Source organism: Bos javanicus, chromosome 21 (assembly GCF_032452875.1).
Source record: "Bos javanicus breed banteng chromosome 21, ARS-OSU_banteng_1.0, whole genome shotgun sequence".
Classification (NCBI taxonomy): domain Eukaryota; kingdom Metazoa; phylum Chordata; class Mammalia; order Artiodactyla; family Bovidae; genus Bos; species Bos javanicus.
The window spans coordinates 45,451,016-45,523,104 of NC_083888.1; the positions used below are offsets into that span (position 1 = coordinate 45,451,016).

The window sequence follows — 72,089 nt, forward strand, 5'->3', positions numbered from 1 at the left end:
ATGTTATTATGATTAAGATACATAATGAGTTTTCCTTGTCTATCATCCCTACCATTGAAAAAATCAAACATTTCATTAAGTCAAATATGTATTTTTCATTGAAAACTTCAGTTAAGACTGGAGGCATATTCAGGCTGCGTATGGCAAACTGGAACTGTGTTAGTCGCTCAGCTGTGTCCGACTCTTTTTCACTCCATGGACTGTACCCCAACAGGCTGCCCTGTCCATGGAATGCTCCAGGCAAGAATACAGGAGTTGATAGCCATTCCCTTCTCCAGGGTATCTTCCCGACCCAGAGATCGAACCTGGTCTCCTGCATTGCAGGCAGATTCTTTACCGTCTGAGCCACCAGGGAAACCCGCATATGGTAAAAAAAAAAAAAAAAAAAAAATGTAAAACGTACTAGAGAAAAGTGCCAAGATAAAGCTTCCTTTCCTTTCATATTGCAAAAGTTTCAAGAATAATTTAAAGATTTTTGTGCAACATAGGAAGTGCAAGTTGTCTGCAGAAACTAATTCAACAATAGTTTAACAGTGGTAATAAAAGTGCTTAGGTAAAGAGACATTTCTCCAGTTCCTGTAGGCTTAAAGAGGAGGGAAAACCCTCAGGCAAAAGACCTTCTCACATCTGACAGTAACATCCTGGATGGCCTGGAAGCTCAGACAAGCACTTGGCGGGAAAAGAATAAATACAGAGCAAAATCTCACAATCTGTTTCTGTTTAGTTTATAAACTGCGACCGAGTCTGGCAGCTTTCGTGCCTTGTGGGACTTGAAGTCCAGAGGGGAGAAGCAATCAGGGTAGTTGAAGCTTCGAAGCCGGCGGCCTCTGCAGGTCTGAACAGTAAGGACTACAATTCCCGACACACACCGCGAGGCCGCGCCGTAATTACCGGCAACCAACCGGACCGGAGCAGGATTAGCTCCATCCCCCGGCTCGGGAGGACTGCCTCCACCAATGGCAGAGCTCTCAGTGCTGAGCCTGCGGGTTAGGTTGTGAGGCTCCGGCGGGGGCGGGGAGGAGCCGAGGGGGTTCTGAACGAGCTCGGCGGCTGGGTGGGTCGGGGCGTTCGGCGCGCCCTTCATTGAAGCGGCGGTGGCCGGGCTGGGCGCCGGGAGTGGAAAGCGACGGCGCGGCTGGAAAATGCCAGTCCATTCCCGAGGGGATAAGAAGGAGACGAACCATCACGATGAGATGGAGGTGGACTACGCCGAAAACGAGGGGAGCAGCTCCGAGGACGAAGACACCGAGAGCTCGTCGGTCTCTGAGGATGGAGATAGCTCAGGTACGAGACCCAGCGGGCTGGGACCCCGAGTCCTCGCGCCAGGATAGCGAAAGGCCGCTCTCCACACGCCGGCAGCTGCGTCCTGCTGGGAGAGCGGGGCGGGGAGAGAGGGAAGGGGCGGAGACTGGCTCCCGGCCCTCCGTGGCACCCAAACTGTTCGCGGGGCGCTGCCCAGCTCCTGGCCGGTCCCAGTTGGCGGGGCGGAGCGGAGCAGGGCGCGGGCCTGGACTCGTCCAGCTCACGGACGCTGCTCGGTTCTGTTCTCGATCCGCCCCGCCCTTGGGACCTCTGGGTAGTGCCTCGGGCTATCCGGAGAGGAAAATGTCCCGCATCTTATCTGGGAGACGCTGGAAATGCCTCCTCTCCCCACACCGCCGACTTCTTATATTGCACCTTTGCAGCCCTTCTCTGCGTGTGTGGGTTGTCAGGAGCCGAGGGTACTCGCTCTTGGCTGGTTTAGAATTTATTAATGTCAGCTTCCAAGTCAGCGTGTCAGTCAGTAGTTGACATTCGTCCTCTTTCGGGGGACTGACGTGGGAGCTGGGTCATCTGCATCATTTCTGTGAACTTTTCAAGACTGAGAAGAAGAGCCCAACATCAGGATTGATTGGAGATCTTCATATGCTTATAAATAACTAGCTGATTTTTGGCAGCTTTGAAGTTCTCCAAATCTTTTCTTCCCTGCAGTCTTTTCGAACTTTGTGCTGTTTCAGATTTTTTTTGTTTATTTGTTTTTGTTTTCTGTTTTGAAGGGAGTGGCATGGGGTAGAGTGGAGGGGGGCAGGTTAACACCATACATCAATTTTTGCAAAATTTTAGGAACGGTTATTTTAAAAAGAAATGAAGTTCATGATTACATGGGTTCTTTTCCTTCTATCCATACGACGAAGACGAGACTTATTTCTTTGCTTTGGCCTGATTTTGGCCATGTGAAGCAAGGATTGATGACAGGTTAACGACAGCCTATCATCACCGTGACACTCTCCTTTTTTAGGCTTCCCTTTCAAAGAAAAGTCCATGGAAGTATGTAATTTCAGTCAATAAATCAGCCACCCCGAATAAGTGTTTCTGAGTGACTTCCTTTTACAGTATTGGGTTCTACTCAGTGGACGGTATAAATAGTTATGATCTGACCACAGTTAAAGAGCTGTCATAGGTCACCACTTGAATCAATTGCCAAATGAACGCTTCTTTATAAACAATACTGTAGAAATTCAGAGGTAGAGGAAATCTTTTCAGTACAGGGTGGTCAGCAAAAGCTAGTGGGATTACCTAAATTATCTTGAAGAATGGGCGGAATTTGGATTGGAGTGGTAACGTTCAGGTGTTTCTGTAGAAGAAGGAATATAAGAAAAAGTGCAAGGCCAGAGCTTAAGCCTTATTTAAGAGTGAGAAAACCAGTTTGGTTGGGAGAAGGATTTGAGCTAGAAAAGGAAAAGAAACAGGTGTGAAAGACTTCAGAAAAAGCAGAAAGTGGGATTGATGACTACAAGTTTAGGAGTCAATGTAAGAAGAAAAATCCAAATGCAAGGAGAATGGTGGTAGTTTGAACAGAAATAGAAAAAAAAAAAAAAAAAAGATTGAGATGAAGATAGAAGATAAAGTATTACAGACATGTTGTTTTTGAGGTCCTGATGGTGTATTTGAGTCAGAGTGCCCAACTGACAGGTGGTAATGTGGCATTGGAACCTGCCTGGGATGGGAAGCATAATTTGGAACTCATCTGCTTAGTCATGAAAATAGGTGAGATTTCAAAAGTGAAGAATACAGAGAACATCTCTACTATATGTGAGTACGTTTTCTGCATCTGTAAAACATTTTATCTTCACATGTTCTTTGTTTTTCTTTTTATGGGAGTCAGGATCTCTCAAAATGACATCTATTTACTAAAATTCTGCCTCTCTAATTTTTATGTTGATTCTTGTGGGCTTTTGTTTTTTAACTGTTTTTTGTTCTATCCCCCCAAATAATGGACACATTATTTATGGACAATATGATAATAATTTGAAGCACAAGTCAGATTTTTTAAGTACAAAGAAATTAATTTTCCAGTTGCATGTTGTTTTTCATCTCTTTTCTACCGTTTATCTTGCATGTTTAACTCCCACAGGTTTATTCCTCTCCAACCTTGGTACTGGGCCAGTCTTAAGGCTACAGAAAAACTCCATCCAGAGATATTGGAGAGTGAGTCATCTTGAGGGACCACATTTTAAAGAGTCAAGGAATAAGCTCTTAAGAGCCAGAAATAATTTTAATCTGTTTCAGAAAAATAAAAAAAAAATCATACTCTCTTGCTGTAGAAAGTAACTGAACATAATTTAATTTTTTCTCATAGTTTGACTTTTATTTGATGATGATCAATACGAATATCATTTTGTGCTTAAGTTATTCTGATGTTGTCAACTATATGTGATGTATTGATAAAAACAGACAATGTGAAATATAGGAGAGAGCTGGTAGCTATCAGTTGTTTTCCTTGAAAAGTTTGCTTGTTTTCCTCTTTCCTCTTTCTCACTGACTGACAGAAATTTGGGGAGAGGAACAGTGGTAGCCTAGGAGTAGGAAACCAAGATACTCTGTGGTAAACATAATGAGATTAATTTTCTTTTTTTATTTGACTTGCAAATTATCTATGTGAGCATGCCATAAGTGGAATTCCATAAGTATTCTTGAGCAATATTAACCTTTAAAGGACATAATCATTTTGGTGCTTAAGTTCTGGTGAGTTGGTGGAAAACAAGTTCAAAGTGGATTAATTACTTTATAGTCATAGTTTAAGGTCAACCTTTCTCTTTTTGGCTGTGCTACAGCATGTGGGAACTTAGTTTCTTGATCAGTGATCGAACCTGTGCCCCTTACAAGTGGGAGCACAGTCTTAACCACTGGACCACTGCCCATCAGCCCTTTAATAAAATGATTTAAGAGTGAATAAAGAGGTTTCCCTGGTGGCTCAGTGATAAAGAATCTGCCTGCCAATGCAGGAGACACGTTTGATCCCTGATCTGGGAAGATCCCACATGCTATGAAGCAACTGAGCCTACCTACGCACCACAACTATCGAGACTGTGCTCTAGAGCCCAGGAACCGTAACTACGTAGCTGTAGCCTGAGTGCTGCACCTCTTGAAGGGCGGGCACCATGGAGCCTGTGCTCTGAAACAAGAGAAGCTGCCACAATAAAAAGCCCATGTGCCTCAACTAGAGAGTAGCCTCCAGTCATTGCAACTAGAGAAAGGCCGACACAGCAACAAAGACCCAGCACAGCCAAAATAAATAAATAAAATTATTTTAAAAAATGGATAAAATTAAGAAGGTCCAGCGATTGTTTTACTGATGTTTTCATCAGTAAATGGCTGTTTACTGATGACTCAGTCGGTAAAGAATCTGCCTGCAGTGCAGGTAGACCCGGATTGGATCCCTGTGTTCGATAGATCCCCTGGAGAAGGAAATGGTAACCCACTCCAGTATCCTTGCCTGGAGAATCCCATGGACATAGGGGCCTGGTGGGCTGCAGTCCATGGGGTCTCAAAGAGTCGGGCACAACTGAGCGACTAACACTACACTATTACACTAGCGACTGTTTTAACTTTTATCTGTATTTTACATTAAATCTACAGTGGAAATTATTTTTGATAAATATTTAAGTCCTAATGTAGTTTTTCTGTGTTTTTTTTTTCTTTAACCATTTGAATTAACGTTCAGATGTATTTGGAACATAACATTAGTTTTATCTTTGATATTTGCATTTTATTAACAGAAATGGATGATGAAGACTGTGAAAGAAGAAGAATGGAATGTTTAGATGAAATGTCCAATCTTGAAAAACAGTTTACCGATCTCAAGGATCAGTAAGTAGTAACTTCTGAAGGTCACTGTCACTGGATCTCAACCTTGTCACGTGTATACTAGCATGAGAGAAATTATATTCATTCTATTTTCCTTTTTGTTTTTTATGGGACTGACAGCCCTGAAAAAGGCTTCAACTATTGTTTTCCTGTTGAAGGCCTCATTAACTAATCAAGGGTTTTGAGGCTGGTTTTGGGGGGGATTTAATAAGATTTTTATGTGGGTATTGGTTAGGAAAGTGTTTTCCTTGGATTGCTGCACCCTTGGTTCTAATATGCTTCATTCATTCCTTTGTTAAATAACTGGATAAAGATAACATTTTTAAAAAAATTTGAGAATAAGAGTTATTTCCCATAGATGGCATGGTGATTTTTATTTATATCTTAACATTGGATAATGTATACATTGCATGTTTTCACATGCATTGTTTAGTTTGCTTCTCTGTAAGGTTGGAAGATAGTTTTCTCTCTCATTTACTCTTGAGAAGATTGATGCTCACAGAGGTTTAGTGATTTGTTCATAGTTTATCAGAAGGTGATAAATTAAGCTAGGCTTTGCCTCTTAGGTGCTATCATGTTCCTTCCACTAAGGCACATTACTTTGGAGGAATCATAGTGGAATCACAGGCCCTGAATCCAGGCTTTCTTGACAGATTTTAAAAATATAGTAATAGATTCTTTATTATCTACTGTAAAGATCGAATGAGCAGTATATAAAATTCTCAGCCATTTGTCTGGCATGTAGTTGTGTGTTTATAGATACTGTTTTTTCCCCCTCTTTATAATGCCAGAACTCTTATGTAAAGTTGGTAATGCACGAAGGGGCTCCAGTGACTGGAGAGAATAGAATAGATGCAGATTTTAAAGACATCTTAAAGGTGAACATTCAGTTTGGAACTTGCCGGCAAGGTCATGGGGCATACTTTAGGAAACGTAGATGAAAGGGAGAAACCTTTGAGACCATAGATAGCTTAACTTATTCAGAAGCTGCCTCTTCAGTTTATGGATTCTTTGTGATTTTGCTGCTTATTCTCTTTTTCCTACTTCTTCCCTAGAGAGGCCCAAAGAAGAGATGAAAGCCCATTTAATATCTGGAATTGCCAGCCTGAAATAAGACAGATTTCGTTACCAGACGAATCCTGCTGTTTATGCCATTTCTGGTGTTAACTTTCATTGGTATTAGTGATGAATATATAGACAATGTTCTATGCTAGTGTGACAAATTGATATAAGCAATCCAAAATAATCCATAGTATAAAATTTTGCCTTTAAAAAGCATGATACTTTCTAATGCTAAAGATTTACATTATTAATTTGAAGTTAAAATTAGTTTGGATTCCCAGGAATCCATTATTTGGGCAACACAGAGACTTCATTCAGTTCATTTGGGGTCATTCTGGCAAAGAGGAAGCAAATTTGTATTTTAGCATAAGAAATCCATGAACGAGTGATTCTTAAACAGTTATTGAGCTTTTATAGAGCCTTTTTTGGTTATCCAAGAAATTAAAATTGTTGTAAAGCTCTAGTATAATATATTACATAGGAGAAGTTTGCATCTAGTGAGTCATTTGGTCTAATCTTGTTCCCCTTGGGGCAGGCAGTTGCCTTGGTTTTTGCTTTCTCATGGCTCACCATGATCACCAGCCAGTTCCCCCTATCAGCATTATTCATTTCTGAAAGTATTAAAAGTAGACTCATTAACACTATTTAATAGAATTCTTTCTCAAGGAATTGGTATCTATAAATGTTTTTGAAAAAAAGATCTCGGCACAAGGTTTATAATTATTTTTTTGTCTTGCCCTGTTGCTTTGTTTTTTATTTTTGTCCTCTCTTACTGTGTATCTCTTTAAGCTGTCTCAAATCCTCTTTGGAAGAGGTGAGAGATATATTAATAATAATAATGAATATCCTGCTTTTGCCTGTTCTAGCACTATAGGGCACATATAGCACTCCTTTCCTAAGGCAGAAAATCCACAATTTGCAGTTTGTAAAGTGGTGGAAGGTGAGTTCTTCCACCTTCTTAAAAAGAAAGAGGGACTTGTCCCACCCAAGTGTCCATTCATTACCGTGTTCAGCATCCAACAAACATTAATTAGCTTCTATTCTGTGAATAGTATTGTGGTTGCTGCTGCCGGACTCATGATCCTTGCCTTTGATGAGTTTATACTTGATTCCAAGGTTGTAGAAATTATACTGATTTTGAGGAACCTATTCTTTTAAAAGTGAGTTAATTGAATACTGTTAATTCACATATCCTCTTCATTCAGGATGTTCACCTATACAGGATACCTTATTATCCATATTTTGTATGAGTTTGATGTTTTTCAGGTGCAGTCATGTTTTGTATTAGTTTTTTAGCATTTTGTCTGAAGTTGTATTTATAATTTCAAAAACTATTAGTATCGTGTTATACTTTTTGGATTTCATACATTGTATGTTGAATTTTAGAAAAATTTAACTCAGACATGATAATGTATTATTTTGGAAGTTGATTCAAATAATTTTTCCTTTCTGGTTTAAAAAAAAGAATATTAACTAGTATGAACACTCAAACTTGCTTTATTCCTTTAAAATCATTATATAAATTGCTATGCTAAATATAATGATCAATAATAGACAATATTAGTTGTCTTAGTTGTATTAGTTGGTATTTTCAAGAGGAAAGAGTGGAATATTACATGAACGCCAAGTATCATCATGTTTTCAATAGTCAATTGCTGTTTATACAAACAACTATAAGCATAATCAGTGGTTTCTTCTGGGAGTTACTATATGCCATCCTTGTGATGTATTGTGACATAGTCACTTATGATGCAGTAATAAATGGCAAAAATTTTTTTTACATAATGATCTTAAATTGTTAATCTGCTTTGAAATTTTAGGATACCTTTGAAATGCTACAAAACCAGGGTTAGAAGTGCTTCTCACAAAGAATGACAGTTTCAACATTTTCTTGTTAAAAAAAACGTTCTATCCTGAAGGACTGTTGGTAAAAATAAACATTGAGTTGCCTCATATACCATCTTTGATAATCAAGCTGAAGGTATTGATGTGACAGCTGTTACATTAGGCCTGTTTGCATGTAGACTCGTAAAAAGAGCAACGGGGATTCTTTGCCCCGCTTTTCACTTCCCCATCTGCCAAGCAACTCATGTTGTTACAGCTTCTTCATTCTCAGTTTAGATGAGCTGAATATGCCAGGTCTTAAGTTCCCTAGCCTTTGGTTTTACTCTGCTGCTGCTTTGTTCTCTTAAAAATTAGTAGGCTGAATATTGTTATACTGACTTCTTTTCAGGAGATTTGGAGAGGAGACAGGGAATTATTTATTTTTGACAGCTAGTAATGCCTGTATCTAAATTAATCAAAATGATTTGTCCCTTTTAAACTCAGTGTTTATTTGACCTTTTCTCTTAGAATTGATTTATTCTGCAGTTAAAAACATCTGCAGTGTCCAGAGGTAGTTATTTTGGTTGTATTTTTTTGATTTGTAAATTCACCATTAAAAAGTGATATATCTAAAAAATAGAAAAACATTTCTTTGTGATGATTTGCATTTAAGTCAAATGATGTAACTGTGTTCTTGTCACCTGAGATCAAGGAAAAAATACATTTGGTAGGCTATCAGAATATGAATGATATTAAGAGATAATGTATAGAAATGATAAATTGTTAGCCTTTGCTGGGCTTTTAAAATTAATATATTAATTTTTGCTTTGTTAAGACTTTATAAAGAACGATTAAGTCAGGTGGATGCAAAACTACAAGAAGTCATAGCTGGAAAAGCACCAGAATATTTGGAACCACTGGCAACTTTACAAGAAAATATGCAAATTCGTACAAAGGTAGCAGGTAGGAAAGTGAAACATCTTTTCCATATAGTAGAATATGAATTCTTCAATAGATTTAAAAGGTGTTTGTCAAATGAGTGGTTGTTGTTAATAGAAGTACAAATGTATTTACATTGAACAGAACATTATACTATCAATCAGCCCACAGTTATTTTAATTTATTAAATGCCTCCTGCTTTTCTCTGCTGCTGTGGAGGGTTAAAAAAAAAAAGCCCTCAAATTGGTCACAGTGTTGTTGAAAAGGTATTTCCACATGTGAAACAATTAGAAACCAGGATATTTTCATTAAGAGATACTGTTACTACCATAGTTTATTTTTCTATTAATGTTCAATTTAAGTCCTCTTAGTATTTTTCATCTTTAAGAGTGATAAAGAGTTCTTATTTATAAAAACATTAAAAAAATTTTGATCAGGATGTTACAGAACAGGAAATTAACCTTCAAACCTGTAGTTCAGTTATAAGTTTTTATTTTGAAAAGTTTGATAATGCATTTGTGATTATGAATAAATGGACACGTATTTTATTTGTATGGTTAAATTTCAGTCTTCTGTTTGTAACTGGGATCTGGCCTCAGAATTGTGTCCTACCATGCCTAACAAAGGATGTATCTATTTGAAGATCATTTAATGATTTTTCATAGTCAAACTGAAAACTGAAATTTACTGGAGATGCTGATTGTTTTCTTTTTGGGGAACAATAATTGATCCTCATACACCTGTTATATCTTAATAATACCTACGGCATTGTTGATAATAGGTTCTTCTTATACTGAATCCTCCTTAAACCGAATTTTAGTCTTGAGTGCTTAAGTATATAGATAATGTGATGCTTAATCTGCTATCTTTGCATATTGACTTAGCACATCCTTAAAAGTAAACATGTCCTTACTTTTCTTTGACATTTGAAAAGAACTAAGTGGACTTCCTAATGTTTTGAAAATATTACTTGAGTCAGTTATTCACTTTGCTACTAGGTGGCCTCCTGTACTTTTTGATTGTACAAAGAGTAGTGCGTGTGATTGTGTTGCTGACGGCATAGTTCCAGATATCTGTTCCTTGCCTTTATTGTACAAGAAAGAGTATTGCAGTTCTAGAGGCAGCTATGGCATAGAGTTAAGTATGTACATCTAGACCTCTTTGCCATTTTTGTGATGGCGTATTTGCATGGCCTATTTTATGTGGTTTTTTTAGGGTGCCTATTTTATGTGGTTGTCTCGGTACCTCTAAGTTAAACTCTCTTGAACATCTATTCTCTAGGTAAAGCTCTGTCAGGAGCACTCAAACATGGTGTTAATTTATAAATTTCGTTATATTAGTTTATACATTTAGTCTTCTTGGAAGCTTCGGACTCTGAATATAAGTAATAGTTAAAAAATAGTGGTTTCCATGGTTATGGTATCCAGTTGTTAGTTTGAGTATATATGATTGAGAAACCAGAGTTTTTTGACTCTATTTCCCTTATGAATCCTGAGACATTGTTTTTCATAGGTGAAGAGTTTTATTTTTGTTTTAATCATTCTCTAACAAGCATTTAGAAATATTTTTTAGAAAAATGGGTAAGAACTAAAATTTGCAGTGTAGTTTCTCTCTAGCTCTTAGTTTTGTAGTCTTCTTTGACATATATTTTGACTGAGCCTTGTTATTTCTAGTTTTTAAAGGTAAAGTTAGACCCTCCAATTTCTTCTTGATTCATTTTATAAAATAGGACAGAATTCTTACAGGGAAGTGATAATGAAACTCCTTATTGCTAACATAATCAGAGTAATTGTGTTTGGTTGCAGGAATCTATAGAGAGCTCTGCTTAGAATCTGTAAAGAACAAATATGAATGTGAAATTCAAGCTTCTCGCCAGCATTGTGAGGTACTGTTATTTTGCTTAACTTTTAAGCTGATTTCAGTTCTTCAAGTCTTCTTCTGAGTGCAGCAGTTAAAAAAGTAAAATAAATGAAACAAAATTGAATAGTACTTTAGTTCAGCCCACTTATGCAATTTTTTTTTTAATACAGTTTGACTGGAAGCTATATTGGAAATAGGACACAAAGAAAGAATCATACAAAAGAACTAAGTGATATAATTTTAGAAGTTTTGCAGCTGTCGCCTTAAAAAGACTTTGTAATGATTATGTCATCTGGCATCACCAAAAGTAGTATAATTAGGATAATGTTAAAGACGCAAAAAATGTATAACCGGTAGTTGTATTAATTTCTCAATTTTTTGATCTGTCTCCACATCTTAGGGCAAAATTCTTTATGGGGGAAAAATGGATTCTCTAGCACTGGAAAACATAGTGTTGATTTTGCAGATTACTTTTCATAAGACCTAGACAAGATCATAAGTAACTAGTGAAAATAAGAACAAGTTCTATGATGATTCTTATCTTAATGTACCATATCTTTATAAACCATTAAAGTACTGGGAGTAGATAGATATAAAAATGATGGAGCTTGTGTCATTTTCTTGGTTATAACTGAGATGAAACATCTTTTGATGTTTATTGGCTGTTTGGGTTTTCTTTTCTAAGAAGTACCTGTACATATCTTTTACCTTTATGTTGAGCTTTTAGTCTTTTCCTCATTGACTGTAGAGAGTCTTCATATATTCTGGATACAAATGCACTGCTGGTTATAAGCTTTGCAAATATTTTTACCCAGGCAATGGGGAATCTTTTTCACTCTTTTTAATGACCTTTTAAACAAAATTTCACATTTTAATGTGGTTGAATTTATCATCTTTCCTTTATAATACTGTATATGTTTCTTGTGTTTTCCCCACTTTGAGTAAAACGATATGTTTTCTTTTAAAATTTGAAATTTTGCTTTTTGTTGCTAAACTATCTTTAATTCATTTTTGTGTGATTAAAGTATGGATCTAATTTTACTTCTTTGCTTATGGATAAGTGATCTCACTGTTTATTACATACTTCATTGTTTCCCCACTAATCAGCAATTCCATCTCTTTTTTATACCAAATATCCATGTGTGTGCTGGCTTGTTTTTAGCGTTTTTTCCATCTATTCCTGTGGTGTGTTTAGCTCCTCTTGCATCAGTATCACAATTTCTCTTTTTGCAGCTTTCATTCTAGTAAGATGATGACTCAATAGCCTAATAATTTTACCTTGCTCTTTTCCTTCTTACAGTTGTTATTATTAATTTTATTTGTTGTTTAGTAACAGCTTTTTTAAAATTACCTTTTTTACTTTTTATTTTCTGCTGCTGCATAAAAAAGTGAGTTTTATATATTGATACTATATCCAACCATGTTACCCTTTCTTAATTTAGAGTGTGAATAATATAAATAAATCATCATATAAGTAATAATGTGATTTGTGAATAATGCTGCAGTGAAAGTGATGTATATATTCTTTGCACCCTTGGTGAAGTTTAGTTGACCATACATGCATGGGTTTATTTTCAAGGCTCTCTATTTCTATTCCATTGGTCTAAGTTTTATTCTGGTACCATATTGTTATAATTACTGTAGTTTTATAATATGTTTTAAAATTAGGATGTGTGAGGCCTCCTCACATTTGTTCTTCTTCCTCAAAATTGTTTTGGCTACTTGGGGTCCTTTGTATTTCCATATGAATTTTAGGATTGTTTTTTTATTGCTGTTAAAAAGTCATTGGAATTTTGGTAGAGGTTACATTGATTTTTTTAAATTGCTTTGGGTAGTATGGACATATTAACAATAATAAGTCTTCCAACCCATGAACATGGGCTTTCTTTCCACTTATTTTTGTGTTTTCCTTAATTTCTTTCATCAGTGTTTTATATTGTCAGTATACAAATCTTTCACTTTAGTTTATTCCTAAGTATTTTATTATTTTAGATACTCTTGTAAATGAGATATTTAATTTCCAATATCTCCTTAATTCTATCAGTTTTTACTTTATATATGTGTGTGTATATATATATATAGAGAGAGAGGATTTCCCTGGTGGCTCAGACAGTAAAGCGTCTGTCTACAATGCAGGAGACCCGAGTTCGAGCCTGGGGTTGGGAAGATCCCCTGGAACAGGAAAAGGCAATCCACTCCAGTACTATTGCCTGAAAAATCCCATGGACAGAGGAGCCTGGTAGGCTACAGTCTATGGGGTCGCAAAGAGTCGAACATGACTGAGAGACAGACAGGGAGAGGGAGAGAAAGAGAGTCTGTATTAGCACACACATATTAAAATTTTTGTATTATTAATGAGTGTAACATTTTATCCTTTTTTTATACCCTTTTGTCTCTGTAACAGTGATTTTTGCCTTAAAGTCTATTTTGTCTTGACAGTTAAAGCAGGTACCCTAGTTTTATTTGGCTTGGCATCTGCCTGATAAGAGGTTTTTTCATTCTTTATTTTTTTTCATCTCTTCACTTTTTTCTGGCCTTGTATTTTAGGTGTATTACTTATAAATAACATATACCTTGATTTAAAATAAAACTATTCTAACAATTTTTGTCTTTTAACTGATAAATTTAGTCCAATTATTTTGGTATTTAAGTCCAACCTATTCTGTGTTTTTAATTTGTTCTTCTCTATCCTTTTTTAAAATTCTCTCCTGACCTTTTTTTGGTAAGTATGTGTGATTTATTGAGTTTTAAAATTACATCAGAAATTTATGTCCTCTATTTCTATTTTATTGATTACCTCCACATTTTCCATTTCTATATTTTAAAGATTATCTTAAATTTTCAGTATACATACCTCCATTAGTAGAATCTAAATACCAATCAATAGCTCTGTTCTCCTCGATAAAATTCCTATATAAAGGACCTTAGAACTCTAACTGCAGTTACTCCCTCCCAAATTACAAGTTATAGTTCACAATTTCTCACCTTTCATACTTTAGATGAGATGTTACTTTGATCTCATAGATTTAGTTGTGTTTAAGTTTATACATATTTTATTAATACTAGTTACTTGTTCACTGCTTTTTAATTATTAAATTAATTAATTTGTCTGTATCAGATCTTAGTTGTGGCATGCGGAATCTTCACTGCTGCATGAAGGATCTTTGTGGTGCGCAGGCACTAGAGAGTGTAGGATCAGTAGTTGCCACATGCAGGCTTAGTTGCCTGGAGGCACATGGGATCTTAGTTCCCCAACCAGGGATTGAACCCGTATCCCCTGCATTGGAAGGTGGATTCTTAACCATTGGACCACCAGTGCAGCCCCTTGTTCATTATTTTTGAGTTGCAACCCTTCCCTGCAGGTTTATGTTTTGCTTTTTGAAGAATATCCTAGGCACTCCTTCCCTGAAAGTCTTTTAGTTCAGTTTTTATTTGTTCAAAATAGCTTTATTTGTAAACGTTGTGGAATAACAGTTTAGGGGGTTATAACACTCTAGGATGACAGTTATTTCCTGTTAATATTTTTAGGACCTTGCTTTCCACAGTCTGTGCTAGAAGCCTACAGTCATTTGTAGATATTTTTTCCCTTTCCCTCACTGGCTGCAAAGACTCTTCTCTTTGTTGTTCTTCAATTTCTGTACCGTGTGTCTCCACAGGATTATTTTTCTCTCTTGACTTGGATTTGTTGTGACTTTTGCATCTCAGAATTTGTTTTCCATTAATTCTCTTTATGTTTTTTTTTTTTTTGTTTGGCCACGAGGCATGTGGGATCTTAGCTCCCTGACCAGGGATCAAGCCTGCACCGCCTGCATTGCCAGGCGAAGTCTTAACCACTGGACCGGCAGGGAAGTCCCTCCATTAATTCCAAAAATTTCTCAGCTGTTAACTTTTTTGGTATTGCCTCTCTTCCATTGTCTTTACTTCTGTCTTCTGGAACTCTAATAAGTCATATGTAAGTCCTCATTCTGTCTTTCATACTGCTTAATAGTTAATTCATATTTTTATTCAGTAAGTCATTATCAGACATTCTTCAAAGCCTAATTCTGCTGTTTCTTATTTCTGCCAAACCTCACAGTTTGTTTGCTTATTTCATGATTTTGGAGGCTTTATTGGTAGGAATTCTGTGAGCCTTGGACAGAAGACGTGGCTCTTCAGGTTGTGTGTACGTGTGTGTGTGTGCATATGCTCAGTCACGTCTGACTCTTTGCAACCCTGTGGACAGTAGCCCTCCAGGCTGCTCTGTCCAGGACTCTCCAGGCAAGAATACTGGAGTGGGTTGCCATTTCCTCCTCCAGGGGATCTTCCCAACCCAGGGATCGAACCCTGTCTCTTGCATCTTCTGCATTGGCAGGCAGGTTCTTTACCACAGTGCCGCCTGGGAAGCCCCCTTTAAATAGTATCTGCTTTTTTTTCTGCTGAATTTTTTTAGCCAGGTATCCTTATCTGCCACCAGCACATGACTGCTTTAGTTTTTTGGCTTGGGATTTTCTGTGTTTAAATCTCAGATATGTAGAAATCAGACCTGAGATGATATATGTTTAGGGAAAACTTTTTTCTCCGCTTATGCTCTGTGCTGAATTTTCCTCAGGTGGATCGTTTTAAGTCAGCCTTTTCATAAAATGTAGTAACCCTTCAGAACCATATAGGGATCTCAGCTACCTCCAAGATCTTTCTCTTTTAACCAAACAGTCACTAAAAACCATGCCTCCTCTGTTCAGTAACCAACAAATACCCTCAAGGAAACCACAGTTTCAGTATCAGGTTAGCGTGCTGGTTTCTAGCTCCTTGTTTATGTTTGATCCTTGGGGATATATCTTATTTTCTTGAGAGATTAGCTACATTTTTAAAAAGATTTTGTGGTATTCTATCTAGAATGTCTAGATGTGTTGGGAGTTTTATTTAGTTTTGTTTTTTGTGAATATCTAGTGCACTACATTGCCATAGATAAAAGTCAACAAGATACATTTAAGTAATGTTTTTTCTTAGGCAATTGTATTGATATTCTCTCTCTTCCATCGTGTTTCAGCTTTAGAAAGTCCTCACTTCTTCACAGAGATGCTGAATAGTTACCTCAGTTTCTTCTGGTTTAGTTATGGTTTGATATTTTAAATGTTTAATATATAATTACTATTATAATTAATCTGTTTAATTATATAACTAATTTGAAAATACTCGTCAGTAGTTCAGGGACATTTTTAGATAGGAAATAGAAGGTGAATAGGAGCTTTAAATATTTAGAGTGTTATGTGTTTTGTATTCACTTTCATTTTAATGCTTACAACAATTTTATAGAATAGGAATTGTCTTGATTGTTACGAATGGGTTAACAAAGACTCAGAGAGGTTAAATAATTTGCTTGGGAGTCACACAGTTAATAAGCAGCAGAACAAGGATTGAAACCCTTGTTTTTCTAGTTATTTATGTGGTTTAGTGTTAAATCTGAACTTTCTCATACAAGGCTTTGTATCTGCTTATTCCTTAGTTCTTCATTTGACTCATTTATTAATAATGGAAACAACCCCTGGGACGAGGGAAGTGGGAAGAAGGAAGACACACTGCTAGTTGTCAGAATAAAAGATTGATTAGCAGCAGATAGAAAAGAGGGGCCAGGGCCAGAGACTAGACAGGTTCACGCAGGTATGCACACAGAGAGTATTCCAAAAACCACAGAGGCAATCAAGGCAGCAGATGGTTTGTGTCAAATTAAGGAAGAAAATCATATTTATAGAATACTGTAATGTGCCTGAAACACTAAGATGGGTAGAGATGCTTTATTTAGGTTATCTCATTTAAGCCTCCCCATAGAGCTGGAAATGAGTTTTAAGATGTGATGGCAGGTGGTAGCAAGGTTTCAGCCAGGCCCTTAGGGTTCAGGGTTAGCATTCCTATTTTTAAAAATTGGTGAGAGCTCTTCAGAGCTCTGATTTTTTTTGGTTTTCAATTCATTTGATTATTTTCTTTCTGATTATAACATTAATAAGTGTTTGATGAGAAAACTTGAGAAATAAGTCTAAAGAAGAGAATAAAAGCAACCATAAATTACTAAGCAGAAGTAATTACTGTTAATAAGTGTGCATGCATTCTCAGTTGCTCAGTCATATCCAACTTTTTTGTGACCCCATGAACTGTAGCCCACCAGGTTCCTCTGTCCATGGGATTTCCCAGGCAAGAATACTGGAGTGGGTTGTCATTTCCTTCTTCAGGGGATCTTCCCAACCCAGGGATTAAACCTGAATCTCCTGCATACAGGCAGATTCTTTATCACTGAGCCACCTGGGAAGCCCTAATTGTGCGTATGTTTGTATAATTGTTTTTCACATAGCTGGCGTGACTCTATGTATACTATTTGTATTCTAACTTTTTTATAAGCAGCATTTCATAAGCATATCTTTATTGCTCTAAATACTTTTTTTTTTAAGGGTCATTTTGTGTTTTTTGTTTATTTTTAGAAATTAGAAGATGGTTCTTATAAGGCGCTAGCCTGCCATCTTCTTGATCAGCTGGCCCCCCCAAAAAGGTCTCTTTCTTGCCTCAGCCCCTTATCTCTCAGATTCATTGGCCTGTTGTGCAGTGAGCAGATCAAGCATGGACTCAGTATCAATTTGGCTTAGCCAGCCAGGATCCTGCTGCTTGTGGCTAGCTGATCCTAATCAAGGAATATTGGGGCAAGACCCTAGCAGCTGCTGGGACCATTTGTCCAGAGGTTCTTTCCTTCAAGATTCCCTGCAGTGGCCTGGCTGCCCCCAGTGCTTGGCAGTTGAGAAAAGGAACAGACAAACTTCTACTAGTTGACAGACTGGGATTTTGTTTGTAGGGTTTCATTAACGACAAACCCAGCCCTGCGTGAGATAGGTCTATAATCTCTTCAGAAACTTGACATCTTCCAACTCAGTTCAAAATTGAGTGAGCATCCAGGAAACCACTGGCTCATTCACTGCTCTGATGAACCCGGAACCCAGAACAATACAGAGTTATGCACTTAAAGCTCAGAAAAGGATGCAGAACAGTACGTGTAAGATCAAGCCACGCTCCTTAGCACTTTAAGAGTTCAAGCCATGAGCCTTTGGAGTGGGAGCACTGGCTCCAAGACCCTAGGCTACTAGAGACCTAACCCTAGGTGGAATCAAATAGAACTCACACAAAGGAAACCTCTGGAATACAAGACCCTGCATCACCCAACCACTAGTAGCACCCTGTGCAGGACACCTCATCTAAACAACAAACAAAACAAAAAATACAAACCAAATCATCAGCAGACAGGAGTACTGCCTCATCTAGCCTTGCCCATCCGAGGAAAAACAAACAAATAAACACACAGCACAAATCTCACCCTGTATGAAGCTTACACAAACCACTGGGACCAACCTTAGGTGGGCAGAAACCAAAAGGAAGGAAGAATTCAACCTTGAAGCCTGGAAAAAGAAGACCTCAAGCACAGTAAGTTAAAAAAGAAAAAATGAAAAGGCAGAGAAATACCACACAAACGAAGGAACAAACTAGAAACAAAGAAGTCCAAATAAATGAAGAGGAAATAGGCAAACTACCTGAAAAAGAGTTCAGAATAATGATAGTAAAGATGATCAAAAACCTTGAAAACAAGATGGAGAAAATGCAAGAATCAATTAACAAAGACCTAGAAGAATTAAAGAATAAACATGCAGAGACAAACAACAAAATTACTGAAATTAAAAATACTCTATAAGAAATTCAGTTCAGTTCAGTTCAGTCGCTCAGTCGTGTCCGACTCTTTGTGACCCCATGAATCACAGCACGCCAGGCCTCCCTGTCCATAACCGTCTCCTGGAATTCACTCAAATGCAATGTCCGTCGAGTTGGTGATGCCATCCAGCCATCTCATCCTCTGTCGTCCCCTTCTCCTCCTGCCCCCAATCCCTCCCAGCATCAGAGTCTTTTCCAATGAGTCAGCTCTTCGCCTGAGGTGGCAAAAGTACTGGAGTTTGAGCTTTAACATCATTCCTTCCAAAGAAATCCCAGGGCTGATCTCCTTCAGAATGGACTGGTTGGATCTCCTTGCAGTCCAAGGGACTCTCGAGAGTCTTCTCCAACACCACAGTTCAAAAGCATCAATTCTTCGGCACTCAGCTTTCTTCATAGTCCAACTCTCACATCCATACATGACCACTGGAAAAGCTATAGCCTTGACTAGACGAACCTTTGTTGGCAAAGTAATGTCTCTGCTTTTCAATGTGCTGTCTAGGTTGGTCATAACTTTTCTTCAAAGAATTAGTAGCAGAATATCTGAAGCAGAAGAACGAATCAGTGAGCTGGAAGATAAAATGGTGGAAATAACTTCGGAAGAGCAGAATAAAGTAAAAAGAATGAAAAGAACTGAGGATAGTCTCAGAGACCTCTGGGACCATATCAAATGCACCAACATTTGAATTATAGAGGTCCCAGAAGAAGAAGACAAAAAGAAAGGGTATGAGAAAATTTTTGAACAGATTACAGTTGAAAATTTCCCCAACATGGAAAAGGAAATAGTCAATCAAGTTTAAGAGGCACAAAGAGTCCCATACAGGATAAACCCAAGGAGAAACACGCTAAGACACATACTGATCAAACCAACAAAGACTAAACACAAAGAAAGAATATTGAAAGCAGCAAGGGAGAAGCAACAAGTAACATACAAGGGAAACCCTATATGCTTAACAGCTGATCTTTCAGCAGAAACTCTGTAGGCCAGAAGGGAATGGCAAGATATATTTAAAGTACTGAAAGGGAAAAATCTACAACCAAGATTACTGTACCCAACAAGGATCTCATTCAGAATTGATGGAGGAATAAAATGCTTTTCAGACAAGAAAAAGTTAAGGGAATTCAGTACCACCAAACCAGCTTTACAACAAATATTAAAGGAACTTATATAGTCAAGAAATACAAGAGAAGAAAAATGACCTACAAAATCAACCCCAAACAATTAAAAAAATGGCAATAGGAACATTTATATCAATAGTTACTTTAAATGTAAATGAATTAAATGCTCCAACCAAAACACACAGACTGGCTGAATGGATACAAAAACAAGACCGGTATATATGCTGTCTACAAGAAACCCACTTCAGATCTCAAGACACATATAGACTGAAAGTGAGAGGATGAAAAAGTATATTACATGCAAATGGAAAGCAAAGCTGGATTAGCAATCCTCATGTCAGACAAAATAGACCTTAGAATAAAGAAGACTACAAGAGTTAAGGAAGGACACTACATAATGATCAAAGAATCAATTCAAGAGAAAGATATAACAATTATAAATATCTATGCACCCAACATAGGAGCACCACAATGCTATGACGCTAAATATCAGTTACAAGAAAAAAACTGTAAGAAACACAAACACATGGAGATTAAACAACATGTTTCTAAATAAACAACAGATTACTGAAGAAATCAAAAGGGAAATCAAAAAATTTCTAGAAACAAATGACAAAACACAACTCAAAACCTATGGGATGCAGCAAAAGCCATTCTAAGAGGGAAGTTTATAGCAATACAATCCTACCTTAATAAACAAGAAGAACATTGAATAGACAATCTAACTTTACACCTAAAACAACTGGAAAAAGAAGTACAAACCTCCCCCCCCCAAATTAGTAGAAGCAAAGAAATCATAAAGATCCAAGCAGAAATAAATGAAAAAGAAATGAAAGAAACAGTAGTAAAGATTAATAAAACTAAAAGCTGGTTCTTTGAGAAGATAAACAAAATTGACAAACCTTTAGCCAGACTAATCAAGAAAAAAAGAAGAATCAAATCAACAAAATTAAAAATGAAAAAGGAAACATTACAACAAACAGTAGAGAAATACAAAGGATTATAAGAGAGTATTATGAGCAACTATATGGCACTAAAATGGATAACCTGGAAGAAATGGATGGATTCTTTAAAAAATTCAATTTTCCAAGACTGAACCAGAAAGAAATTATGAACAACCCAATTACAGGCACTGAAATTGAAGCTGTGATCAAAAATCTCCCAAAAAACAAAAGCCCAGGACCAGATGGCTTCATGGGAGAATTCTGTCAAACATTTAGAGAAGAACTAATGCCTATCCTTCTAAAATTCTTTAAAAAAATTGCAGAGGAAAGAACACTTCCGAACTCATTCTACAAGGCCACCATCACCTGATACCAAAACCAGACAAAGACAACACGAAAAAAGAAAACTACAGGCCAATATCACTGATGAACATAGATGCAAAAATCCTCAACAAAATTTTAGCAAACAGAATTCAGCAACACATCAAAAAGCTTATATACTATGATCAAGTTGGGTTTATTCCAGGGATGCAAGAATTCTTCAATATATGAAAATCAATCAATGTGATACACCATATAAACAATTTGAAAGATAAAAACCATATGATCATCTCAATAGATGCAGAAAAAGCCTTTGACAAAACTCAGCACCCATTTATGATTAAAACTCTTCAGAGTGGGCACAGAAGGAACCTACCTCAACATAGTAAAAGCCATATATGATAAGCCTACGGCAAACATTATTCTCAATGGTGAAAAACTGAAAGCATTCCCCCTGAGATCAGGAACAAGATAAGGGTGTCCACTTTCTCAACTGTTATTCAACATAGTTCTGGAAGTCCTAGCTACAGAAATCAGAGAAGAAAATATGGGGAGGGAGGAGGGTTCAAGATGGGGAACACATGTATACCTGTGGCGGATTCGTTTTGATATACGGCAAAACCAATACAATATTGTAAAGTTAAAAAATAAAATAAAAAAAATAAAGAAGTAAACCTCTGACTGTTTGCAGATGACATGATACTGTACATAGATAGCCCTAAAGATAGTATCAGAAAATTACTAGAGCTAATCAGTGAATTTCTCAGAGTTGCAGGATACAAAATCAATATGCCAAAATCACTGGCATTTCTGTATACTAGCAATGAAAATCAGAGAAATTAAAGAATCAATCCCATTCACCATTGCAACAAAAAGAATTAAATATCTAGGAATAAACTTACTTAAGGAGACAAAAGAACTGTACACAGATAATTATAAGACACTAATGAAAGAAATCAAAGATGACATAAACAGATGGAGAGATATTCCATGTTCCTGCATAGGAAGAATCAATATTATCAAAGTGACTATACTACCAAATGCAATCTACAGATTCAGTGTGGATCCCTATCAAATTACCAGTAGCATTTTTCACAGAACTAGAACAAAAAATTTCACAATTCAAATGGAAACACAACAGACCCTGAATAGCCAAAGCAGTCTTGAGAAAGAAGAATGGAGCTGGACGAATCAACCTTTCTGACTTAAGATTATACTACAAAGTTCCAGTCATCAAGATAGTATGGTACTGGCACAAAAACAGAAATATAGACCAATGGAACAAGATAGAAAACCCAGAAAAAAACCCATGAACCTATGGGTACCTTATTTTTGACAAAGGAGGCAAGAATATACAATGGGGCAAAGACAGCCTCTTTGATAAATGGTGCTGGGAAAACTGGATAGCTGCATGCAAAAGAGTGAAATTAGAACACTTCTTAACACCATATACAAAGATAAACTCAAAATGGATTAAAAACCTAAATGTAAGACAAGAAACTATAAGACTTTTAGAAGAAAACATAGGCAGAAAACTCTACATAAAGCAAGATCCTCTGTGACCCACCTCCTAGAGTAATGGAAATAAAACAAAAGTAAACAAGTGGGACCTAATTAAACTTAAAAGCTTTTGCATAGCAAAGGAAATTATAAGCAAGGTGAAAAGACAACCCTCAGAATGGGAGAAAATAATAGCAAATGAAACAATGGACAAAGGATTAATTTCCAAAATATACAAGCAGCTTGTACAACTCAATGCCAGAAAAACAAACAACCCAATCATGAAGTGGGAAAAAGGCCTAAACAGTCATTTCTCCAAAGAAGACATACAGACACATGAAAAGATGCTCAACATCGCTCATTATTCAGTTCAGTTCAGTTCAGTTGCTCAGTCGTGTCCGACTCTTTGCAACCCCATGAATCGCAGCATGCCAGGCCTCCCTGTCCATCACCAACTCCCGGAGTTCACTCAGACTCACGTCCATCAAGTCAGTGATACCATTCAGCCATCTCATCCTCTGTCATCCTCTTCTCCTCCTGCCCCCAGTCCCTCCCAGCATCAGAGTCTTTTCCAATGAGTCAGCTCTTCGCATGAGGTGGCCAAAGTACTGGAGTTTCAGCTTTAGCATCTTTCCTTCCAAAGAAATCCCAGGGCTGATCTCCTTCAGAATGGACTGGTTGGATCTCCTTGCAGTCCAAGGGACTCTCAAGAGTCTTCTCCACCACCACAGTTCAAAAGCATCAATTCTCTGGTGCTCAGCTTTCTTCACAGTCCAACTCTCGCATCCATACATGACCACTGAAAAAGCTATAGCCTTGACTAGACGGACCTTTGTTGGTAAAGTAATGTCTCTTCTTTTGAATATGCTATGTAGGTTGGTCATAACTTTTCTTCCAAGGAGTAAGCATCTTTTAATTTCATGGCTGCAGTCACCATCTGCAGTGATTTTGGAGCCCCCAAAATAAAGTCTGACACTGTTTCCACTGTTTCCCCATCTATTTCCCATGAAGTGATGGGACCAGATGCCATGATCTTAGTTTTCTGAATGTTGAGCTTTAAGCCAACTTTTTCACTCTCCTTTTTCACCTTCATCAAGAGGCTTTTGAGTTCCTCTTCACTTTCTGCCATAAGGGTGGTGTCATCTGCATATCTGAGGCTATTGATATTTCTCCTGGCAATCTTGATACCAGCTTGTGCTGCTTCCAGCCCAGCGTTTCTCATGATGTACTCTGCATATAAGTTAAATAAGCAGGGTGACAATAAACAGCCTTGACGTACTCCTTTTCCTATTTGGAACCAGTCTGTTGTTCCATGTCCAGTTCTAAGTGTTGCTTCCTGACCTGCATACAAATTTCTCAAGAGGCAGATTAGGTGTTCTGGCATTCCCATCTCTTTCAGAATTTTCCACAGTTTCTTGTGATCCACACAGTCAAAGGCTTATTATTAGAGAAATGCAAATCAAAACTGCAATGAGGTACCACCTCACACTGGTCAGAATGGCTGCTATCAAATAGTCTACAAACAATAAATGCTGGAGAGGGTGTGGAGAAAAGGGAATGCTCTTGCACTGTTGGTGGGAATGTAAATTGATACAGCCACTATGGAAGACGGTATGGACATTCCTTAAAAAACTAGGAATAAAATCAGAATAAAACCAACATATGACCCAGCAATCCCACTCCTAGGCATATCCAAAACTGAAATAGACACATGTATGCCATTGTTTATAGCAGTACATTTGTAATAGGTAGAACATGGAAGCAACCAAGATGTCCATTGACAGATGAATGGAAAAAGAAGTCGTGGTACATACACACAATGGAATATTACTAAGCCATAAAAAGGAATGCATGTGAGTCACTTCTGATGAGGTGGATGAACCAAGAACCTATTATATAGAGTGAAGTGAGTCAGAGAGAGGAAGATAAATATTGTATTCTAATGCATATATGGAATCTAGAAAAATAGTACTGAAGAATTTATTTACAGAGCAGCAGTGGAGAAACAGAGAATGGACTTATGGACATTGGGAGAGGGCAGGAGAGGGTGAGATGTATGAAGAGAGTAACATGGAAACTTACATTACTATATGTAAAATAGTTAGCCAACAGGATTTTGCTGTATGGCTCAGGAAACTCAAACAGTGGCTCTGTATTAACCTAGAGGGATGGGGTGGGGAGGGAGATGGGAGGGAGGTTCAAAAGGGAGGGGATATATGTATACCTGTGGCTGACTCATGTTGAGGTTTGACAGAAAATAGTAAAATTCTGTAAAGCAATTATCCATCAATAAAAAAAAAAAAATTTTTTTCTTCTAGTTTTATGAAGATGTAATTGACGTATAGCACTGTGTAAGTTTAAAGTGTGCATCATAGTGATTTAATTTATAAGCATCATGATATCACAAGTTTAATGGGCAGCCATCATCTCATATAGATACAAAATTAAAAAATAGAAAAATAAATTTTTCCTTGTGATGAAAACTTTTAGGATTTACTCTTAACAACTTTTGTATATAACACACAGTGGTGTTAATTAATCATGTTGTACTTGTTTATTTTATAACTGGAAGTTTGTATCTTTGGATGGCCTTCAACCAGATTCCCCCTCCCTAAATACTTTTAAAAATCTGCTTTTACTGGGTAATGTGTGTACATATTTCTGAAAGCACAGGCTTGTAATGCAAAACAGCAGTCTCACTCCCATCTCTGTGTTCTACATGCAAGCAGCAATTGTCTATGTAAATCTTTTATCTACTGCTTCTGGAGTTTAGCCTAATTTCTAAATAATACCAATTTTGGATAGTACCTTTTGAAAGCTGAGGATTCCATAATAGTTCCCCTTATCTCATTCTTCTGATATTGTTATGTCATAATTTTTGTTTTTGTTGTAACAATAATTATTTTTTTACTGATCCCAGAGTTATGCTTTGCTTAAACATCCCTTCTTGTACAACTGTGTTTTTTTAACCTTGGAATTAATTGCTTCATTTATTGTTTGTTAGTTTTCTCTTGTTTATCAGTTCTCCCCAGAGACTCGAGCAGATTTATGAAAACCCCCAGTGCCATTTTCCACATGGTCAGATGCATCAGGTAATCCATGAGACCCATTTCCTTCTGGAGTTCTTCATCCTGGGAGCAAGTCTTCCATCCCTGGACCCCGTTCCTTTCTGCTCCATCCTTCAGATACTTTCTATGCCAGCTGCATCTCTGTCTTCATGGGTATCTCTTCACAAGTAAAGTAATTCCCTTTACTTCTTTCCCTGCTAGTCTTGCTTTCTTTTTTCAGTTTTGTTGAGTAGCTTCTTGGGAAAAAGTGTATAGAAGTTAGTTGTTTGAGACTTCTTGTATTGGTTATCTATTGCTTTATAATAAATTACTCCAAAATTTAGTCACTTGAAACAGTAATAAGCATTTTATTTTTCAGTCTTTATGGTCAGGAACTTGGGAGCAAATTAGCTGGGTGGTTCTGGCTCAGGGAATCACATGAAATTGCAGTGAAGAGGTCAGCCAGGGAAGCAGCTATTTGAAGGCTTGACTGGGACTGCAGGAACTGCTACGGTGACTGACTTAAAGACTGGCAGGTTGTTGCTGGTTGTTAGTTGGAAGCCTTATTCCCATAGGCCTCTCCACAGGCTTACTGAGGGCCCCCATGACCTTGTGACTAGCTTCTCTGGGAGTGAATGGTTTACAAGAGCAAGATAGAAGTGACAGTGTTTTTAATAACCTAGATTTCTGCCACATTCTGTTCCTTACAGATGAGTCATTAAGTCCTGCCCACTTTCAGGGAGACAGGAATTAGGGTCCAGCTTTTGAAGGGAGGCATGTCAAAGATTTATTGGACATGTTTTAAAACCCTTACATCTTTCATGTCCAGAACCATCTTTTAACTCACCCTTCAGAGTATGGAATTCTAGATGTAAGTAATGATGTTTCCTCAGAATTTTGAAGGCATTTTTCCATTGTCTTCTAGCCTCTAGTATTGCTTTGAGAAGCCTGTTACCATTGTGAATCTTGATCCTCTGTACATGACCTGTTTTCTTCCTGAATAGCTGTAAGATGTTTTCTTTATCCTTGATGCTATGGAACAGCAAGGTGATATGTGCTTCTCTTTTCATTCATGTGAATACTCAGAGGAACATTTATATCAGGAAACATATCTTTTGCTCTGAGAAGTTTCTTATATTGTTTCTTCTCCATTATTTTCTGTTTTCTCATTTTGGAACTCTTCTTGGTTAGCTGCTGAACCCCCAAGATTGATCTTTGAATTTTCTTATATTTCATATATATATTATATTATTACATAGTATTTAGATCTTATATATTATATTTTTATTGTACTTCCCTCCACCTTTTCCCTTCATTCTTATTTTATTCTTTTTAAGAGTGTATTCAACTTTCTTTTCCAATCCTTTTACTAAATATTTTATTTCCATTCCGTATTTAATTTCCAAAAGCCCTTATGTCCTCTGATTACCCATTTTTTATACTTTTTCCAACTCCTATTCTTTTCTCATGGGTGTAATCTCATCCCTTTATGGGTATTAAATGCAGTTGTTTTAAACTTTTTTTTTCTGTATCTTGACTTGTTCCTGTTTCTTTATACTTCTTTTTTGTTCATTTGTCTCTCTGTGTTTCATTTTGATGCTTTTCACAAATAACTAGCCACCTTTGGCCATCATTCATATCTAGGAGTGAGTCAATATAATCTGCCTGTGTGCAGAGCTTGTCAGCTGCTGAGCTCTAGAAGTTTTCTTCTCACTGGTGAGCCTTTCTCTCTTTAGGGCTTCCCATGTATTTTCCCCTATCCAGACCCTTCTTCGTTTCTTTGTAGATTTGGAAGTATGACTCAGACTTTTCGAATATTCGCCCCTCTCAACTTCTTTCTTTACAGAGTGCCTGCGTGTGTATAGTGTACATAATGCAGATCTTAGGGTTCTGTCTCAGTTTAGTTATGTTCGGAGGTTATGGCATGGCATTGTGCTCCTTCCTTTGTTTGATAACTGTAAGTGTTTGTTGATTTATTTTGTACTTGTTTTCTGTTTACTTCATTATGTCTTTGGGAAGAGAGAGTTTATGATCTGGATTCATTTGTAATTTTACTGTAGCTTTTTGAATTTTCCCCTACTTTTTGAATTCTGAATGTTTGTTATCTGCAGAGTAGTAGTATGGATGTACAATAATTTCTGTAGCCAATACTCTGTTATTGGATTTTACTTTGTTCCTGGTTTTATGCATTACAAGTATTGCTGTTGTGGACATCCTTTTCCATGGAACATTGGCCAAGGTTGTTATTTCTTTAGAATGGAATCCTCAGCGTAATTACTAGATCAAAGGATGTAGTCAGTGAAGTCCTTAAAACTTATTTGTAAGTTACTTTCTAAATTGTTGAGTTGGTTTATATTCTCTGTATCAGTTGGCATTGTATATTTATTTTAAATTAATTTATTAATTTTAATTGGAGGCTAATTACTTTACAGTATTGTGGTGGTTTTGCCATACATTGACACGAATCAGCTATGGTTATACCTTTGTCCCCCATCCTGAATCCCCCACCCACCTCCCTCCCCATCCCATCCCTCTGGGTTGTCCCAGTGCACCGGCTTTGAGTGCCCTGTTTCATGCATTGAACTTGGACTTGTGATCTGTTTCACATATGGTAATATACATGTTTCAGTGCTATTCTCTCAAATCATCCCACCCTCATCTTCTCCCACAGAGTCCAAAAGTCTGTTCTGTGTATCTGTGTCTCTTTTTCTGTCTCACATATAGGGTTATTGTTACCATCTTTCTAAATTCCATATATATGTGTTAATATACTGTATTGGTGTTTTTCTTTCTGACTTACTTCACTCTGTATAATTGGCTCCAGTTTCATCCACCTCATTAGAACTGATTCAAATGCGTTGATTTTAATAGCTGAGTAATATTCCATTGTGTATATGTACCACAGCTTTCTTATCCATTCATGTGCTGATGGACATCTAGGTTGCTTCCATGTCCTGGCTATTATAAACAGTGCTGTGATGAACATTGGGGTACACGTGTCTCTTTCAGTTCTGGTGTCCTCAGTGTGTATGCCCAGCAGTGGGATTGCTGGGTCATATGGCAGTTCTATTTTCAGTTTTTTAAGGAATCTCCACACTGTTCTCCATAGTGGCTGTATTAGTTTGCATTCCCACCAACAGTGTAAGAGGGTTCCCTTCTCCGTACACCCTCTCCAGCATTTATTGTTTGTAGACATTTTGATAGCAGCCATTCTGACCGACGTGAGATGTTACCTCATTGTGGTTTTGATTTGCATTTCTCTGATAACGAGTGATGTTGAGCATCTTTTCATGTGTTTGTTAGCCATCTGTATGTCTTCTTTAGAGAAATGTCTGTTTAGTTCTTTGGCCCATTTTTTGATTGGGTCATTTATTTTTCTGGTAGGCATTGTTTATTGTAATTGAAAAGAATAAAACAACTTTGCCAAGTGAAGAATAGTATTACATACTGTACATTTTAATTTGTACTTGTATTTGTCTCTCTGTCTCTTCTTTTGGCTGTTTTTGGTAGTGAGTATAGACAGTATTTCGGAGAAGGCGATGGCACCCCACTCCAGTACTCTTGCCTGGAAAATCCCATGGATGGAGGAGCCTGGTAGGCTGTGGTCCATGGGGTTGCTAAGAGTCGGACACGACTGAGCGACTTCCCTTTCACTTTTCACTTTCATGCATTGGAGAAGGAAATGGCAACCCACTCCAGTGTTCTTGCCTGGAGAATCCCAGGGATGGGGGAGCCTGGTGGGCTGCCGTCTATGGGGTCGCAGAGTCAGACATGACTGAAGCGACTTAGCAGTAGCAGCAGCATGGACAGTATTTAGATTTTTCTTACTGATTTATCCATGCTTGTTTAATTTCATCTGATGGTTTTAAGGCTTTGTCATGTTGCAGATATTTTTTATTGCTTTCTTCTTACCTTTGTTTGCTTTTTAATGTATCTTTAATTTCTGTGTTCACAAATAGTTTTTTAAAACATAACTTGTCCTTTGGATTTTTATGCTTTGAAAAGCTTTCTTCATCCCAATATCATTCACTATCTTTCCTTACTTTCTTTAAGTTTCATTTTGTAAATTTAACTGTTTAGTCCATTAATTGTTTTGTATAACGTAAGGCAAAGAACCTCATGTTATAGAATTTTTTCTCTGTATCAGTTCAGTTCAGTCACTCAGTTGTGTCCGACTCTTTGTGACTCCATGGACTGCAGCGTGCCAGGCTTCCCTGTCCATCACCAACTCCCAGTGCTTGCTCAAACTCATGTCCATCGAGTTGGTGATGCCATCCAACCATCTCATCCTCTATTGTCCCCTTCTCCTGCCTTCAATCTTGCCCAGCATCAGGGTCTTTTCCAGTGAGTCAGCTCTTTGCATCAGGTGGCCAAAATATTGGAGTTTCAGCTTCAACATCAGTCCTTCCTGAAAATCCTGAAAATATTCAGGACTGATTTCCTTTAGGATGGACTGGTTGGATCTCCAAGGGACTCTCAAGAGTCTTCTCCAACACCACAGTTCAAAAACATCAATTCTTCGGTGCTCACTTTTCTTATGGTCCAGCTCTCACATCCATACATGACTACTGGAAAAACTATAGCTTTGACTATATGGACCTTTGTTGGCAAAGTAATGTCTCTGCTTTTTAATAAGCTGTCTAGGTTGGTCATAACTTTTCTTCCAAGGAGCAAGCGTCCTTTAATTTTATGGCTGCAGTCACCAGCAGTGATTTTTGAGCCCTGAAAAGTAAAGTCTCTCACTGTTTCGTTGTTTTACCATCTATTTGCCATGAAGTGATGGGGCTGGATGCCATGATCTTAGTTTTCTGAATGTTGAGTTTTAAGCCAACTTTTTTTCTCTGTACAGTTAAACTCATTTTTCTCTTGTCATTTATTGTCATCTGGTTTTCAAATAATTTGAAGTCACCTTTTTTGTAACATTTCCCACAACCGGAGTCTGTTTCTTGGCTTTTAAATCCTATTCTGCTTATCTTTTTATTCCAATGCAGCATACTTAAAAAAAAAAAAAAAAAGACTGTAGCCTTTTAATATGTTTTGTTCTTTCTCTGGTAATGCTAGTCCTTGAAAATCTCCCAAGACGCTATCCAGGTCCAAAACTGTGAGATGCCTTAATCAGGGAACTGCCAACAGGCAGTTGATTCTGAACCCAGGCCAGAGGGAGACCAGTGCAAACGTGGAACCTTGGAGCCACTTTGCTGGCATTCCCTAACATGTCCCTGATGAGAAGGAATATGGTCTCAGTTGATGAAAGGGGTCAGTGAGCAGCTTCGCTAAGTATACGTGTGAAGATTGGAGGGGTGTGGGATTTTGAAGTCAAATATGTAGTTATAATTAATAATACTTTAAAAAAGCTAAATTACCTATTGAGTATAGAAGCCTCTACAGGCACCAAAGCAAGGGAGTTTGAATGTCTGTTTCTTTTCCGATGTCTTTTTACCTGCTTCATTTATGACTTTCTTTCCTTATGGAAGGCTGTTGAGGGGCTGGGGATAAGGGAGAGAAGAACAAGGAATAATGAGGATAGAGTCAAGGCAATTCTATTTGTGTAATTTAAAGTATACCTGTAATATTTTTTAGAGATGCCTTCAAAACTTCAAACATTTCAGTCCCATTGTACCTTTTTTTTTCAATTGTAAACAATGACTGGTAGGTTTATTTCAGAATTTCTTCTTGGCCTAGGGCAAATATATCAATGGAATACAAAGAGAATTCACCAGTTAAAAGTCCATATTCTTTTTTTAATGGTAATTTTTACAAAACATTTTTTCATTGAAATATTTTTAAAAGCAAAGGCTTTATTACTCCTGCTTAGCTTTCAGAGTCCTCTTTGGTTGGAGAATCTGGCTCTATTCTTAGCCATCACACGATCTTGACTGTAGCTGTAGCCTGTTCTCCCTTCTTATCTGCTATGTAACAGTTCCCAGTTCTTGTAGTACAATGTAGATAATGCTAGACTATTCCATAAAATTTTACCAAAAGCGGAGGAGAAAGTAAAAGGAAGTAAGCATAGAGAGTAATATGTAATGAGATAATTTTTCAAAGGGGATCTAGTTTTAGCTTTCTTCAGCTCTGCTTTCTCTCTACCTCCAGGATTGCTTCAAATTTACAAAAACCATCTTTTCTCTACCACTTGGGAGAACCTTCAAGCATATGTAGACTCTAAATTTCAAACCCAAAAGAGAAGACTTCATGATTGACACTGGGAATGCTGAAAATGGGCATGGCTTATGCCTTCCACAAGAAATCATAACTAACTGTATTCTAGTAGCTACTATCCCACTCCACTACTCTTGCCTGGAAAATCTCATGGCTGGAGGAGCCTGGTAGGCTGCAGTCCATGGGGTCGCTAAGAGTCGGACACGACTGAGCAACTTCACTTTCACTTTTCACTTTCATGCTTTGGAGAAGGAAATGGCAACCCGCCGCAGTGTTCTTCCCTGGAGAATCCCAGGGACGGCGGAGCCTGATGGGCTGCCGTCTATGGGGTCGCACAGAGTCGGACACGACTGAAGCGACTTAGCAGCAGCAGCAGCAGTAGCTACTATGAGACAGTTATATCTAGCTATATCCCAATAGGCTATTGTCTTTACTAGAGATACACATGTGGTAGGTGGGTGGCAATCTGTCACAGCCTTTTATATGATAAGTCTATGTGATTTTATTTGTCATATAAAATTATAGTGGGAAATGGCAACCCACTCCAGTATTCTTGCCTAGAATATTCCATGAATAGAGGAGCCTGATGGACTACAGTCCATGGGGTCGCAAAGAGTTGGACACTACTGAGTGCACATGTGCACATGTGCACACACGCACGCACACATACACACACACACACACGCATGCACACACACACATTGCTCATTCTCACACTGATGCTCATCCTCTGGCTTTTAAAATAAAGGATACAGTATTTTATAATAAAAACTATGGGATAGAACAAATGGACCCGGATTCTAGTCTGATTTACTAGTGAATTGTCTCTTAGCCAGTGGCTCAGTCTTTCTATATAATTGGGATATAATTATATATCCCAAGATTGGGATATAATTAGTCTGTAATATTATGATTTTATCTTTAATTGAATTGTTTGAAATAATTATAAAATTTATACTTGAATTTTTCTCTTGATGATATATTAGTCTCTTTTAATATGATTGACGTATTAGTGAGGAATTGTTCTGATATGAGAAAAAATAGTTTGTTTTACAATGATACATTTTACAGGACAGGCTCTCCATTGTGCTGACAGGGGACCTGCCTGTATTTAAAAGGGGCTACAGGAGCTCACTATGAGTTTTTTATGAAGTAAATATTTGCCTCTTTATCACATACAGATTTAGATATTCTTAAACAATTTAATTGTATGTAGTTCTCTGTATACTTAGATTCCGTAGTTTCTAGTTTTAGTTCATTCATATATTTGACATTTCATCATTAAAACTTTTAAGTTGAATTTAAACAAAAGCACCATATGTTAAAATACTTCTAACAGTGAGTTATTTGGTACTGTTAGTTAAATATGGAACAGTTTTTCCCTTCCTACTTATGTGTGATCTATTTTTTTTTTCAGAGTGAAAAGCTTTTGTTATATGATACAGTACAGAGTGAGTTAGAGGAGAAGATACGAAGGCTTGAAGAGGACCGGCACAGCATTGATATTACCTCAGGTGAGGGGAATGCTGTGATGTCATGTTTAAGTGACACTAAGCCTTTGGTTTACTGAGGTGTCTCCTCACATCTAGTCTCCTATACAGATGGTACATAAATGAAGCATAGATCTTCACGACCCAGGTAATCACGATGATGTGATCACTCATCTAGAGCCAGACATCCTGGAATGTGAAGTCAAGTGGGTCTTAGAAAGCATCACTACAAACAAAGCTAGAGGAGGTGATGGAATTCCAGTTGAGCTCTTTCAAATCCTGAAAGATGATGCTGTGAAAGTGCTGCACTCAATATGCCAGCAAGTTTGGAAAACTCAGCAGTGGCCACAGGACTGGAAAAGGTCCATTTTCATTCCAATCCCAAAGAAAGGAAATGCCAAAGAATGCTCAAACTACAGCACAATTGCACTCATCTCACATGCTAGTAAAGTAATGCTCAAAATTCTCCAAGCCAGGCTTCAGCAATACGTGAACTGTGAACTTCCTGATGTTCAAGCTGGTTTTAGAAAAGGCAGAGGAACCAGAGATCAAATTTCCAACATCTGCTGGATCATGGAAAAAGCAAGAGAGTTCCAGAAAAACATCTATTTCTGCTTTATTGACTATGACAAAGCCTTTGACTGTGTGGATCACAATAAACTGTGGAAAATTCTGAAAGAGATGGGAATACCAGACCACCTGACCTGCCTCTTGAGAAATCTGTATGCAGGTCAGGAAGCAACACTTAGAACTGGACATGGAACAACAGACTGATTCCAAATAGGAAAAGGAGTACGTCAAGGCTGTATATTGTCACCCTGCTTATTTAACTTATATGCAGAGTACATCATGAGAAACGCTGGACTGGAAGAAACACTAGCTGGAATCAAGATTGCCAGGAGAAATATCAATAACCTCAGATATGCAGATGACACCACCTTTATGGCAGAAAGTGAAGAGGAACTCAAAAGCCTCTTGATGAAAGTGAAAGTGGAGAGTGAAAAAGTTGGCTTAAAGCTCAACATTCAGAAAACTAAGATCATGGCATCTGGTCCCATCACTTCATAGGAAATAGATGGGGAAACAGTGGAAACAGTGTCAGACTTTATTTTTCTGGGCTCCAAAATCACTACAGATGGTGACTGCAGCCATGAAATTAAAAGACGCTTACTCCTTGGAAGGAAAGTTACGACCAACCTAGACAGTGTATTCAAAAGCAGAGACATTACTTTGTCAACAAAGGTCCATCTAGTCAAGGCTATGATTTTTCCTGTGGTCACGTATAGATGTGAGATTTGGACTGTGAAGAAGGCTGAATGCCGAAGAATTGATGCTTTTGAACTGTGGTGGTGGAGAACACTCTTGAGAGTCCCTTGGACTGCAAGGAGATCCAACCAGTCCATTTTGAAGGAGATCAGCCCTGGGATTTCTTTGGAGGGAATGATGCTAAAGCTGAAACTCCAGTACTTTGGCCACCTCATGCGAAGAGCTGACTCATTGGAAAAGACTCTGATTCTGGGAGGGACTGGGGGCAGGAGGAGAAGGGGACGATAGAGGATGAGATGGCTGGATGGCATCACTGACTCGATGGACATGAGTCTGAGTGAACTCCGGGAGTTGGTGATGGACAGGGAGGCCTGGCGTGCTGCGATTTATGGGCTCGCAAAGAGTCGGACATGACTGAGCGACTGAACGGAACTGAACTGAATGAGAGGGCAAGGAGGAAGACTGCTAAAGAATTTGCTGTGATTGTTGCTTTAATTTGGACTCATACTTCAGAAAGATATAGAAAATGAAGCACATGAAAAGGAATAAAATAGAAGTGTGACTGGAACAACAGGCATAAGAATAATGTACTGTAAGAATAGTTAAGCATATTATTACAACATAAGAGTAGTATTGGAAGACAGCTACAGTATATATTCTTTGCTCTAAGTCTTGAAAGATTGTCATGTGGAAGAAGGAGTAGAAGTCTTTTCTCTTGGTTGTGCACAAACTAGGACACAAAGATGGATATTATAAGGAGGCAGGTTTTTGTCTCAAAAAAAGGAAATACTTATTAATAATTAGATTAGGCCAAAGTGAAATTGGCTTTTTCAGGGAAGGTCTTTCTACACCTTGCAAGATTTACTGGGTTATCCTATGGTTCTTGCACGTGTATTGTGTTACTTGTTATAAATTCTGTTTCTCCAGTATAGAATAGGCAGAGCAGACGAGCTGAGCTCTCCTGCCATTGTTCGACTCGTCGGCTGACCATGGGTGACAGTTTTAGCTTTTCTAAGTCAGTCTCTTTGTATAATTGAAGTCATGAGACTGTCTGCCTGAGAGGTAGCTTCAAAGATTAGTTGAGACCATTCACGTGATGAATATTTAAGTGCCTGACATATATGTTCATCAGTTACTAGGCATTAAGTGCCAAATTGAATTTTGCTCTAATGAAAGAAGAGGAAAATTCATAAATATATAGCTGCTCATTAAATTATATATAGTCATATATATTACAGTATATACCCATATTTATAGCATATAAACATAGCCACCAATGCAGTTTTGCTACTATGAAATTAGTCTTTTTTTTCCTTTGATCTCAAGAAATCAGATAATACTTAATTTTTATTTACTTGCCAGAGCTGTGGAACGATGAGCTTCAGTCAAGAAAAAAGAGGAAGGATCCTTTCAGTCCTGACAAAAAGAAGCCAGTTGTTGTGTCAGATATCCTTTTTCAAATTTTCTGGGTTTTTAAATTTTTTTTTCAGTTGTTTTAATGTACGTTTTTGCACTGTGCATATCTTTGTAGTTTTTATTAGTATGCTTTATCTTTATTTGCATGATCCTGTAATAAGAACAGATGATTTTTTAAAAATGATTGAAAGCAGAAGGGTATAGTTTAGATTAAGGGAGGTAGAGTGGATAAGAAATTTAGCCATGATCTCAACACTGAAAATTAATATGGGTTTGTAGATCACAAGGGCTTTGAAATGAAGCAGCTGTTTATTATATAGCATGATTGCTAAATTCTCAATTGTACTTTTTGACATTTTTAATGTCTCTGAAACTGGTATGTTTTTAAATTAAATTAATATATACATTCAATCTTGGCATTCCCGATGGTACCCTCCCTTGGCTCCTGCTTTCCCCCTCGCCCACCTCAAAACAGTGATTAGGTTGTTGGTGTATCTTACTGTCAGAGACACCATAGGATTAAGAGAATATGGTTATAACATCTGAAGTACTAGAACATACTTATGCTGGTACTAAGTTTTTTGAAAAACAATTTGGAGTCAGAATTCAGCATGCTGATGGTTTCTGTCTGAAGTCATTGTTCCAGTTTCTGAAAAACAGAAATTTGGAAGTATAGTTTAAAATTGGAATTCTTACAGCTAAACTGACCTTGACTTTTCAACGTCCGTATATAGTTTATATGTTACAAGATCTTGATATTCTTGAAGACTGGACAACAATAAGGAAGGTATGTTTAAAGAGCAATGGAATTCAAGTATATTTTTTGTAGTCTACTTTTTAAGAGTATATAATTTTTCACTAATACATCAAAATATTATTGTAAATATGCTTTACTTTGCAACAGTCTCTCTAGGCAGTCATTACTAATACAGATAACTGTGGATTGCAAGAGTATTTTATGAGAGGCATGTTAGCAGTTTGATTGTATTTTTTCCTGTGATAATGTAATTAACAGTTTATGCAAAAGTATGCAAAAGTATTTAGGTTGCCCCAAAATAGTAATGGATTACCATTCTGTGCCTAGTTCTTAGCCTGGTACTGGCTCACAGAAGGCATTCAGGTGTATTTGTTGAATGAATGAGAGTGAGTGAATATTTGAACCTTTATTGTACATTTTTGCATTTTGTCATTAAACATTGAAATGTTAGAAGATTTTCTGTGCTTGTTTGAAAGTGGAGACTTGTTTTCCTATTAAAATTTTCCATTCTCAAAAGCTTCTTAGTTGAGAATTTAGAGTAGGTATTGATAACACCTCTAGAAGAAATTTTTATTCTTTTTATATTCCCATGGTTTTAGACATTACCAACTTATTGAAGTAGATCATATTTCACTGTTTGTTATTAAGCTTGTAAGTATTGTATATTAAATGGATATTGAAATATACTTTGATTTTGAACTCAGACATCTTTCTTCTTCTTTTAATTAAGGCAATGGCTACACTTGGTCCACATAGAGTGAAAACAGAACGTAAGTCATTTTGTCTGAGTTCACATCTTCTCTTTGGAGACTTTTTAAGTCATCTACACACTAAACCACTCCCCCCTCACTGGTTTCATTTCATTAGTGAACACTATATGCAGAACTGTGAAAAATTCTTCTGGAGTCTTTGCCTCATGTAAAAGTTTGAAGATTTATGAATGGAATGTATTTCTTTAGTGCTTCAACTGCATTACAATTGCTAATTATGGATCAGTCATCTTAAAAGTATTTATTTAGTGTTTTTTAATGGGCTCAATAATTCTATAGGGGAGGTGTCTGGAGTCCGTGGATGGCCTTCAGAGAGCCTGTGAATAGGAATTGTGGAATTTCAATTCCACAAGCCTCTAGAATTGTGCGCAAAATTACTTCTGTACCTATATTTTCTATGAGAGAGATTAGAATGCTGGCAGTAGGGTTCATCAAAAATCCTGAAATCACTGCTGAAGTAGTGATGGACATTACTGTCTAGAATAATTTCTCTGTTTCTACGTTCTTTCACTGTATAGATTTGAGCCATGGATTCCTTTAAGAGTCTGGCTACACTGTTGAGTGGGTCTCCTCCCCAGCCCCTGTTATCTTTAGCATGTGTATTCTTTGTTTTCTTCATGGCACTTACCACAATTTGTAATTTTTTGATTGTTTACATGTTTACCTGTCTCCTGAGAGAATCGTAAGCTCCACAAAGGTCAGAAATCTGTCTGTTTCAGTCACAGTGCTCAGAAAACATTTGTTGAATGAATGAATGAGTGAATACTTACTGAAAACCTTTTACATACCAGGTACTTTTTGAGGTCAGTGAATGCAGTGGTGCAAGAGTTGAATCTCCTGGAACTTCCTTGAGGGAGGCAGAATGATAATGTATATGTAAATAGATAACTAACTAGATAATGACAAATTGTAATAATTGCTATGAAGGAAATATAAAGCTGTGGTGAAGATTAACTGAGGAGTGGGTAGAGTAGTTGGGGAAGACCTTTCTGAGGTGGTGACATTTGAATGATGCAGAGGAGTATATTTCTATTCCATGGTGTGCTTTTGACAGTGTGCTTCCATAAAGAATGGTTTTTTTTTTTTTTCTGCATGAGTTTATCTGATGAATCTCAAACCATTTCTAGAATTTCAAAATGAAAATTCTACTGAGTACATTTGCTTTTTAGAATCAAAGGCCTGGAAAATTCTTGGAATACATGTTAAACTTTGCTTTTTTGAAATGTCAGTTGAGACAATAAAAAGTGTCAGGCGAGACAATATGAAAAAATATAATTTTCAGTGGAAATATGATAACTCAGATTTTAAATCTTAGTTAAAATTGGCACTAGTAAAGCAAAATGCATCTTTTCTCCTAACACTTGTCTAGTTATTGATTTATTATATATTGTTAGTGTGTGTGTTAGTCATTCAATTGTGTCTGACTCTTTGCACCCCATGGACTGTAGCCCTCCAGGCTCCTCTTTCCATGGAATTTCTCCAGGCAAGAATACTGGGTTGCTATTCCCTTCTCCAGGGAATCTTCCCCACCCAGGGATTGAACCTGAGTCTCCCGCTTTGCAGACGGATTCTTTACCGTCTGAGCCATCAGGGAATTTTCAGTGGAAATATGACAACTCAGATTTTCAATCTTACTTAAAATTGGCATTAATAGTGGATAATGTATCTGCTCTCTTGCACTTGTCTAGTTAATTAATTTATTATATATTTTTTAGCTCTATTAAAAACAGTGAATTATGTAAAAAATGTAGGAAATGAAATTCTCTTTGTTTTTATTAGATATAGGTTTCTTATCTAAAAAAATATTTTTAGTGTATTTTCACATATATGGGTGGATTGGTATTAATGCTTAAGTGTTCTGCACTTTTGTTCTTCTGACAATGTCTTAATATAACAGTTTTTGAACTGATCCCTTTAGCACCTGTGAAACTGGAAAAACACCTGCACAGTGCTAGATCCGAAGAGGGAAGGTTATACTATGATGGTGAATGGTATATACGTGGACAGACAATATGTATTGACAAAAAAGATGAATGTCCTACAAGGTAAAAAGCCTTTATTGTTTCACTGCTGCTCAGTATGAGAGTGTACTGCGTGGTTGTCAGTAAATTTTTGCTGCTTGTATGGTGCATTCATAATACCTTAATAATTGCGATGGATTTCTTTCTTTTCTTGACGTATGATTTGATTAGCATGTTTGAACACCAGTGTTAATGTTAACTTTTGGGGGTATATTTTAGTATTTTGTATAAAAAAAATTGCATCAATCAGAATGGGAAAGGAATTGAAAATTAATGAAAATTTAGAGTGATGGTAATTAAAGTATAACATGAAAACTGAAAATTGCCTTTTAAAGGATTCAACCCTGTCTGAGCTTAAATAAAGTTTGTATAATTATTTATAGAGCCTTCTAAGTTTTCTTTGGTGTGGCCTTTGGAAAATATTAATGTGCATCACTTCTTTAGTTCCTTTATAGTTTATTATTTAATCCTCAGAGTTTTTTTATCCTCTACAGTAAGAAAATAACTTTTTCTAGGTAGTAATAGTAAATAAGGTGTTTGCATTTAATATTGAATACTCATTTCAGGAGCAAACTTTTCTCATAAAAGTCCATTGAGCTAATTAATTACTAGGTTATATATATAATACTCCTGGATTTTTTGCTTTATCTTATTGCTTTTGAGTCATATAACTACTACTACTTAGAATCTGTGTGTATGCATGCTAGTTGCTTCAGTTATGTCGGATTCTTTGTGATCCCATGGACTGTAGCCTGCCAGGCTCCTCTGTCCATGGGATTCTCCAGGCAAAATACTGAGAGTAGGTTGCCATGCCCTCCTCCAGGGGATCTTCCTGACCCAAGGATTGAATCCATGTCTCTTAGATATCCAATATTGGCAGGTGGGTTTTTTTTACCACTAACACCACCTGGGAAGCATATATATATATATATATATATGCTTAGGGGTGTGTATATATATATACACACACATATATATATATATGCTTATATATATATAAAGTACCCCTAGCTTCTTTGCCTTATCTTATTGCTTTTGAGACATATAACTACTACTGTGTAGCATAAATATGGTTAAAAAGGAAATGCTTGTGCTCAGTCACAAAGTTGTGTCTGACTCTTTGTGACCCCATGGACTGTAGCTGGCCAGACTCCTCTTCTCCATGGGACTTCCCAGGCAAGAATACTGGAGTGAGTTGCCCTTTCATTCTCCAGGGGAAGGCTCCAGGGGATCTTCCTGCACCATAGATCAAACTTGTGTCTCCTGTATTAGCAGGTGGATTCTTTACTATTGAGTCACCAGGATAGCACTAAAAAGAAGATAAAATAGCATAAAAGAGGATTAAACACAAACATAGTTTTAGAAAGACTTCTGTTAGGTTGGTGCAAACGTAATTGTGGTTTGGGACTGTGGATTTTAAATCACTGTTACTAGGTTCAAACACATCTTTATTAATCAAAATAGGAACCATTACAATCAACACATTTTTGCCAACGAGAAATGAGTTTATTTCTGAAGCATAAAAATCTATGCTTCGAGATGTGATGAACTATTTCTTGGAAAACATTTTCTGCACCCTGCTGGTTGTAGAAGCATTTTCCCTGCAAGAAGTCGTCAAGATGCATGAAGAAGTGGTTGTCAGTTGGCATGAAGTTAGGTGAATATGGCAGATGAGGCAAAACTTTGTATCCCAATTTGTTCAGCTTTGAAACGGTGGTGGTGCGACGTGTGTTTGGGGATTTTCGTGGAGAAGAATTGGACCCTTTCTGTTGACCCATGCTGGATTCAGGCATTGCAGTTTTCAATGCATCTCATCAATTTCCTGAGCATACTTCTTAGATCTAATGGTTTTGTCAGGATTCAGAAAGCTATAGTGGATCAGATGGGCAGCAGACCACCAAACAGTGACCGGGACCTTTTTTTGGTGTAAATTTGGCCTTGGGAAGTGCTTTGAAGCTTCTTCTTGGTCCAGCCACTGAGCTGGTCATCACCAGTTGTCGTATAAAATCCACTTTCTGTTGCATGTCACAATCCAATTGAGAAATGGTTCATTGTTGCATAGAGTAAGAGAAGAAGACATCACTTCAAAACAACGAGTGTTTTGATTTTCAGTCAGCTTGTGAGGTACTCACTTACTGAGCTTTTTCACCTTTCCAGTTTGCTTCAAATGCCAAATGACCATCAGTTCAGTTCAGTTCAGTTCAGTTGCTCAGTCATGTCCAACTCTTTGCAACCTCATGGATAGCAGCATGCCAGGCCTCCGTGTCCATCACCAACTCCCGGAGTTCACTCAAACTCATGTCCGTTGAGTCACTGATGCCATCCAACCATCTTATCCTCTGTTGTCCCCTTCTCCCCCTGCCCTCAATCTTTCCCATCATCAGGGTCTTTTCAAACGAGTCAGCTCTTTGCATCAGGTGGCCTAAGTATTAGAGTCTCAGCTTCAACATCAGTCCTTCCAATGAACACCCAGGACTGATCTCCTTTAGGATGGACTGGTTGGATCTCCTTGCAGTCCAAGGGGCTTTCAAGAGTCTTATCCAACACCACAGTTCAAAAGCATCAATTCTTCGGTGCTCAGCTTTCTTTATAGTCCAACTCTCACATCCATACATGACCACTGGAAAAACCATAGCCTTGACTAGATGGACCTTTGTTGGCAAAGTAATGTCTCTGCTTTTCAATATGCTATCTAGGCTGGTCATAACTTTCCTTCCAAGGAGTAAGTGTCTTTTAATTTCATGGCTGCAATCACCATCTGCAGTGATTTTGGAGCCCAGAAAAGTAAAGTCTCTCACTGCTTCCACTGTTTCCCCATCGACTTGCCATGAAGTGATGGGACCGGATGCCATGATCTTAGTTTTCTGAATGTTGAGCTTGAAGCCAACTTTTTCACTCTCCACTTTCACTTTCATCAAGAAGCTCTTTAGTTCTTCACTTTCTGCCATAAGGGTGGTGTCATCTGCATATCTGAGGTTATTGATATTTCTCCCGGCAATCTTAATTCCAGCTTATGCTTCTTCCAGCCCAGCGTTTCTCATGATGTACTCTGCATAGAAGTTAAATAAGCAGGGTGACAATATACAGCCTTGACATACTCCATTTCCTATTTGGAACCAGTCTGTTGTTCCATGTCCAGTTCTAACTGTTGCTTCCTGACCTGCATCCAGGTTTCTTGAGAGGCAGGTCAGGTGGTCTGGTATTCCCATCTCTTTCAGAATTTTCCACAGTTTATTGTGATCCACACAGTCAAAGGCTTGGCATAGTCAATAAAGCAGAAATAGATGTTTTTCTGGAACTCTCTTGCTTTTTCGATGATCCAGCGGATGTTGGCAATTTGAACTAAATGATCAATGTTGAGTTCTTCAACAACTTCTCATGTAGTTGTAATAGGATCAGCTTCGGTGATGGCTTTCAATTTCATTGTCAACTTCTGATGACTGGCCACTGCATTCCTCATCTTCAAGCTCTCAGCTCCTTTGCAAAACATCTTGAGCCACTACTGCACTGTAGGTTCGTTAGCAGTTCCTGGGTCAGGTGCATTGATGTTGTGAGTTATCTGTGCTGCTTTATGTCCCATTTTGAACTTGAATAACAAAAATTACCCAAATCTGCTTTTTGTCTAACATCATTTCCCTTGTCTAAAATAAATACAAAATACACAGCAAGTAATAAGTCATTAGCAAAAAAGCATAAAGTGAGAAATGTACGTTAAAAAATGATGTATAACATAACTGCATTTAAGAATGTATTCCAATATCAAATGGCAAAGTTCAACAATGCAAAACTGCAATTACCTTTGCACCAACCTAATATATAAAGATTAATACTGTTAAAAAAAATATGTATGAGTACTAAAAATGCTTGACACTGGGAATTAAGATTTGTATTTAGAACATATCCTACAACCATATTCATATGAGTTGGAGCTGTAATACCATATAAGGAGTGGTTTTAGCTCCATTTTTTTGTCTTTTGGAGGTGGGTTGGAAATGGACAATGTGCTTTTAATAGTTCCAAGAGTAAATTTTACTAACTCTATTAAGAAAAGAAAGATAATTGTGTTGCTGAATGTGGTATTTTTGGCAGCATGCCCTGCTAGTAGCATTCTGATAAATGACAGTTACATACCTGAGTCTACCCTTATAGTCCAGCTATTTTGGTTTTATAGCTAGTGCTCTAAAATGAGTAGGGGAGGCATATTGTCATTCATTCATTCATATTTTTTTTTTCTTTTTAGTGCTGTAATTACAACAATTAACCATGATGAAGTTTGGTTTAAGAGGCCTGATGGAAGCAAATCTAAGCTTTACATTTCACAGCTACAGAAAGGAAAATACTCAATTAAACATTCGTAATCATGATTTAAGTGTTATCTAAATCTACCTTATTAGTGTTACCAAGTATGATGTGCCATGGGAATAAAAAAATGTATTCAGTAACTTAATATTCTCATTGAATCATGAGAGACTGTATTTATAGGTAGTACTCTAAGTAAACCTCATGTTGATATGTTATTAAAAGAGACAGTAATAAAAGTTTAGTCATGATCATTACATTTATTTGCCTTTTTGATCCAATGACCAATAGGTGTATATGGTAGGGGTTTCTTACTAAACTTTTTCCTTTGGTTTTTATGTAAATCTGTCTTACCTTTAGTGAACTGTGTTAGCAATGGCTACATTTATCTGCAGTTTTTTTGATTTTCAAGATCTTTTCTCTGATCATATATTTGTAAATAAGCCTGATAAAATGTTTCCTATAAATGGTTTGTAATAGCACATTCATGTTAAATCAGAACTGAAATTTAAACATATATACGTGAGTATGTATAGACGGCTTCATCAGCTTATTTATAACTGATGGCCTTACTTTACAATCTTATTTTACCCCAAATTAAGCTATTGGGCTTGAAAGCGAAAAGGAGCACTTTTGTAGACTAGCAGCTTTCCTTCTCCTCTTCCTTGATTATATGGTGGTGACCTATTTTTACAGATCATACTTTATGTTGATTAGCAAAATTAGTGTCAAGTAATAACATGCTTCTTCCTGTGTTTCTTGTGAATCTTTGGAGGGCAGGTATTGATGCCTGGTATTTATGATACAGTATGTAAGTGGGTGGACAGTAACTGACAGTATTGTGGTACTTGCTGTACATGTCTGATCTTTTGAAACAGATTTTTAGTAAGCATTTTCCAGAGGTAAAACTAGGTTCATATCCTAATTTTATTTCTAGGGCAAAATAGACAGGGATGATCTCCTTGAATCTATTCCCAAATTAATATTTTTATCTTTGGTGTTTCTACACTTTAAGGCCACTTTGTGCAATTTAAAAAGTATTGGCCTCTCTTCCCCTAGTCACCTTCAAAATTAACTTCTAAAACCTCAGGAACAGTACAGAGATCGAAGCCCTCAGTATGGCAGCACAATTGGCTGTAGTATGTATTAGGGTACAACTGAATCAGGTATTCCTGGTGGTCTTATGCACTTTAATTTCTGTTATATTGAGACTTAAGAGGATGAAGAAGAGATCTACTTAATAACACTTAGGGCAGGAATATCTGCATTTTTCCGTTTGTTTTCTCACTGTTTTACCTCTGCAGACATCTTCCTGTGCAGATCACTACTTCAAAGTTGCCAAATGTTAATTAAAATATTGACTTCTGAAATTCATTATCAGCAAAGTTATGAATGTTGTTCTGTTTCTAATTAACCTTAGCAAGTGTACATAATGTCATAATCTGATAGTATTTGACAGTACTTATGTATACGATGTTTCATAAGCATTTTTAATAAGATTTGTATTTTTAAATTTAGTATATAATAAAAAGATGTGTTTGAGTGTCATTCGTAGTGTCTTGAATGACTTGTGCATGAGTTCTTTTATTATTTATAACCTGTCTACTTCTGAGAAGGATTTAAGCCAATTTACATTAATAGATATGGAGTGTTGAACAAATGCTACTGCTTCTCTGTTTCAACCTCTGTTGCAGATATTTAAGACAGCTAAGAAGAGTTGACTCATTGGAAAAGACTCTGATGCTGGGAGGCATTGGGGGCAGGAGGAAAAGGGGACGACAGAGGATGAGATGGCTGGATGGCATCACTAACTCGATGGATGTGAGTTTGAGTGAACTCCAGGAGTTGGTGATGGACAGGGAGGCCTGGCGTGCCGCGATTCATGGGGTCACAAAGAGTCGGACATGACTGAGCGACTGAACTGAACTGAAGTTATACTTAATTTAAATATATGCGCATATGTTCTACTTTAATAAAAATATATAAGTTCTGAAATTTTAAGTAAAAGTCTTTATTTTAAAAACCATGATTTAGCACATTTACTTTCAGAACTTCAATGTTTATATCAAATAAAACAAATTCATAATATTGATACAGATTCAGGTAAGCACATGCTTGTCTGTGATTGAAGTACTATAAAATAGATTTCATTGTTGTCAGTTTGCCATTTGACTTCTGGTCAAATAGTTTAGGGGAACTGTTCAGTTCAGTTCAGTTGCTCAGTCATGTCCGACTCTTTGTGACCCCGTGGACCACAGCACGCCAGGCCTCCCTGTTCATCACCAACTCCCGGAGTTTACTCAAACTCATGTCCATTGAGTCGGTGATGCCATCCAGCCATCTCATCCTCTCTTGTACCCTTCTCCTCCTTCCTTCAATCTTTTCCAGCATCAGGGTCTTTTCAAATGAGTCAGTTCTTCACATCAGGTGGCCAAAGTATTGGAGTTTCAGCTTCAGCATCAGTCCTTCCAATGAATATTCAGGACTGATTTCCTTTAGGATGGACTGATTGGATCTCCTTGCAGTCCAAGGGACTCTCAAGTCTTCTTCAACTCCACAGTTCAAAAGCATCAATTCTTCGGTGCTAAGTTTTCTTTATAGTCCAACTTTCACATCCATACATGACCACTGAAAAACCATAACCTTGACTAGACAGATCTTTGTTGGCAAAGTAATGTTTCTGCTTTTTAATATGCTGTCTAGGGGAATTGTTAGAATCTGCAAAATGTGATGTAGCAGCTGCTGGTAACCTTACAATCAGCCTCTGTCTTAGGATCAGTATGTGGACTTTTCCTGTCTCAACCTTCAGGATTTCATGTTTAGTATCCCTCCCCAGCATTTCCAATTAAAAGAATCTAATCATTACTAATCTGGTTCATCACTAAAATTAGTTGGCGAATGGTAAATGCACACTCCTTTCTGTCCCTTCTTCTCACTGGCCACTGAGTACTTTTCATTGCAAACTTTCACATAAAAGTCATTTTGATATATGTATTGTTACTCAGTACTCAGACACCCCTGGACAGAAACATGTACAATCTTAAATAATTGATAATTATTTTAAAAGAACAACAAGAATGTTGTCTGTTATTTCTGATTTTGATTTTAGATCCACTAAGTCCAGTACACTAAAACTGAATTAAAATGAATTTATAAGATAAGGAAAACGGATGTAGGATGAATGAATACACTAGTTAGGATTTATGTAGTTTCTTGCCAAGTTGGAATATAAACTGTTTTAATTGCTAAAGATGAGGAAATCTGAAGTATTTTTAAAAGAACATGCAAGCTCAGAATGGAGTTAGGGAAAATGCATGTTCCTTACGTTGTCTTCATGGATGAGCTGCCAGAAGTATGCCTGATAGATCAGGTGGGATTAATTGAGGCATTTCCATCATTGGTCACTGTGGCTCAGAGACTTGTCCTTTACCTTCATAGGCCCCAGACTTAAACTTTATCCATATGCCCTTTTGTGGGCTGAATTGTGTCTGCTCCTCCCCCTAAATTCATATATTAAAGCCATCATACCCGTTACCTCAGGACGTGACTGTATTTGGAGATGGGGCCTTTGAACAGGTGATTAAGTTAAAAAGGGTGTTTACATTAGGCCCTCATCCAGTCTGACCAATGTCCTTATATTTTTTATTTTCAAAATTTCTTTTGAGGAAATTTGGACACAGAAAAATTTGGATAGCAGATGTGTGCATGCAGAGGAAAGACCACATGAAGACAGGAGTCCACCACCTGCAAGCCAAGGAGAGAGGCTTCAGGAGAAACCAAACGTGCTGACACTTTGATCTCGGACTTCTAACCTCTAGAACTGTGAGAAAATGCATTTCTGTTGTCTAAGCCACCCAGTCCGGTATTTGTTATGGCAAGTCTGTCAAACTAGTAACACGCCCTGAGTTGACCACTCTGGGAAAGTTAAACCAACTCACTCATGGTGGATTGAAGTGACAGCTGGGTGTCAATTTAATAATTTACATTGGGAAATATAACTGAGAAGGAGACCTGACTCAAGTCAACTACTTGGCATATTGTTTCCTTCTAGGAAAATCTGTGTGAAATCAAACTTGGAATCCAAAGATTGTTTTGTTGAAACCTTAGGGAGTCCACCCGTCCTCTCATTATGCTGGACACATTGTTATAATCTGATTTTTAAAAAATTCTATTGAAGTATAATTGACTTACAATGTTATGTTAATTTCTGTTCTACAGCAAAGTGATTCTAGTACACATGTATATTCTAATTCATATTCTTTTCCATTATGATTTATCAAAGGATATTGAATATAGTTCCCTGAGCTATACATTAGGATCTTGTCATTTATCCATCTTGTATAGTTTGTATCTGCTAGTCCCAAACTTCGAATCCATGTTTCCCCAACGCTGCTTCCCCCTTAGCAACTGCAAATCTGTTTCCTATGCCTGGAAATCTATTTCTGTTTTATATATATGTTCATTTATGCTTTATTTTAGATTCCACATATAAGTGATATGATACGGTATTTGTTTTTCTCTTTCTTACTTCGCTTAGTACGTTAATCTCTATGCCCATTCATGTTGCTGAAAATGGCATTATTTCATTCTTTTTATGGTTAGTATCCATTGTACACATGCACCACATTTTTTTTTTTTTAATGTGTATTTTTACTTACTTGGCTGTACTGGGTCTTAGCTGCAGCATGTGAACTCATGTTGAGACATATATGATCTTAGTTCCCCCACCAGAGATTGAACCCAGGCCCTGTGCATTGGGAGTGCAGAGTCTCAGCCACTGCATCACCATGAAAGTCCCAACACCACATCTTCTTTTTCCATTCATTTATTGATGAATATGTGGGTTGTTTTTATGCCTTCAGTTCAGTTCAGTCGCTTAGTCATGTCTGACTCTTTGTGATCCCATGAACTGCAGCATGCCAGGCCTCCCTGTCCATCACCAACTCACAGAGTCCACCCAAACCCATGTCCATCGAGTCGGTGATACCATCCAACCATCTCATTCTCTGTCTTCCTCCTCTTCTCCTGCCCTCAATCTTTGCCAGCATCAGGGTCTTTTCAAATGAGTCAGCTCTTCGCATCAGGTGGCCAAAGGATTGGAGTTTCAGCTTCAACATCATTCCTTCCAATGAACACCCAGGACTGATCTCCTTTAGGATGGACTGGTTGGATCTCCTTGCAGTCCAAGGGACTCTTAAGAGTCTTCTCCAACACCACAGTTCAAAAGCAACAATTCTTTGGCACTCAGCTTTCTTCACAGTCCAACTCTCATATCCATACATGACCACTGGAAAAGCCATAGCCTTGACTAGATGGACCTTTGTTGGCAAAGTAATGTCTCTGCTTTTTAATATGCTATCTAGGTTGGTCAAAACTTTCCTTCCAAGGAGTAAGCATCTTTTAATTTCATGGCTGCAATCACCATCTTCAGTGATTTTGGAGCCCCCAAAAATAAAGTCTGACACTGTTTCCACTGTTTCCCCATCTATTTGCCATGAAGTGATGGGACCAGATGCCATGATCTTCGTTTTCTGAATGTTGAGCTTTAAGCCAACTTTTTCACTGTCTTCTTTCACTTTCATCAAGAGGCTCTTTAGTTATTCTTCACTTTCTGCCATAAAGGTGGTGTCATCTGCATATCTGAGGTTATTGATATTTCTCCTGGCAATCTTGATTCCAGCTTGTGCTTCCTCCAGCCCAGCATTTCTCATGATGTACTCTGCATATAAGTTAAATAAGCAGGGTGACAAAATACAGCCTTGACGTACTCCTTTTCCTATTTGGAACCAGTCTGTTGTTCCATGTCCAGTTCTAACTGTTACTTCCTGACCTGCATACAGTTCTTTTTTGTACAGTTCTTCTGGGTATTCTTGCCACCTCTTCTTAATATCTTCTGCTTCTCTTAGGTCCCTACCATTTCTGTCCTTTATTGAGCCCATCTTTGCATGAAATGTCCCCTTGGTATCTCTAATTTTCTTGAAGAGATCTCTGGTCTTTCCTATTAGATTGTTTTCCTCTATTTCTTTGCATTGATGGCTGAGGAAGGTTTTCTTATCTCTCCTTGCTATTCTTTGGAACTCTGCATTCAAGTGGGTTTATCTTTCCTTTTCTCCTTTGCTTTTTGCTTCCCTTCTTTTCATAGCTATTTGTAAGGCCTCCTCAGACAGCCATTTTGCTTTTTTGCATTTCTTTTTCTTGGGCATGGTCTTGATTCCTGTTTCCTGTACAATGTCTTTTTATGTCTTGGCTATTGTAAAATACTGCTGCTATAAACATAACATAGAGGTGCATGTATCTTTTTTAATTACAATTTTGTCTGGATATATGCCCAAGAGTGGGGTTTCTGAATCATAGCAACTCCATTTTTAGCTTTTGGTTTGTTTTTTCCTGGTGCGCTGCTGACTGGGATCTCACTGTGAAGGCCAGGTGCACAGCCCCCCTCCAAGTTCTTTCTATACTGTGTACTTTGCCACTCTGCCCTGTTTATTGGCCCGGTGTGATCCCTGGCTCATGACAGCCAACAATAATAATGCTTGTAATTTGAATGCCTGCCATGTGCCGGGAACTTTTTTTTAAATTAATTTATTTTTTATTGAAGGATAATTACTTTACAGAATTTTGCTGTTTTCTGTCAAACCTCAACATGAATCAGCCATAGGTATACATATATCCCCTCCCTTTTGACCCTCCCTCCCACCTCCCTCCCCACCCCACCCCTCTAGGTTGATATAGAGCCTGTTTGAGTTTCCTGAGCCATACAGCAATTCCCGTTGGCTCTCTATTTTACATATGGTAATGTAAGTGTCCACGTTACTCTTTCCATACATCTCACCCTCTTCCCAGGTCCATATGTCTATTCTCTACGTCTGTTTATCCACTGTTGCCCTGTAAATAAATTCTTCAGTACCATTTTTCTAATTCCATATATGTGTGTTAGAATACATTATATGTGCGTTATCTCTTTCTGACTCACTTTACTCTGTATATTAGGTTCTAGGTTCATCCCCTCATTAGAGCTGCCTCAAATGCATTCCTTTTTATGGCTGAGTAATATTCCATTGTGTATATGTACCACAACTTCTTTTTCCATTCATCTGTCAATGGACATCTAGGTTGTTCCATGTTCTAGCTATTGTAAATAGTTCTGCAATGAACAGTGGGATACATGTGTCTGTTTCAATTTTGGTTTCCTCAGGGTATATGCCTAGGAGTGGGATTGCTGGGTCATATGTTGGTTTTATTCTGGTTTTACTCCTAGTTTTTTAAGGAATCTCCATACTGTCTTCATAGTGGCTATATCAATTTACATTCCCACCAACAGTGCAAGAGTGTTCCCTTTTCTCCACACCCTCTCCAGCATTTATTGTTTGTAGCCTTTTTGATGAGGGCCATTCTGACCCATGTGAAGTAATATCTCATTGTGGTTTTGATTTGCATTTCTCTAATAATGAGCTATGTTGAGCATCTTTTCATGTGTTTGTTAGACATCTGTATGTCTTCTTTGGAAAAATGTCTATTTAGGTCTTTTCCCACTTTGTGATTAGGTTGTTTGTTTTTGTGGTATTGAGTTGTATGAGCTGCTTGTATATTTTGGAAATTAATCCTTTGTCTGTTATTTCATTTGCTATTATTTTCTCCCATTCTGAGGGTTGTCTTTTCACCTTGCTTATAGTTTCCTTTGCTGTGCAAAAGCTTTTAAGTTTAATCAGGTCCCACTTGTTTACTTTTGTTTTTATTTCTGTTACTCTAGGAGGTGGGTCATAGAGGACCTTGCTTTGATTTATGTCTTCAAGTGTTCTGCCTGTGTTTTTCTCTAAAAGTTTTATAGAAAACTTTTAGAAAAGTTTTCTTTTCTTACATTTAGGTCTTTAATCCATTTTGAGTTTACCTTTGTATATGGTGTTAGGAAGTGTTCTAATTTCACTCTTTTGCATGTAGCTGTCCAGTTTTCCCAGCACCATTTATTGAAGCAGCTGTCTTTGCCCCATTGTATATTCTTGCCTCCTTTGTCAAAAATAAGGTACCCATAGGTTCATGGGTTTCTTTCTGGGTTTTCTATCTTGTTCCATTGGTCTATTTTTGTTTTTGTGCCAGTACCATACTATCTTGATGACTGTAGCTTTGTAGTATAATCTCAAGTCAGGAATGTTGATTCCTCCAGCTCCATTCTTCTTTCTCAAGACTGCTTTGTCTATTCGGGATCTTTTGTGTTTCATATGAATTGTGAATTTTTTTGTTCTAGTTCTGTGAAAAATGCTACTGGTAATTTGATACAGATCACATTAAATCTGTAGATTGCATTTGGTAGTATAGTCATTTTCACAGTGTTGACTCTTCCTACCCAAGAACATGGAATATCTCTCCATCTGTTTATGTCATCTTTGATTTCTTTCATTAGTGGCTTATAATTTTCTGTGTACAGTTCTTTTGTCTCCTTAGGTAAGTTTATTCCTAGATATTTAATTTTTTTGTTGTAATGGTGAATGAGGGTGATTCCTTAATTTCTATTTTTGATTTTTCATTGTTAGTATATAGAAATGCAAGTGATTTCTGTGTATTGATTTTGTATCCTGCAACTTTGCTAAATTCACTGATTAGCTTTAGTAGTTTTCTGATACTGTCTTTAGGGTTTTCTGTGTCCAGCATCTGGTCATCTGCAAACAGTGAGAGCTTTACTTCTTCTTTTCTAATCTGGATTCCTTTTATTTCTTTTTATTCTCTGATTGCTGTAGCTAGGACTTCTAGAACTATGTTGAATAATAGTGGTGAAAGTGGGTACCCTTGTCTTGTTCCTGATCTCAGGGGGAATGCTTTCAGTTTTTCACCATTGAGAATAAAGTTTGCTGTAGGCTTGTCATATATTTTACTCTGTTGAGATAGGTTCCTTCTATGCCCATTTTTGAAGAGTTTTAATCATAATTGATGCTTTTGAACTGTGGTGTTGAAGAAGATTCTTGAGAGTCCCTTGGACTGCAAGGAGATCCAACCAGTCCATCCTAAAGGAGATCAGTCCTAAATATTCATTGGAAGGACTGATGTTGAAGCTGAAACTGCAATACTTTGGCCACCTGATGCGAAGAACTGACTCATTTGAAAATACCCTGATGCTGGGAAAGATTGAAGGTAGGAGGAGAAGGGGATGACAGAGGATGAGATGGTTTGATGGCATCACCAACTCAATGGACATGAATTTGAGTAGGCTCCAGGAGTTGGTGATGCACAGAGAGGCCTGGTGTGCTGCAGTCCATGGGGTTGCAAAGAGCTGGACACAACCAAGCAACTGAACTGAGCTGACTGAATCATAAATGGGTGCTGAGTTTTATCAAAGGTTTTTTTGCATCTGTTGAGATTATCATATGGATTTTATCTTTCAATTTGTTAATATGATGTATCACATTGATTTTTGTATATTGAAGAATCCTTGCATCCCTGGAATAAACCCAACTTGATCATGATGTGTGAGCTTTTTGATGTATTGCTGAATTCTGTTTGCTAAAATTCTGTTGAGGATTTTTGCATCTATGTTCATCAGTGATATTGGCCTGTAGTTTTCTTTTTTTCGTGTTGTCTTTGTCTGATTTTCGTATGAGGGTGATGGTGGCCTCTCAGAATAAGTTTGGAAGTGTTCCTTCCTCTGTAATTTTTTGAAAGAATTTTAGAAGGATAGGCATTAGCTCTTCTCTAAATGTTTGATAGAATTTTCCTGTGAAGCCATCTGGTTCTGGGCTTTTGTTTTTTTGGGAGATTTTTGATCACAGCTTCAATTTCAGTGCTTGTAATGGGTTGTTCATAATTTGTGTTTCTTCCTGGTTCAGTCTTGAAAGATTGAACTTTTCTAAGAATCTGTCCATTTCTTCCAGGTTATCCATTTTATTGCCATATAATTGTTCATAATAGTCTTTTATAATCCTTTGTATTTCTGCATTGTCTGTTGTAACCACTCCTTTTTCATTTCTAATTTTGTTGATTTGATTCTTCTCTTTTTTTCTTGATGAGTCTGGCTAAAGGTTTGTCAATTTTGTTTATCTTCTCATAGAACCTTCTCATAAAAGCTTTTAGTTTTATTAATCTTTGCTATTTTTTCTTTCATTTCTTTTTCATTTATTTCTGCTTGGATCTTTATGATTTCTTTGCTTCTACTAATTTTGGGGGTTTTTTGTTCTTCTTTTTCCAGTTGTTTTATGTGTAAAGTTAGGTCATCTATTCGATGTTTTTCTTGTTTCCTAAAGTAGGATTGTACTGCTGTAAACTTCCTTCTTAAAACAGCTTTTGCTGCATTCCATAGGTTTTGAGTTGTCGTGTTTTCATTATCATTTGTTTCGAGAAATTTTTTGATTTCCCTTTTGATTTCTTCCGTAATCTCGGTTATTTAGAAATGTGTTGTTTAATCTCCATGTGTTTGTGTTTCTTACAGTTTTTTTCTTATAATTGGTATCTAGTCTCATTGTGGGCAGAGAAGATGCTTGATATGATTTTGGTTTTCTTAAATTTACTGATGTTAGATTTGTGACCCAAGATGTGGTCTATCCTCGAGAATGTTCCATGTGCCCTTGAGAAGAAGTTCATTTCAGTTCTGTCACTCAGTCATGTCCAACTCTTTGCGACCCCATGGACTACAGCACGCCAGGCTTCCCTGTCCATCACCAGCTCCTGGAGCCTCCTCAAACTCATGTCCATCACATCGGTGATGCCATCCAACCGTCTCATCTTCTGTTGTCCCCTTCTCCCACCTTCAATCTTTCCCAGCATCAGGGTCTTTTCCAGTGAATCAGTTCTTCGCATCAGGTGGCCTAATTACTGGAGTTTCAGCTTCAGTATCAGTCCTTCCAGTGACTATTTAGGACTGATTTCCTTCAAGATCGTCTGGTTGGATCTCCTTGCAGACCAAGGGACTCTCAAGAGTCTTCTTCAACACCACAGTTCAAAAACATCAATTCTTCAGCTTTGTTTATAGTCCAACTCTAACAACCATACATGACTACTGGAAAAACCGTAGCTTTGACTAGATGGACGTTTGTTGGTAATTCTGCATTTGGATGTAATGTCCTGAAGATATCAATGAGATCCATCTCATCTAATGTATCATTTAAGACTTGTGTTTCTTTATTAATTTTCTATTTTGATGATCTGTCCATTGGTGTGAGTGGGGAGTTAAAAGTCTCCTACTATCATTGTGTTACTGTTGGTTTCTCCTTTTATGTCTGTTAGTGTTTGTCTTACGCTTTGAGGTGCTTCTCTGTTGGGTGCATAGATATTTACAATTGGTATGTCTTCCTTTTGGATTGATCCCTTGATCATTATGTAGTGTCTTTCCTTATCTCTTGTAATCTTCTTCATTTTAAGGTCTATTTTGTCTGATGTGAGCATTGCTACTCCAGGTTTCTTTTGCTTCCCATTTGCTTGGAATATATTTTTCCATCCTCTCACTTTCAGTCTATGTGTGTCTTGAGGTCTGAAGTGGGTTTCTTGTAGACAGCATATATACGGGTCTTGTTTTTGTATCCATTCAGCCAGTCTGTGTGTTTTGGTTGGAGCATTTAATCCATTTGCATTTAAAGTAATTATTGATATAAATGTTCCTATTGCCATTCTTAATTGTTTGGGGTTGATTTTGTACGTCTTTTTTCTTCTCTTGTATTTCTTGACTATATAAGCCCCTTTAACATTTGTTGTAAAACTGGTTTGGTGGTACTGAATTCTCTTAACTTTTGCTTATCTGAGAAGCTTTTTATTTCTCCATCAATTTTGAATGAGATCCTTGTTGGGTACAGTAATCTTGGTTGTAGATTTCCCTTTCAGTACTTTAAATATATCCTGTTATTCCCTTGCCTGCAGATTTCTACTGAAAGATCAGCTGTTAAACATATGTGGTTTCCCTTGTTTGTTACTTGTTGCTTCTCCCTTGCTGCTTTTAATATTCTTTCTTTGTGTTTAGTCTTTGTTAGTTTGATCAGTATGTGTCTTGGCATGTTTCTCTTTGAGTTTATCCTGTATTTGACTTTTTGTGCCCTTTGGGCTTGATTGACTATTTCCTTTTCCATGTTGGGGAAATTCTCAACTGTAATCTCTTGAAAATTTTCTCATACCCTTTCTTTTGTCTTCTTCTGGGACCTCAATAATTTGAATGTTGGTGCATTTGATATGGTTCCAGAAGTCTCTGAGACTCTCCTCAGCTCTTTTCTATCTTTTTACTTTATTCTGCTCTTCAGAAGTTATTTCCACCATTTTACTTCCAGCTCACTGATACATTCTTCTGCTTCAGATATTCTGCTATTGGTTCCTTCTAGAGCATTTTAATTTTAGTAATTCTGTTGTTTGTCTCTGTATGTTTATTCTTTAATTCCTCTTCAGTTCAGTTCAGTCGCTCAGTCGTGTCCAACTCTTTGCGACCCCATGAATTGCAGCACGTCAGGCCTCCCTGTCCATCACCAACGCCCAGAGTTCACTCAAACTCATGTCCATTGAGTCAGTGACGCCATCCAGCCATCTCATCCTCTGTTGTCCCCTTCTCCTCCTGCCCCCAATCCCTCCCAGCATCAGAGTCTTTTCCAATGAGTCAACTCTTCGCATGAGGTAGCCAAAGTACTGGAGTTTCAGCGTTAGCATCATTCCTTCCAAAGAAATCCCAGGGCTGATCTCCTTCAGAATGGACTGGTTGGATCTCCTTGCAGTCCAAGGGACTCTCAAGAGTCTTCTCCAACACCACAGTTCAAAAGCATCAATTCTGTGCTCAGCTTTCTTCACAGTCCAACTCTCACATCCATACATGACCACAGGAAAAACCATAGCCTTGACTAGACGGACCTTTGTTGGCAAAGTAATGTCTCTGCTTTTCAATATGCTATCTAGGTTGGTCATAACTTTCCTTCTAAGGAGTAAGTGTCTCTTAATTTCATTGCTGCAGTCACCATCTGCAGTGATTTTGGAGCCCAAAACAGTCAGCCACTGTTCCCACTGTTGCCCCATCCATTTGCCATGAAGTGATGGGACCAGATGCCATGATCTTCGTTTTCTGAATGTTAAGCTTTAAGCCAACTTTTTCACTCTCCTCTATCACTTTCATCAAGAGGCTTTTTAATTCCTCTTCACTTTCTGCCATAAGGGTGGTGTCATCTGCATATCTGAGGTTATTGATATTTCTCCTAGCACTCTTGATTCCAGCTTGTACTTCCTCCAGCCCAGCGTTTCTCATAATGTACTCTGCATGTAAGTTAAATAAGCAGGGTGACAATATACAGCCTTGACGTACTCCTTTTCCTATTTGGAACCAGTCTGTTGTTCCATGTCCAGTTCTAATTGTTGCTTCCTGACCTGCATCCAGGTTTCTCAAGAGGCAGGTCAGGTGGTCTGGTATTCCCATCTCTTTCAGAATTTTCCACAGTTTATTGTGATCCACACAAGTCAAAGGCTTTGGCATAGTCAATAAAGCAGAAATAAATGTTTTTCTGGAACTCTCTTACTTTTTCGATGATCCAGCGCATGTTGGCAAGTTGATCTCTGGTTCCTCTGCCTTTTCTAAAACCAGCTTGAACATCTGGAAGTTCAAATTCATGTACTGCTGAAGCCTGGCTTGGAGAATTTTGAGCATTACTTTACTAGCATGTGAGATGAGTGCAATTGTGCGGTAGTTTGAGCATTCTTTGGCATTTCCTTTCTTTGGGATTGGAATGAAAACTGACGTTTTCCAATCCTGTGGCCACTGCTGAGTTTTCCAAATTTGCTGGCATATTGAGAGCAGCAGTTTCACAGCATCATCTTTCAGGATTTGAAATAGCTCAACTGGAATTCCATCACCTCCACCAACTTTGTTCGTAGTGATGCTTTCGAAGGCCCACTTGACTTCACATTCCTCTAGGTCTTTGTTAATTGATTCTTGCATGTTCTCCATTTTGTTTTAAAGATTTTTGATCATCTTTACTATCATTATTCTGAATTCTTTTTCAGGTAGTTTGCCTATTTCCCCTTCATTTGCACTTCTGGTTTTCTAGTTTGTTCCTTCATTTGTGCAGCATTTCTCTGCCTTTTCATTATTATTATTTTTTTAAGTTATTGTGTTTGAGGTCTGTGTTCCCAGGCTTCAAGGAAAGTTGAATTCTTTCCTTGAAGAAGGTAAAATTCTTTCTTCCTTTTGGTTTGTGCCCTCCTCTAAGATTCATCCAGTGGTTTGTGTGAGCTTTGTTTAGGGTGAGATTTGTGCTGAGTTTTTGTTTGTTTGTTTTTCCTCTGATGAGCAAGGCTGAGTGAGTTGGTAATCCCGTCTGCTTATGGATGGATTTGTATTTTTATTTTATTTGTTGTTTACATGAGGTGTCCTGCACAGGGTGCTATTGGTGGTTGGGTGATGCAGGGTCTTGTATTCAAGTGGTTTCCTTTGTGTGAGTTCTCACTATCTGATACTCTCTAGGATTAGTTCTCTGGTAGCCTAGGGTCTTGGAGTCAGTGCTGTACTCCAAAAACTCAGGGCTTGATCTCTGGTCAGGAACAAAGATTCCACAAATGGTTTGTTATGGCATTACATGAGATAAAAACAAATATCCAAAAATGAGAAACCAAAGATGAACCCCAGACAAATGGCAGTTACAAAATCAGGGAAATAATAATTAAAATAATGGAATATACACATATACACCCACGAGCAATGTGAAACAGTCCAACAAAAATAAAGTACAATAGATTGACCTGGCGAACAAAGGACATCAAAAATTATATTTATCAGTTAGGAACAAAACTAACTTAAGCACAAACTGGAAAGCAAAACTCAAGCAAGGTGCCAAGTGGGGAATAAAGCAATGAAAACAAAACTGACAAATATGTTGAGAGTAAAGGAAAGAAAAAAAGTCTAGATATGCAAAGTTAATTTGAGGTTGATTAAGAAGATTTACATACATTAAAAATTAACTGCAAGGGGAAAAGGACAGTAGGAAAGGCAAACAAAGGAATAAATGTATAAAAAATATAATAGGTTTAAAAAAGAAAAAAGAGGAAAAAAAAATGGAAGAAGAAAGAAAAAAGGAAAAAAAAGGGAAACCTCCACTGAACTGCAAAAGCCCAACGTAAAGCCAGAGGTTTATAACAATAGAATGTGTGAATGAATATACACATATACATATACACAGTCAGAATCAAAACAGTCCAACCAAAATAAAGTACAATAGATTGACCCTGCAAACAAAGGAAACCAAAAATTATATCTACCAGAACAAAACTAATTAAAGCACAAACTGGGAAACAAAACTAAAGCAAGCTGCCAATTGGGGAATAAAGCAATGAAAATAAAAGTAACAAATATGTTGAGATGAAAGGAGAGAAAGGAAAGAAAGAATAGATATGCAAAGTTAAATAGAGGTAGATAAGGAAGATTTATATACATTAACGATTAACTGCAAGGGGAAAAGAACAGTAGGAAAAGCAAAGGAATAAATGTGGAAAAAATAATAATAGGTTTAAAAAGTTAAAAAAGAGAAAAGAAAGAAAAGAGGAAAATGCCACTGCAAAAGCCCAATATAGAGGCAGAGGTTTATGACAACAAAAAATGTGACTGAGGAAAAAAAAAAAAGCTGGAAAGCTTAATTGGATTTTAGTGCCAATACATTTGACAATTACAACAGAGGGGGTGGGGAAAAAAAGAAGACCCAAAGAATCTACATAACAAGTCAAAAAATAAGAATAATAAATGTTTTTCTTGAGTCACTGCTGTCAGAGTCCTTTCCCTCGCTGGGAGTCACAGTCCACCTTACCTCCGTAGGATGACCTCCAACACTGTGCTGATCTCTGGACCTGCTGTGGGTGTAGCTTAGATTCTAATCTGGTCCTACGCCTCTGTGTTCTTGTCTCCAATGTCAATAGCTATCAGAGCTGGTGTGTTTTCTTTTGTGGGAGCTCTCAGTGGCCTTTTATATATTCCGTTGACAGAGTCTGCTTAGTTGATCGTGTGGATTTAATCTGCAGCTTGTACAGCTGATGGGAAGGTTTTGGGTCTTCTTCCTTAGTCACACTGCCCCTGGGTTTCAATTGTGGTTTTATTTCCACCTCTGCACATGAGTCATCCATTGGAGTTTGCTCCTGCAGCTGCCCTGGAGGACTTGAGCCTACCCCAGTGAGGGCCAGGTGTGGAGGTGGTGCAGCTGCTTGGGTCGCAGGGGTTCTGGCAGCTCCAGGTATTCAGGGGGTTTGTCGGCTAGGGCAGCAGGAAATATAGTGTTCTAGAAGGGTATGGCAACTAGTATTGGCTAATACCCTCCAGTATTCTTGCCTGGAGAACCACCTCTCTGACAGAGAAGCCTGGCAGGCCACAGTCTACGTGGTTGCGAAGTGTCGGACACAACCAAAGTGACCCTGCATGCATAGACGCAAGACTTTTTTTTTTGCTGGGGGCAGCTCTGTCCCAGTGAGAGTTGAGTGTGAAGGTGGTGTAGCTGCTTGGCTTGCAGGAACATGGACTGCCTCAAGCACAGGCGTTATGGCCCTATCAGGGTCTTTTTTTGAGCCTTTCTAGCTGGCGATCAGAAGGCCTCTTTGGCCAGTCTTTCTCCATAGCTCCGTCCCGTTCAGGCACTTAGAGGGTTCCCTTGCCTGGGGTCCTTCTCTGTTGTTTGGTGCATCAGGCACATAGAGAGGGACCCCTGGTTGGGGTCCTACTCTCTAGATCAGCACATCAGCCACTTAAAAGGGAAATCCTGGTGGGGTCCTACTGTGTAGTTCATTGGTCAGGTGTTTGGTGGGCCAGCCTCTCTATTATTCAGCTACGGATGCTGGTGTGTGGGGAGAGGCTATGGTGATAGCTCTACCCCCTATGCGTGACTCAGCAGTTTCGCCTTGCTTCCATGGCTGCCTAGCTTTTCTCCACTGGCGTTTCCCACCATGATCCCCTCTTTCACATCCCCTCAATCCGTCTCTCCGCAGTCAACAGCAGCCCTTGCCCTGGGATTGCTCCACAATCCCTAAACTCCAGCTCCTAGCCTCTGCCCCTTCCCGGAGACCAGGGTTCCTATCTGGGGTATATATGACTGTGGCAAGGATGCCACAGGTCTGCTGTTTCACTCTCAGCCTTAAATGTTTCTCCTCTGACTCAGACAGTTGCCCCGCTGTGGGGATCAGACCCCTGCTTCAGTTCCCCCACCCACCGAGGGCAGGTCCAGTCCTACTAACATTCCTGTTTTCCCCCCTAGTTCCTTCCTCCTGCCAAGTTTTGCGTGGTTCTATATATTCCTTTCCACTGGTCAGGTCCTCCTGTCCCCTCTAAGCTGGTGTTCTGCATGCAGTTCTGTGTCTGAAGGTGTATTCCTGATGTATCCGTGGAGAGAGATGTACCCCACGTCCACCTACTCCTCCGCCCTCTTGTTCTTCAAGGAGTGATTTCTGGAACTATGTTTAGTATATAAGTAGAAATTCCCCAGTGGCTCAGACAGTAAAGAATCTGCTTGCAATGCAAGAGACCTGGGTTCTATCCCTGGGTCTGGAAGATCCCTTGGAGGAGGGAATGGCTACCCACTCCAGTATTCTTGCCTGGAGAATTCCATGGACAGAGGAGCCTGGCGGGCTACATACAGTCCATGGGGTTGCAAAGAGTTGGATACAACTGAGTGACTAACATTTTCACTTCATTTTTCATTTCAGAAAGTCATTTGATATTTCTCATGTTTAAAATAAAATGAACCTAAATGTTGGAATTCTGATATGCTTTCTTTATAAAATTACTATTTAATAGGAAATGTCTGGTAACTTTTTCTCAAGGTATGGGAGGCAAAAGATTGTGGCAGAACTTACATTTTGAATGTTTTTAAACTTAGTTGATTATTTCAAGTTTCTAATCTTTCTGAAAAATGTGTATTTGATACATACATTATCTATTAATCTGTTTATAACTAGGAAGCAAGTATAAGCCTAAGATTTCTTTTCTCCTAAACTTATAGTTAATATATACTCTTTCAAAGACACAATTTATTAAATGAAAGTCAAGGGGAAAAGGTATGTAGTAACTGTCTTTAGAGTTCACCTTTCCTTTCCTTTTCCATTTTTCTGTATCTAATAGAAGTCTGAAGTGGGTGAACTTGCCAGGAGACGTTGCATACTCTTGAAGAGAAAATGCCATAATTCTAGTCCAGAAGCAGGTCATCTCTTCTAGGAAAGATTACAATTTATATTAAACTGCTTAGAAAACCAAATCCTTAGGCAGAAGCTAAATGATATCTGCTGTTAGTGGGATGGTGAAAGAAATGTATTTTGCTTATTATTGAACAAATATAGAAATGGTATTGCTAATGGCAAAGATAGTGAAGTGCTTACGTTTTTGAAGATAAATTTATGGTTTCAGTATATTATGTTTTAAGTACATTTATGGATAATTGTACTTATTAAGGAAGATGATTTGAAAAAAAAAAGACTTCAGGCACTGTTTAAATTATTCATTGGCTAAGGCCATTTTTGATTTGAAGCTTACACTCCACGGTGTTAACCTATACATATTTTATCAACATACTTATGTTTGTGTAAATAATAACAGTACCCACTACTCCAGGGCAAACTTGGTTTGGGCCTTTCCTACACAGCCTTGAGCTGTCCCTCCTCACTCTCTCCCTCATGCACAGGAGTATCTGTTGGGGGTCTCAGGCTTCTCATAGTCAGGGGAGCTCAAGGGTTTTGTCTACTCGTTCCCCTTCCTCTCCGGTACAGCTCTCTTCTCCCTCCCCCTTGTGTGGCTGCTCAAGGGAGTTCTGAGCACGGGTCATGGTCATGGCCCAAGTCCACTCTCTACGAGGCTACCAAGGTGGGAGGAGATCTAAGATGGAGAGGATGCTGGTCTGTCCACTGCCTGCAAGACCTCCCACGTCCTCTTCTGATTCTCTGGACTTTCTCTTTTTCTCCTTGCATTTTAAGCTTTAAAAGACTGTTTACAATTCTGTGACTTATAGTGGTTGTTTTTCTGCCAGGTAGATAGAATAGGACGTAGCAGGACCCATTATTGACGCTAAAGGAATATCGTGTGTACTCCTCTGTGCCTTTTTTTAAATGTCAGAACTGATTAATTGCCTTTACAATGTTTTAAATAAAAAATATTTTTTTTTCAGATTCTTTTCCATTATAAGATATTGAGCATAGTTCTCTGGGCTTATACAGTAGGTCCTTTTTGGTTATCTATTTTATATATAGTAGTGTATATCTGTTAATCCCAAACTCCTAATTTATCTCTCTCCACACCCTTTCTCCTTTGGTAACCATAAGTTTGTTTTCTATGTCTATGAGTGTATTTCTGTTTTGTAAATAAGTTCATTAGTATATATATATATATATTTTAGATATCACATGTAAATGATATATTTGTCTTTCTTTGACTTACTTCACTGAGTATGATAATTTCTAGGTCTTTTTATGTTGCTGCAAATGGCATTGTTTCATTCTTTTTTATGGTTGAGTAATCCAGTGTGTGTGTGTGTGTGTGTGTACACGCACACTGCATCTTCTTTATCCAGTCATCTGTTGATGGGCCTTTAGGTTGCTTCCATGCCCTGACAGTTGTAAAGAGTACTGCCTATAGCAGGTGTTTTATTTCTAAAACCCAAAACTGATTTTCTTCCACTCTTGGCTGAACTTCAGTACCTTTGCCCAGCACTTCAGTTCTACTTTTTCGGGAAAATACTTCTTCCCCAGCCATGTGGTTGCAGTGGAGCAGCCATCTCCCTTATGTTCTGCCAGTCATGGTCATAGTTGTTTAGATTAGGTGGGTCTGTAACTCAGGCTGCCCCAGTTGGAACCCTTCCCTAGGAGCTTGCAGATTTTATCTGTGGAAAATTTATATTTTTATAAATACATAAAAATTTATATATATTTATATTGTAAATATAAATTTTATATTGTAACTGGGAAGACAAGCAGCAGGCAGTTAAGTTTCCTGTGATGTGGAGAAAGATCCTATAGAGAGCTGAAGAGCTGAGAGATGGACAGGTCGTTCTTGGCTCTTAACTTCCTGCTTCCAGCTGACTCTCAGTCCACCTGCACCCTTGTCTTCCTCATGTTACAGGAATCTTCAAGTTAATACCCCCTTTCCTAATTTTTTTTAGTTGATTTCCTGACACTTAACATTTATCATGAACCCTAGGGCTTCAAATTCTATTGAATGCTGTCTTAAAAAACATAATAAACTTCTTTAATTTCACCACACATTCAAGGAATAAAACTAAAGGTGTTGGTAGAGTTGTTCACGTGAGAAGGAAAAGCAGTCCCTGACAACTGGGAACTGTCTGGTGCTTATTTTGGTAATCTGTTGAACATCAACAACTGCATAAAACATCATCACTAAACAAGGCCACTCTGTGTCCATGATGAAGTGAGATAAAATACCAAGACCCTGCTCCCCCTCATAATCTTGTATAAGTAGAGAAAACCAGGGTCAGCCTGCCAACCGCAAAAATCCAAAGCCTTCCCCTGTCCTGCATAATAGGAACAGCTGCTGCTGTCCTATCGGTGATGGCTTTGGCCTTGTTTCATTCCTCCTGCCTTATTAATAAGACTTATGAAGATTCCTGATCACAGAAGTGCTGCACTTCCTGACAGTATCCTATTCAGAGCAAAGCCCCACTTCTGTGAATCCAACCCCAAATCTCCTCCTGCAGGCCCACGTCTTTCACGTCCTTCCTCGCACCTTCTTTCCCAGACGCCCGCAGTTCCCATGCTGTGTTGTGCTCCCTGGTGCAGTGAGCAGAAAACGCAACTTGGTGAACTACAGGTGTGTTTGTCACGAGTGGTCTTTGGCTGGAGGGTGTTAACACATGGAACCTTTAAACCTGTTTTGCTTGAAGAGTTCTTGTTAGATTTAAAGATACTTAGGTGTATTCTTGGAGAAGGCAATGGCACCCCACTCCAGTACTCTTGCCTGGAAAATCCCATGGATGGAGGAGCCTGGTAGGCTGCAGTCCATGGGGTTGCGAAGAGTCGGACATGACTGAGCGACTTCACTTTCACTTTTCCCTTTCATGCATTGGAGAAGGAAATGGCAACCCACTCCAGTGTTCTTGCCTGGAGAATCCCACGGACGGGGGAGCCTGGTGGGCCACGGTCTATGGGGTCGCACAGAGTCGGACACAACTGAAGCAACTTAGCAGCAGCAGGTGTATTCTAGACAGTGTTCTGTCTAGAGCTCCCATTGTGTGATTATAGTTAAATGATAAAATATGGTAACCTTTGATTTTTCAGTTACATTGTAGAAGAATAATAAAAGACAAGGTGAAAGGGCATTTCATGAAAGACACTTGTACTGCAATCTGACTTATATCGCACTTTGCTTCCCCCACCAGAAAATAATGTTAATATTTTAACTCCTTTAACCAGGGACTGTCTCCTGGAAATGTAAAAGTTGTATTACTACTGCATTTTGATTAAAACCTGAAGGTGGCAGTAAATTCCTACAAGTCTTAGGTGCTTAGTTTGGAATTTGTAATTTTTCATCTAATCATTCAAAATTGTACAGTGAGTCCACAGTCGCATTTAATTCTGTTTCCTACTATTTAAGGGGTGTTCAGGAAGAAGACAAGCATTATACTGTTATTACTTTTTACTGATTAAAAAGAATTTACCAGGTGAAAGGCTTAGGAACATTGCAACAGATTATATGCTTTAGAATTACTACAGAAACAAAGTATGGAATAAAATGAAACATTAGAACTTTTCATACAGATCAAAGTGCTTTGAAGGGATGTGGTAGTAAACAGTTTAATTTGTCTATTAAATTAATATCCCTGTTGTGAGCTTTTGTTCTCCACTTCCCTGGTTTTATCCTCAACATTCTTTAAATAGTTTTGTATGATTGTGTTTTACCCAATGATCTACCTATAATCAATAGGATTTCTAGACCATTATTAATCAGGAATAGCCTAACTGACAATTTCATAAAGGACATTTATAAATGGCAAGTTTATAAATATTAATTCATATCGGAAAATTAATTAATTACAGATCTTTAACATAAAAATCTAAAACAAGACCATTTCATAGTTCTTTCTCATAGTCATTCTCTTCATTGTCATTGTTATATTATCTCTCACTGTCATTGGTACATTGATTTATACCCAAATTTAGAGTTATGTTTTTAGTGATCCTAGTATATAGACACACAATTATTTGAGCTTTGAAAATTGGGAAACAGGATTTCTGTAACCTTACTAGATTAAAGTTAAAATAAATAGGTACTGTATGTATTGGGGCTTCCCAGGTGGCTCAGTGGCAAAGAATCTGCCTGCCAGTGTAGGAGATGCAGGAGACCCATATTCAGTCCCTGGGTTGGGAAGATATACTGGAGAAGGGAATGGCAACCATTAATTATCAGTTTCAGTTCAGTTCACTTCAGTTCAGTTGCTCAGTCGTGTCCGACTCTTTGCATCCCCATGAATCGCAGCACGCAAGGCCTCCCTGTCCATCACCAACTCCCGGAGTTCACTCAGACTCACGTCCATCGAGTCAGTGATACCATTCAGCCATCTCATCCTCTGTCGTCCTCTTCTCCTCCTGCCCCCAGTCCCTCCCAGCATCAGAGTCTTTTCCAATGAGTCAACTCTTCGCATGAGGTGGCCAAAGTACTGGAGTTTCAGCTTTAGCATCATTCCTTCCAAAGAACACCCAGGGCTGATCTCCTTTAGAATGGACTGGTTGGATCTCCTTGCAGTCCAGGGGACTCTCAAGAGTCTTCTCCAACACCACAGTTCAAAAGCATCAATTCTTCGGAGCTCAGCTTTCTTCACAGTCCAACTCTCACATCCATACATGACCACAGGAAAAACCATAGCCTTGACTAGATGGACCTTTGTTGGCAAAGTAATGTCTCTGCTTTTCAATATACTATCTAGGTTGGTCACAATTTTCCTTCCAAGGAGTAAGCGTCTTTTAATTTCATGGCTGTTATCAGTTTAGAAATTATTAAAATATGGATGGTCTGAAATTTTAAGATATTATTTTATCTCTTCACTTAATTTTATTAACTCTATTTTAAACTATTTAACTCTATTCTTAAGGTTATAGTATAGTAATAAATGACTTTGTTAACCACAGTAAATAAAACTTTAATTTTCATAATTCATATGATTTATTTTTATTATTTTTTATGGTAGTTTCTCTTAGGCAGTCATAAATTTTACATGAAGAGTGAAAGAGGTTAGTCACGAGTTTGTTTATTTTTGACCAGGGAAAAATATAAAGTTAGAAGCAAGTACATCCTGGGATTTCCCTGGGGGTCCAGTGGTTAGGACTCTGTGCTTCCAATGCAGGGGACGTAGGTTTGACCCCTGGTCGGGAACTAAGATCCCACATGCCACAGGGTGAGCCCAAAAGTGTATATAAATAAAGAAGCATAGATATCTGACATGTATATTTATTCCTGAAATATTAATAAATCATCATAGTATAAAATTTCCAAAATAGTCATTTTTAATATGGCAGTTATTCTCAATAGTTATACATAACTAGTTTATTTCATTTTCAAATAGTGTTTTGATTTATTTGTAATACTTGAAAAAATAGTAAAAAAAAGTCTTTTTTAATATTTTCATTATAGAATATATATAACTTAGGGAGACACCTATAACATTATCCCTCACAGAGAGCCACTAATTATGCTCTGTGTGTGTGTGTGTGTGTGTGTGTATTGTTTTTAAGGACATTATTTTTAAAGATCTATCAGTGTCATTCAAAAAGAAAGTCTTTTAACTGTAGATTCAGTGTAAGTTAGAGCTATTTTTAGCTTATGTGCTTGAATTCCATTTTTCAGATGGAGAGCATAATAGTAAATATAAATATGACTCCCTATTTGTGATCCCCAGCTTAAAATGTAGTTATTACAAAGTAAGTCTCCATCAGTAATTATTTGTAATTATTGACTCTAGTGGAGAAGGCAATGGCAACCCCCTCCAGTACTGTTGCCTGGAAAATCCCATGGATGGAGGAGCCTTGGTAGGCTGCAGTCTGTGGGGTCGCTAAGAGTCAGGCACGACTGAGTGACTTCACTTTCACTTTTCACTTTCATGCATTGGAGAAGGAAATGGCAACCCACTCCAGTATTCTTGCCTGGAGAATCCCAGGGACAGAGGAGCCTAGTGGGCTGCTGTCTATGGGGTCGCACAGAGTCAGACAGGACTGAAGCGACTTAGCAGTAGCAGCAGCAGTGGTGATTAATACTGGCTGTCAGCAGAGGGCGCTTTGAGGTTTTCCCTAGTAGAATCCCAAGACACTGGCAGCCTGAGTCTAGACTGTTTGCACATTGTCTTCGTAAGAGTAAAGACATTTGTAACATTTCTTCATTTTCTGTCTCAATTTAAAAACTCCCAGACTGTCTGGCAAGGGATAAGAAGAGCTTCAAAAAAAAAAAAAAAGCCAGCTGCAGTCCCAGCTGATAGCACAAACAGGTGCGTGATGGTCCTGTGTGGTGAAATCTGATGGGTGTGGAAACTCCCTGAATTCTTTCTCCCAGCCCCTTTCAAACTCTGTCATCACTGTCAGTAGCTCTTCCGTAAAGATCAAAATAGCAGCCAGAAATGAAAGCCTGTGGTTCTAAAACAGTCTAATTTAGTCCGTAAGAAAGTAAACACCGAATGGAAAAGGGGAAGCCTGAGGGGGAACCAGTGCCTAGGTAACCTTCTGGATGACCTAGGGCAGTGGCTTCCTTTCTGACAGGGACACTTGTCCTAACACACATGTATGCGCACATACCTACCACTCACACACACCTAAAACAAGAGTATCTTGAAACAACATTTACTCTTATAATGTATGAAGGAGGGATCTACATTTCTAAATACTAAGGTGAAATATAGGGGAAAAACAGGATTTTTTTCAAGGAACCTGACACACTTGACTTGAAAGTGTGTTTGGCAGAAACAAAAGGCCAATAAGCACCTCAAACACTTCCAAGGAAGAATAAAAAGGGGATATGGTCTTACCAGATACTAGAATTTTAATAAAGATTTTGTAGTTAAACACTGAGGTATCATTGCAAGACTGGATGCTGAGATCAGTGGAAGAGAACAGAGGAGGAGGAGCACACTCGGCCCACTGGATGTCTGTGGATGCTTGATACACAAGAGAGGGGGAACTTCAGAGCCGTGGGCAAAGAGTGGACTTTCCATACTGGTTGTGGAAAAATAGTTACCCCTATAGGAAAATATGGAAGCTGGACTTCTACCTTAATACAAAAATTTCAGATGGAGAATTCTGGAGAGAGGGTGATGACAGCAGCATGGTTTTTCAGTCTCTTTTATTTTTCACATAAAAGCAGTCCGAGAAACCAGATAGCAGAACCCAAAGTTCATGGATTCCATTTATGGAATGGAGAAGTTTTCCTACAGACCCTGAACTATAGGTGGATGGGGCTAACCCACCATGAGCCACAAAACACAAACAGCCTCTGTGTAGGAGGAAGAGGGAAGCAACAGGGAAGAGGAGACCCGTAAAGTAGCCGACAGGCGTTCACTGGAAAGCAACGTGGGCTACTTAGAGAAGAGCGGCTGACACTTGCAGAGGCTTTGCTCTCTCCACTAGCAAGGGCCTTGAAGGAAGATGGACTGACGATGTGGAGAAACCCAGCCCCATGAACCTTCCAAATGGTCAGGGATCCACACTGAGGAGAAACTTCTGGGAATATAATCAAAGTTGACCAAGATAGAGACAATAGAGACTAAAGAGAGAGAAGGTACAGACTAAAGTTGTGTATGGTAACAGAAACAAAAAGAGCTCAGAAGATAAGCCACCATATTTTTAAGCATCACATAGAAACAACTCAAGAGGAAACTCTAATATTGGAGAAGGTGTCCTGTGCCTTGCTTACTCTAGCTGCCCAGGAAAACAATTTTCATATTAAAAGAAAGTATCAAATTCAAATCCCATACAAACTTGGTATAAGAAAAAGATAGTAAGAAGTAGAATAACATCCCTATGCTGGAAAGACATGTCTACAAGTCAGATCAGAACAGTGATCTACTATTATAAAACCACTCACAGATAAATTAAAAGAACGTTACGAGACGTGAAAGAACAAAATATTTCACAATTAGAAAAACTCAGAAATGAGGTGACAGAACTCAGCAAACAGTAAAAAATAAAAAAAATCATTTCAAAAGGGAAAAAGAAACTAAAAGGAGCACAAGAGTGAAGAAACCTAATACATATTCCTTAAAAGAAACAGAAGGTGAAAAGAGGAAAATTAAAAAGTCAACAAAGTAGGAGTTGAAAGGGATTCAAGAAGAAATGACAAATATTGAAGACAAAGAAGATTGATTACATGGATTATGATATCCCAGAAGAAGAAAGCCAAAGTGAAAGCATAGTTCAGTTCAGTTCAGTCACTCAGTCGTGTCCGACTCTTTGTGACCCCATGAATCGCAGCATGCCAGACCTCCCTGTCCATCACCATCCCCTGGAGTTCACTCAGACTCACGTCCATGAAGTCAGTGATGCCATCCAGCCATCTCATCCTCTGTTGTCCCCTTCTCCTCCTGCCCCCAATCCCTCCCAGCACCAGAGTCTTTTCCAGTGAGTCAACTCTTCGCGTGACGTGGCCAAACTACTGGAGTTTCAGCTTTAGCATCATTCCTTCCAAAGAAATCTCAGGGCTGATCTCCTTCAGAATGGACTGGTTGGATCTCCTTGCAGTCCAAGGGACTCTCAAGAGTCTTCTCCAACACCACAGTTCAAAAGCATCAATTCTTCAGTGCTCAGCCTTCTTCACAGTCCAACTCTCACATCCATACATGACCACAGGAAAAACCATAGCCTTGACTAGACAGACCTTTGTTGGCAAAGTAATGTCTCTGCTTTTCAATATGCTATCTAGGTTGGTCATAACTTTCCTTCCAAGGAGTAAGCGTCTTTTGATTTCATGGCTGCAATCACCATCTGCAGTGATTTTGAAGCCCAAAAAATAAAGTCTGACACTGTTTCCACTGTTTCCCCATCCATTTGCCATGAAGTGATGGGACCAGATGCCATGATCTTAGTTTTCTGAATGTTGAGCTTGAAGCCAACTTTTTCACTCTCCTCTATCACTTTCATCAAGAGGCTTTTTAGTTCTTCACTTTCTGCCATAAGGGTGGTGTCATCTGCATATCTGAGGTTATTGATATTTCTCCCGGCAATCTTGATTCCAGCTTGTGCTTCTTGCAGCCCAGGGTTTCTCATGATGTACTCTGCATATAAGTTAAATAAGCAGGGTGACAATATACAGCCTTGACGTACTCCTTTTCCTATTTGGAACCAGTCTGTTGTTCCATGTCCAGTTCTAACTGTTGCTTCCTGACCTGCATCCAGGTTTCTCAAGAGGCAGGTCAGGTGGTCTGGTATTCCCATCTCTTTCAGGATTTTCCACAGTTGATTGTGATCCACACAGTCAAAGGCTTTGGCATAGTCAGTAAAGCAGAAATAGATGTTTTTCTGGAACTCTCTTACTTTTTCGATGATCCAGCAGATGTTGGCAATTTGATCTCTGGTTCCTCTGCCTTTTCTACAACCAGCTTGAACATCTGGAAGTTCACGGTTCACGTATTGCTGAAGCCTGGCTTGGAGAATTTTGAGCATTACTTTTCTAGTGTATGAGATGAGTGCTGTTATGCAGTAGTTTGAGCATTCTTTGGGATTGCCTTCTTTTGGGATTGGAATGAAAACTGACCTTTTCCAGTCCTGTGGCCGCTGCTAACTTTTCCAAATTTGCTGGCATATTGAGCGCAGCACTTTCACAGCATCATCTTTCAGGATTTGAAATAGCTCCACTGGAATTCCATCACCTCCACTAGCTTTGTTTGTAGTGATGCTTTCTAAGGCCCACTTGACTTCACATTCCAGTATATCTGGCTCTAGATGTGATGACACTATCGTGATTATCTTGGTCGTGAAGATCTTTTTTGCACAGTATAGAGCAACTTTAAAAATGTAATTACAAAAAACTTTTCTGAGATGAAAAAAGGATTTGAATTTTATGTTGAAAGTATAACTGAGAATATTGAATCAGAAGAAACAGTAATGGCATATTCTAGTAAAATTGCTAAATTTTGAGGAAAAATATTTGGAGGTTATCTAAAAAGAATGCATATGACAAATAGAAAACTTGATTATCACTGGATTTTTCAGTGGAATGCTTTATCCAAGAAGAGAATTGAGAAACATATTTAAGATACTCAGGGAAAGAAAGTGTGAGGCAGAGATTTTATATTCAGCACACTTGACTTTAAGAAATAAAAGGCACAAATTGTCAGCAAACAAGCACTCAGGGAACAATACCGATGTACTTGGAGGTACTGCAGGCCTGGTTCCAGACCAATGCAATAAAGCAAATATAACAATAAAGTGACCGCATAAATTTTTTGGTTTCCTGGTGTGTATAAAAGTTATATTTTCACTATACTTTAGTCTATTAAGTGTACACTAGCATTATGTCTAAAAGAACAATGTACTTACCTTAAATAAAATAATGCTGTTGGGAAA

General features: G+C 38.1%; 1 protein-coding gene across 2 annotated transcripts; it reads left to right on the forward strand.

Annotated features, from left to right (window-relative positions):
* Nucleotides 1-593: 593 nt before the first annotated feature.
* BRMS1L (BRMS1 like transcriptional repressor) lies at nucleotides 594-45,011 on the forward strand. Of its 2 annotated transcripts, none has more exons than XM_061394936.1 (10): nucleotides 594-1,284; nucleotides 5,040-5,130; nucleotides 8,849-8,976; nucleotides 10,758-10,837; nucleotides 33,036-33,132; nucleotides 35,737-35,820; nucleotides 36,513-36,577; nucleotides 37,278-37,317; nucleotides 39,215-39,362; nucleotides 43,579-45,011. In XM_061394936.1, the coding sequence occupies exons 1-10, from the start codon at nucleotides 1,143-1,145 to the stop codon at nucleotides 43,694-43,696; spliced, it is 993 nt and encodes a 330-aa protein (XP_061250920.1). In that variant the 5' UTR covers nucleotides 594-1,142; the 3' UTR covers nucleotides 43,697-45,011. The 2 variants fall into 2 exon arrangements, with proteins under 2 accessions (XP_061250920.1, XP_061250918.1); XM_061394934.1 differs by having other exon boundaries at nucleotides 600-1,284; nucleotides 39,236-39,362.
* Nucleotides 45,012-72,089: the final 27,078 nt, after the last annotated feature.

Coding starts and splice junctions, on each gene's coding strand:
- BRMS1L (XM_061394936.1), top strand. CDS start 1,143: ATGCCAGTCCATTCCCGAGGGGATAAGAAGGAGACGAACCATCACGAT. Junction 8,977..10,757: donor AATTCGTACAAAGGTAGCAG/GTAGGAAAGTGA, acceptor GTTTGGTTGCAG/GAATCTATAGAGAGCTCTGC. Junction 36,578..37,277: donor ACTGGACAACAATAAGGAAG/GTATGTTTAAAG, acceptor CTTTTAATTAAG/GCAATGGCTACACTTGGTCC.